Below are 72,089 nucleotides of genomic sequence, written 5' to 3'. Positions count from 1 at the left end.
ATTCCATGGAATTCCATTCCATTCCATTCCATTCCATGGAATTCCATTCCATTCCATTCCATTCCATTCCATGGAATTCCATTCCATTCCATTCCATTCCATTCCATTCCATTCCATTCCATTCCATTCCATTCCATTCCATTCCATTCCATGGAATTCCATTCCATTCCATTCCATTCCATTCCATTCCATTCCATTCCATTCCATTGAATTCCATTCCGTTCCATTCCATTCCATGGAATTCCATTCCATTCCATTCCATTCCATTCCATTCCATTCCATTCCATTCCATCCCATCCCATTCCATTCCATTCCATTCCATCCCATTCCATTCCATTCCATTCCATTCCATTCCATTCCATTCCATTCCATTCCATTCCATTCTATTCCATTCCATTCCAATCCATTCCATTCTATTCCATTGAATTCCATTCCATTCCATTCCATTCCATTCCATTCCATTCCATTCCATTCCATGGAATTCCGTTCCATTCCATTCCATTCCGTTCCGTTCCGTCCCGTTCCGTTCCGTTCCGTTCCGTTGCGTTCCGTTCCGTTCTACTCGGGTTGATTCCATTCTATTCCATTCCATTCCATTCGATTCCATTCGATTCCATTCGATTCCACTCCATTCCATTCCATAGAATTCCATTCCATTCCATTCCATTCCATTGAATTCCATTCCATTCCATTCCATTCCATTCCATAGAATTCCATTCCATTCCATTCCATTCCATTGAATTCTATTCCATTCCATTCCATTCCATTCCATTCCATTCCATTCCATTCCATTCTACTGGTGTCCATTCCATTCCATTCCATTCCATTCCATTCCATTCCTTTCCATTCCATTGCATTCCATTGCATTCCATTCCATTCCATTCCATTCCATTCCATTCCACTCCACTCCACTCCACTCCACTCCATTCCACTCCACTCCACTCCGGTACATTCCATTCCATTCCATTCCATTCCATTCCATTCCATTCCGTGCTTCTCGGGTACATTCCGTTCCGTTCCATTCCATTCCATTCCATTCCATTCCGTTCCAGTGCACTCTACTCCACTCCACTCCACTCCAGTCCACTCCGGTACATTCCATTCCATTCCATTCCATTCCATTCCATTCCATTTCCATTCCCATTCCATTTCCATTCCCGTTCCATTTCCATTCCCGTTTCTTTTCCATTCCCGTTCCATTTCCATTCCAGTTCCATTACCATTCCCGTTCCATTTCCATTCCCGATCCATTTCCATTCCCGTTCCTTTTCCATTCCCGTTCCATTTCCATTCCCGTTCCGTTACCATTCCCGTTCCATTTCCGTTCCCGTTCCGTTTCCGTTCCCGTTCCATTTCCGTTCTCGTTCCGTTTCCATTCCCGTTCCATTTCCATTCCCGTTCCATTTCCGTTCCCGTTCCATTTCCATTCCCGTTCCATTTCCATTCCCTTTCCATTTCCATTTCATTCCATTCCATTCTGCTCGGGTACATTCCATTCCATTCCATTGCATTCTATTCCGTTCTGCTCCTGTCCATTCCATTCCATTCCATTCCGTTCCATTCCGTTCTACTCGGGTAGATTCCATTCCATTCCATTCCATTCCATTCCATTCCATTCCATTCCATTCCATTCCGTTCTACTCGGGTTGATTCCATTCTATTCCATTCCATTCCATTCCATTCCATTCCATTCCATTCCATTCCATTCCATTCCATTGAATTCCATTCCATTCCATTCCATTCCATTCCATTGAATTCCATTCCGTTCCATTCCATTCCATTGAATTCCATTCCATTCCATTCCATTCCATTGAATTCCATTCCGTTCCATTCCATTCCATTCCATTGAATTCCATTCCATTCCATTCCATTCCATTCCATTCCATTCCATTCCATCCCATCCCATTCCATTCCATTCCATTCCATCCCATTCCATTCCATTCCATTCCATTCCATTCCATTCCATTCCATTCCATTCCATTCCATTCCATTCTATTCCATTCCATTCCAATCCATTCCATTCTATTCCATTGAATTCCATTCCATTCCATTCCATTCCATTCCATTCCATTCCATTCCATTCCATGGAATTCCGTTCCATTCCATTCCATTCCGTTCCGTTCCGTCCCGTTCCGTTCCGTTCCGTTCCGTTGCGTTCCGTTCCGTTCTACTCGGGTTGATTCCATTCTATTCCATTCCATTCCATTCGATTCCATTCGATTCCATTCGATTCCACTCCATTCCATTCCATAGAATTCCATTCCATTCCATTCCATTCCATTGAATTCCATTCCATTCCATTCCATTCCATAGAATTCCATTCCATTCCATTCCATTCCATTGAATTCCATTCCATTCCATTCCATTCCATTCCATTCCATTCCATTCCATTCCATTCCATTCTACTGGTGTCCATTCCATTCCATTCCATTCCATTCCATTCCATTCCATTCCTTTCCATTCCATTGCATTCCATTGCATTCCATTCCATTCCATTCCATTCCATTCCATTCCATTCCACTCCACTCCACTCCACTCCACTCCATTCCACTCCACTCCACTCCGGTACATTCCATTCCATTCCATTCCATTCCATTCCATTCCATTCCGTGCTTCTCGGGTACATTCCGTTCCGTTCCATTCCATTCCATTCCATTCCATTCCGTTCCAGTGCACTCTACTCCACTCCACTCCACTCCAGTCCACTCCGGTACATTCCATTACATTCCATTCCATTCCATTCCATTCCATTTCCATTCCCATTCCATTTCCATTCCCGTTCCATTTCCATTCCCGTTTCTTTTCCATTCCCGTTCCATTTCCATTCCAGTTCCATTACCATTCCCGTTCCATTTCCATTCCCGATCCATTTCCATTCCCGTTCCTTTTCCATTCCCGTTCCATTTCCATTCCCGTTCCGTTACCATTCCCGTTCCATTTCCGTTCCCGTTCCGTTTCCGTTCCCGTTCCATTTCCGTTCTCGTTCCGTTTCCATTCCCGTTCCATTTCCATTCCCGTTCCATTTCCGTTCCCGTTCCATTTCCATTCCCGTTCCATTTCCATTCCCTTTCCATTTCCATTTCATTCCATTCCATTCTGCTCGGGTACATTCCATTCCATTCCATTGCATTCTATTCCGTTCTGCTCCTGTCCATTCCATTCCATTCCATTCCGTTCCATTCCGTTCTACTCGGGTAGATTCCATTCCATTCCATTCCATTCCATTCCATTCCATTCCATTCCATTCCATTCTACTGGTGTCCATTCCATTCCATTCCATTCCATTCCATTCCATTCCATTCCATTCCATTGCATTCCATTCCATTCCATTCCATTCCATTCCGTTCCGTTCTACTCGGTTACATTCCATTCAATTCCATTCCATTCCGTTCTACTCGGGTAGATTCCATTCCATTCCATTCCATTCCTTTCCATTCCATTGCATTCCATTGCATTGCATTGCACTCAATTCCATTCCATTCCATTCCATTCCATTCCATTCCATTCCATTCCATTCCATTCCATTCCGTTCCGTTCAACTCGGTTACATTCCATTCAATTACATTCCATTCCGTTCTACTCGGTTACATTCCATTCCATTCCATTCCATTCCATTCCAATCCATTCCATTCCATTCCATTCCGTTCTACTCGGGTACATTCCATTCCATTCCATTCCATTCCATTCCATTCCATTCCATTCCATTCCATTCCGTTCTACTTTGGTACATTCCATTCCATTCCATTCCATTCCATTCCATTCCATTACATTCCATTCCATTCCATTCCGTTCTACTCGGGTTGATTCCATTCTATTCCATTCCATTCCATTCCATTCCATTCCATTCCATTCCATTCCATTCCATTCCATGGAATTCCATTCCATTCCATGGAATTCCATTCCATTCCATTCCATTCCATTCCATTCCATTCCATTCCATTCCATTGAATTCCATTCCATTCCATTCCATTCCATTCCATTGAATTCCATTCCGTTCCATTCCATTCCATTGAATTCCATTCCATTCCATTCCATTCCATTCCATTCCATTCCATTCCATTCCATTCCATTGAATTCCATTCCATTCCATTCCATTCCATTCCATTCCATTCCATTCCATCCCATTCCATTCCATTCCATTCCATTCCGTTCTACTCGGGTTGATTGCATTCTATTCCATTCCATTCCATTCGATCCCATTTGATTCCATTCGATTCCATTCAATTCCATTCGATTCCATTCCATTCCACTCCATTCCATTCCATTGAATTCCATTCCATTCCATTCCATTCCATTCCATTCCATTCCATTCCATTCCATTCCATTGAATTCCATTCCATTCCATTCCATTCCATTGAATTCCATTCCATTCCATTCCATTCAATTGAATTCCGTTCCATTCCATTCCATTCCGTTCCGTTCCGTCCCGTTCCGTTCCGTTCCGTTCCGTTGCGTTCCTTTCCGTTCTACTCGGGTTGATTAAATTCTATTCCATTCCATTCTATTCGATTCCATTCGATTCCAATCGATTCCATTCGATTCCATTCGATTCCATTGAATTCCATTCCATTCCATTCCATTCCATTGAATTCCGTTGCATTATATTCCATTCCGTTCCGTTCCGCCCCGTTCCATTCCGTTCCGTTCCGTTGCGTGCCGTTCCGTTCTACTCGGGTTGATTCCATTCCATTCCATTCCATTCCATTCCATTCCATTCCATAGAATTCCATTCCATTCAATTCCATTCCACTGAATTCCGTTCCATTCCATTCCGTTCCGTTCCGTTCCGTTCCGTTCCGTTCCGTTGCGTTCCGTTCCGTTCCGTTGTGTTCCGTTCCGTTCTACTTGGGTTGATTCCATTCTATTCCATTCCATTCCAATCCATTCCATTCTATTCCATTGAATTCAATTCCATTCCATTCCATTCCATTCCATTCCATTCCATTCCATTCCATGGAATTCCGTTCCATTCCATTCCATTCCGTTCCATTCCGTCCCGTTCCGTTCCGTTCCGTTCCGTTGCGTTCCGTTCCGTTCTACTCGGGTTGATTCCATTCTATTCCATTCCATTCCATTCGATTCCATTCGATTCCATTCGATTCCACTCCATTCCATTCCATAGAATTCCATTCCATTCCATTCAATTCCATTGAATTCCATTCCATTCCATTCCATTCCATAGAATTCCATTCCATTCCATTCCATTCCATTGAATTCCATTCCATTCCATTCCATTCCATTCCATTCCATTCCATTCCATTCCATTCCATTCCATTCTACTGGTGTCCATTCCATTCCATTCCATTCCATTCCATTCCATTCCTTTCCATTCCATTGCATTCCATTGCATTCCATTCCATTCCATTCCATTCCATTCCATTCCATTCCACTCCACTCCACTCCACTCCACTCCATTCCACTCCACTCCACTCCGGTACATTCCATTCCATTCCATTCCATTCCATTCCATTCCATTCCGTGCTTCTCGGGTACATTCCGTTCCGTTCCATTCCATTCCATTCCATTCCATTCCGTTCCAGTGCACTCTACTCCACTCCACTCCACTCCACTCCACTCCGGTACATTCCATTCCATTCCATTCCATTCCATTCCATTTCCATTCCCATTCCATTTCCATTCCCGTTCCATTTCCATTCCCGTTTCTTTTCCATTCCCGTTCCATTTCCATTCCAGTTCCATTACCATTCCCGTTCCATTTCCATTCCCGATCCATTTCCATTCCCGTTCCTTTTCCATTCCCGTTCCATTTCCATTCCCGTTCCGTTACCATTCCCGTTCCATTTCCGTTCCCGTTCCGTTTCCGTTCCCGTTCCATTTCCGTTCTCGTTCCGTTTCCGTTCCCGTTCCATTTCCATTCCCGTTCCATTTCCGTTCCCGTTCCATTTCCATTCCCGTTCCATTTCCATTCCCTTTCCATTTCCATTTCATTCCATTCCATTCTGCTCGGGTACATTCCATTCCATTCCATTGCATTCTATTCCGTTCTGCTCCTGTCCATTCCATTCCATTCCATTCCGTTCCATTCCGTTCTACTCGGGTAGATTCCATTCCATTCCATTCCATTCCATTCCATTCTACTGGTGTCCAATCCATTCCATTCCATTCCATTCCATTCCATTCCATTCCATTCCATTGCTTTCCATTCCATTCCATTCCATTCCATTCCGTTCCGTTCTACTCGGTTACATTCCATTCAATTCCATTCCATTCCGTTCTACTCGGGTAGATTCCATTCCATTCCATTCCATTCCTTTCCATTCCATTGCATTCCATTGCATTGCATTGCACTCAATTCAATTCCATTCCATTCCATTCCATTCCATTCCATTCCATTCCATTCCGTTCCGTTCAACTCGGTTACATTCCATTCAATTACATTCCATTCCGTTCTACTCGGTTACATTCCATTCCATTCCATTCCATTCCATTCCAATCCATTCCATTCCATTCCATTCCGTTCTACTCGGGTACATTCCATTCCATTCCATTCCATTCCATTCCATTCCATTCCATTCCATTCCATTCCATTCCGTTCTACTTTGGTACATTCCATTCCATTCCATTCCATTCCATTCCATTCCATTCCATTCCATTCCATTCCATCGAATTCCATTCGATTCCATTCCATTCCATTCCATTGAATTCCATTCCGTTCCATTCCATTCCATTGAATTCCATTCCATTCCTTCCCATTCCATTCCATTCCATTCCATTCCATTCCATTCCATGGAATTCCATTCCATTCCATGGAATTCCATTCCATTCCATTCCATTCCATTCCATTGAATTCCATTCCATTCCATTCCATTCAATTGAATTCCGTTCCATTCCATTCCATTCCATTCCATTCCATTGAATTCCATTCCATTCCATTCCATTCCATTCCATTGAATTCCATTCCATTCCATTCCATTCAATTGAATTCCGTTCCATTCCATTCCATTCCGTTCCGTTCCGTCCCGTTCCGTTCCGTTCCGTTACGTTGCGTTCCGTTCCGTTCTACTCGGGTTGATTAAATTCTATTCCATTCCATTCTATTCGATTCCATTCGATTCCAATCGATTCCATTCGATTCCATTCGATTCCATTGAATTCCATTCCATTCCATTCCATTCCATTGAATTCCGTTGTATTATATTCCATTCCGTTCCGTTCCGCCCCGTTCCATTCCGTTCCGTTCCGTTGCGTGCCGTTCCGTTCTACTCGGGTTGATTCCATTCCATTCCATTCCATTCCATTCCATTCCATTCCATTCCATTCCATGGAATTCCATTCCATTCCATTCCATTCCATTCCATTACATTCCATTCCATTCCATTCCGTTCTACTCAGGTTGATTCCATTCTATTCCATTCCATTCCATTCCATTCCATTCCATTTCATTCCATTCGATTCCATTCCATTCCATTCCATGGAATTCCATTCCATTCCATTCCATTCCATGAAATTCCATTCCATTCCATTCCATTCCATGGAATTCCATTCCATTCCATTCCATTCCATTCCATTGAATTCCATTCCATTCCATTCCATTCCATTCCATTCCATTCCATCCCATTCCATCCCATTCCATCCCATTCCATTCCATTCCATCCCATTCCATTCCATTCCATTCCATTCCATTCCATTCCATTCCATTCCATTCCATTCCATTCTATTCCATTCCATTCCAATCCATTCCATTCTATTCCATTGAATTCCATTCCATTCCATTCCATTCCATTCCATTCCATTCCATTCCATTCCATGGAATTCCGTTCCATTCCATTCCATTCCGTTCCGTTCCGTCCCGTTCCGTTCCGTTCCGTTCCGTTCCGTTGCGTTCCGTTCCGTTCTACTCGGGTTGATTCCATTCTATTCCATTCCATTCCATTCGATTCCATTCGATTCCATTCGATTCCACTCCATTCCATTCCATAGAATTCCATTCCATTCCATTCCATTCCATTGAATTCCATTCCATTCCATTCCATTCCATAGAATTCCATTCCATTCCATTCCATTCCATTGAATTCCATTCCATTCCATTCCATTCCATTCCATTCCATTCCATTCCATTCCATTCCATTCCATTCTACTGGTGTCCATTCCATTCCATTCCATTCCATTCCATTCCATTCCATTCCTTTCCATTCCATTGCATTCCATTGCATTCCATTCCATTCCATTCCATTCCATTCCATTCCATTCCACTCCACTCCACTCCACTCCACTCCATTCCACTCCACTCCACTCCGGTACATTCCATTCCATTCCATTCCATTCCATTCCATTCCATTCCATTCCATTCCGTGCTTCTCGGGTACATTCCGTTCCGTTCCATTCCATTCCATTCCGTTCCAGGGCACTCTACTCCACTCCACTCCACTCCAGTCCACTCCGGTACATTCCATTCCATTCCATTCCATTCCATTCCATTCCATTTCCATTCCCATTCCATTTCCATTCCCGTTCCATTTCCATTCCCGTTTCTTTTCCATTCCCGTTCCATTTCCATTCCAGTTCCATTACCATTCCCGTTCCATTTCCATTCCCGATCCATTTCCATTCCCGTTCCTTTTCCATTCCCGTTCCATTTCCATTCCCGTTCCGTTACCATTCCCGTTCCATTTCCGTTCCCGTTCCGTTTCCGTTCCCTTTCCATTTCCGTTCTCGTTCCGTTTCCATTCCCGTTCCATTTCCATTCCCGTTCCATTTCCGTTCCCGTTCCATTTCCATTCCCGTTCCATTTCCATTCCCTTTCCATTTCCATTTCATTCCATTCCATTCTGCTCGGGTACATTCCATTCCATTCCATTGCATTCTATTCCGTTCTGCTCCTGTCCATTCCATTCCGTTCCATTCCGTTCTACTCGGGTAGATTCCATTCCATTCCATTCCATTCCATTCCATTCCATTCCATTCCATTCCATTCCATTCTACTGGTGTCCATTCCATTCCATTCCATTCCATTCCATTCCATTCCATTCCATTCCATTCCATTGCATTCCATTCCATTCCATTCCATTCCATTCCGTTCCGTTCTACTCGGTTACATTCCATTCAATTCCATTCCATTCCGTTCTACTCGGGTAGATTCCATTCCATTCCATTCCATTCCTTTCCATTCCATTGCATTCCATTGCATTGCATTGCACTCAATTCAATTCCATTCCATTCCATTCCATTCCATTCCATTCCATTCCATTCCGTTCCGTTCAACTCGGTTACATTCCATTCAATTACATTCCATTCCGTTCTACTCGGTTACATTCCATTCCATTCCATTCCATTCCATTCCAATCCATTCCATTCCATTCCATTCCGTTCTACTCGGGTACATTCCATTCCATTCCATTTCATTCCATTCCATTCCATTCCATTCCATTCCGTTCTACTTTGGTACATTCCATTCCATTCCATTCCATTCCATTCCATTCCATTACATTCCATTCCATTCCATTCCGTTCTACTCGGGTTGATTCCATTCTATTCCATTCCATTCCATTCCATTCCATTCCATTCCATTCCATTCCATTCCATTCCATTCCATGGAATTCCATTCCATTCCATGGAATTCCATTCCATTCCATTCCATTCCATTCCATTCCATTCCATTCCATTCCATTCCATTCCATTGAATTCCATTCCATTCCATTCCATTCCATTCCATTCCATTGAATTCCATTCCATTCCATTCCATTCCATTGAATTCCATTCCATTCCATTCCATTCCATTCCATTCCATTCCATTCCATTCCATTCTACTGGTGTCCATTCCATTCCATTCCATTCCATTCCATTCCATTCCATTCCATTCCATTCCATTCTACTGGTGTCCATTCCATTCCATTCCATTCCATTCCACTCCATTCCATTCCTTTCCATTCCATTGCATTCCATTGCATTCCATTCCATTCCATTCCATTCCATTCCATTCCATTCCATTCCATTCCACTCCACTCCACTCCACTCCACTCCATTCCACTCCACTCCACTCCGGTACATTCCATTCCATTCCATTCCATTCCATTCCATTCCATTCCATTCCATTCCATTCCATTCCATTCCATTCCATTCCATTCCATTCCGTGCTTCTCGGGTACATTCCGTTCCGTTCCATTCCATTCCATTCCATTCCATTCCGTTCCAGTGCACTCTACTCCACTCCACTCCACTCCACTCCACTCCGGTACATTCCATTCCATTCCATTCCATTCCATTCCATTCCATTTCCATTCCCATTCCATTTCCATTCCCGTTCCATTTCCATTCCCGTTTCTTTTCCATTCCCGTTCCATTTCCATTCCAGTTCCATTACCATTCCCGTTCCATTTCCATTCCCGATCCATTTCCATTCCCGTTCCTTTTCCATTCCCGTTCCATTTCCATTCCCGTTCCGTTACCATTCCCGTTCCATTTCCGTTCCCGTTCCGTGTCCGTTCCCGTTCCATTTCCGTTCTCGTTCCGTTTCCGTTCCCGTTCCATTTCCATTCCCGTTCCATTTCCGTTCCCGTTCCATTTCCATTCCCGTTCCATTTCCATTCCCTTTCCATTTCCATTTCATTCCATTCCGTTCTGCTCGGGTACATTCCATTCCATTCCATTGCATTCCATTCCGTTCTGCTCCTGTCCATTCCATTCCATTCCATTCCGTTCCATTCCGTTCTACTCGGGTAGATTCCATTCCATTCCATTCCATTCCATTCCATTCCATTCCATTCTACTGGTGTCCATTCCATTCCATTCCATTCCATTCCATTCCATTCCATTCCATTGCATTCCATTCCATTCCATTCCATTCCGTTCCGTTCTACTCGGTTACATTCCATTCAATTCCATTCCATTCCGTTCTACTCGGGTAGATTCCATTCCATTCCATTCCATTCCTTTCCATTCCATTGCATTCCATTGCATTGCATTGCACTCAATTCCATTCCATTCCATTCCATTCCATTTCATTCCATTCCATTCCATTCCATTCCATTCCGTTCCGTTCAACTCGGTTACATTCCATTCAATTACATTCCATTCCGTTCTACTCGGTTACATTCCATTCCATTCCATTCCATTCCATTCCAATCCATTCCATTCCATACCATTCCGTTCTACTCGGGTACATTCCATTCCATTCCATTCCATTCCATTCCATACCATTCCATTCCATTCCGTTCTACTTTGGTACATTCCATTCCATTCCATTCCATTCCATTCCATTCCATTCCATTCCATTCCATTCCGTTCCGTTCCATTCCATTCCATTACATTCCATTCCATTCCATTCCGTTCTACTCAGGTTGATTCCATTCTATTCCATTCCATTCCATTCCATTCCATTCCATTTCATTCCATTCGATTCCATTCCATTCCATTACATTGAATTCCATTCCATTCCATTCCATTCCATGGAATTCCATTCCATTCCATTCCATTCCATTCCATTACATTCCATTCCATTCCATTCCGTTCTACTCAGGTTGATTCCATTCTATTCCATTCCATTCCATTCCATTCCATTCCATTTCATTCCATTCGATTCCATTCCATTCCATTCCATGGAATTCCATTCCATTCCATTCCATTCCATGGAATTCCATTCCATTCCATTCCATTCCATTCCATGGAATTCCATTCCATTCCATTCCATTCCATGGAATTCCATTCCATTCCATTCCATTCCATTCCATTCCATTCCATTCCATTCCATTCCATTGAATTCCATTCCGTTCCATTCCATTCCATTGAATTCCATTCCATTCCATTCCATTCCATTCCATTCCATTCCATTCCATCCCATTCCATTCCATTCCATTCCATTCCATCCCATTCCATTCCATTCCATTCCATTCCATTCCATTCCATTCCATTCCATTCTATTCCATTCCATTCCAATCCATTCCATTCTATTCCATTGAATTCCATTCCATTCCATTCCATTCCATTCCATTCCATTCCATTCCATTCCATTCCATGGAATTCCGTTCCATTCCATTCCATTCCGTTCCGTTCCGTCCCGTTCCGTTCCGTTCCGTTCCGTTGCGTTCCGTTCCGTTCTACTCGGGTTGATTCCATTCTATTCCATTCCATTCCATTCGATTCCATTCGATTCCATTCGATTCCACTCCATTCCATTCCATAGAATTCCATTCCATTCCATTCCATTCCATTGAATTCCATTCCATTCCATTCCATTCCATAGAATTCCATTCCATTCCATTCCATTCCATTGAATTCCATTCCATTCCATTCCATTCCATTCCATTCCATTCCATTCCATTCCATTCCATTCCATTCCATTCCTTTCCATTCCATTGCATTCCATTGCATTCCATTCCATTCCATTCCATTCCATTCCATTCCATTCCACTCCACTCCACTCCACTCCACTCCATTCCACTCCACTCCACTCCGGTACATTCCATTCCATTCCATTCCATTCCATTCCATTCCATTCCGTGCTTCTCGGGTACATTCCGTTCCGTTCCATTCCATTCCATTCCATTCCATTCCGTTCCAGTGCACTCTACTCCACTCCACTCCACTCCACTCCACTCCGGTACATTCCATTCCATTCCATTCCATTCCATTCCATTCCATTCCATTCCATTTCCATTCCCATTCCATTTCCATTCCCGTTCCATTTCCATTCCCGTTTCTTTTCCATTCCCGTTCCATTTCCATTCCAGTTCCATTACCATTCCCGTTCCATTTCCATTCCCGATCCATTTCCATTCCCGTTCCTTTTCCATTCCCGTTCCATTTCCATTCCCGTTCCGTTACCATTCCCGTTCCATTTCCGTTCCCGTTCCGTTTCCGTTCCCGTTCCATTTCCGTTCTCGTTCCTTTTCCGTTCCCGTTCCATTTCCATTCCCGTTCCATTTCCGTTCCCGTTCCATTTCCATTCCCGTTCCATTTCCATTCCCTTTCCATTTCCATTTCATTCCATTCCATTCTGCTCGGGTACATTCCATTCCATTCCATTGCATTCTATTCCGTTCTGCTCCTGTCCATTCCATTCCATTCCATTCCGTTCCATTCCGTTCTACTCGGGTAGATTCCATTCCATTCCATTCCATTCCATTCCATTCCATTCCATTCCATTCCATTCTACTGGTGTCCATTCCATTCCATTCCATTCCATTCCATTCCATTCCATTCCATTCCATTCCATTGCATTCCATTCCATTCCATTCCATTCCATTCCGTTCCGTTCTACTCGGTTACATTCCATTCAATTCCATTCCATTCCGTTCTACTCGGGTAGATTCCATTCCATTCCATTCCATTCCTTTCCATTCCATTGCATTCCATTGCATTGCATTGCACTCAATTCAATTCCATTCCATTCCATTCCATTCCATTCCATTCCATTCCATTCCGTTCCGTTCAACTCGGTTACATTCCATTCAATTACATTCCATTCCGTTCTACTCGGTTACATTCCATTCCATTCCATTCCATTCCATTCCAATCCATTCCATTCCATTCCATTCCGTTCTACTCGGGTACATTCCATTCCATTCCATTCCATTCCATTCCATTCCATTCCATTCCATTCCGTTCTACTTTGGTACATTCCATTCCATTCCATTCCATTCCATTCCATTCCATTCTATTCCATTCCATTCCATTCCGTTCTACTCGGGTTGATTCCATTCTATTCCATTCCATTCCATTCCATTCCATTCCATTCCATTCCATTCCATTCCATGGAATTCCATTCCATTCCATGGAATTCCATTCCATTCCATTCCATTCCATTCCATTCCATTGAACTCCATTCCATTCCATTCCATTCCATTCCATTGAATTCCATTCCGTTCCATTCCATTCCATTGAATTCCATTCCATTCCATTCCATTCCATTCCATTCCATTCCATTCCATTCCATTCCATTCCATTCCATTCCATTGAATTCCATTCCATTCCATTCCATTCCATTCCATTCCATTCCATTCCATCCCATTCCATTCCATTCCATTCCATTCCGTTCTACTCGGGTTGATTGCATTCTATTCCATTCCATTCCATTCGATCCCATTTGATTCCATTCGATTCCATTCAATTCCATTCGATTCCATTCCATTCCACTCCATTCCATTCCATTGAATTCCATTCCATTCCATTCCATTCCATTCCATTCCATTCCATTCCATTCCATTCCATTCCATTCCATTCCATTGAATTCCATTCCATTCCATTCCATTCCATTCCATTGAATTCCATTCCATTCCATTCCATTCAATTGAATTCCGTTCCATTCCATTCCATTCCGTTCCGTTCCGTCCCGTTCCGTTCCGTTCCGTTCCGTTGCGTTCCTTTCCGTTCTTCTCGGGTTGATTAAATTCTATTCCATTCCATTCTATTCGATTCCATTCGATTCCAATCGATTCCATTCGATTCCATTCGATTCCATTGAATTCCATTCCATTCCATTCCATTCCATTGAATTCCGTTGCATTATATTCCATTCCGTTCCGTTCCGCCCCGTTCCATTCCGTTCCGTTCCGTTGCGTGCCGTTCCGTTCTACTCGGGTTGATTCCATTCCATTCTTTCCATTCCATTCCATTCCATTCCATAGAATTCCATTCCATTCCATTCCATTCCACTGAATTCCGTTCCATTCCATTCCATTCCGTTCCGTTCCGTTCCGTTCCGTTCCGTTCCGTTGTGTTCCGTTCCGTTCTACTTGGGTTGATTCCATTCTATTCCATTCCATTCCAATCCATTCCATTCTATTCCATTGAATTCCATTCCATTCCATTCCATTCCATTCCATTCCATTCCATTCCATTCCATGGAATTCCGTTCCATTCCATTCCATTCCGTTCCGTTCCGTCCCGTTCCGTTCCGTTCCGTTCCGTTGCGTTCCGTTCCGTTCTACTCGGGTTGATTCCATTCTATTCCATTCCATTCCATTCGATTCCATTCGATTCCATTCGATTCCACTCCATTCCATTCCATAGAATTCCATTCCATTCCATTCCATTCCATTGAATTCCATTCCATTCCATTCCATTCCATAGAATTCCATTCCATTCCATTCCATTCCATTGAATTCCATTCCATTCCATTCCATTCCATTCCATTCCATTCCATTCCATTCCATTCCATTCTACTGGTGTCCATTCCATTCCATTCCATTCCATTCCATTCCATTCCTTTCCATTCCATTGCATTCCATTGCATTCCATTCCATTCCATTCCATTCCATTCCATTCCATTCCACTCCACTCCACTCCACTCCACTCCATTCCACTCCACTCCACTCCGGTACATTCCATTCCATTCCATTCCATTCCATTCCATTCCATTCCGTGCTTCTCGGGTACATTCCGTTCCGTTCCATTCCATTCCATTCCATTCCATTCCGTTCCAGTGCACTCTACTCCACTCCACTCCACTCCACTCCACTCCGGTACATTCCATTCCATTCCATTCCATTCCATTCCATTTCCATTCCCATTCCATTTCCATTCCCGATCCATTTCCATTCCCGTTCCATTTCCATTCCCGTTCCATTTCCATTCCCGTTTCTTTTCCATTCCCGTTCCATTTCCATTCCAGTTCCATTACCATTCCCGTTCCATTTCCATTCCCGATCCATTTCCATTCCCGTTCCTTTTCCATTCCCGTTCCATTTCCATTCCCGTTCCGTTACCATTCCCGTTCCATTTCCGTTCCCGTTCCGTTTCCGTTCCCGTTCCATTTCCGTTCTCGTTCCGTTTCCGTTCCCGTTCCATTTCCATTCCCGTTCCATTTCCGTTCCCGTTCCATTTCCATTCCCGTTCCATTTCCATTCCCTTTCCATTTCCATTTCATTCCATTCCATTCTGCTCGGGTACATTCCATTCCATTCCATTGCATTCTATTCCGTTCTGCTCCTGTCCATTCCATTCCATTCCATTCCGTTCCATTCCGTTCTACTCGGGTAGATTCCATTCCATTCCATTCCATTCCATTCCATTCCATTCCATTCTACTGGTGTCCAATCCATTCCATTCCATTCCATTCCATTCCATTCCATTCCATTCCATTGCTTTCCATTCCATTCCATTCCATTCCATTCCGTTCCGTTCTACTCGGTTACATTCCATTCAATTCCATTCCATTCCGTTCTACTCGGGTAGATTCCATTCCATTCCATTCCATTCCTTTCCATTCCATTGCATTCCATTGCATTGCATTGCACTCAATTCAATTCCATTCCATTCCATTCCATTCCATTCCATTCCATTCCATTCCGTTCCGTTCAACTCGGTTACATTCCATTCAATTACATTCCATTCCGTTCTACTCGGTTACATTCCATTCCATTCCATTCCATTCCATTCCATTCCATTCCATTCCATTCCATTCCGTTCTACTCGGGTACATTCCATTCCATTCCATTCCATTCCATTCCATTCCATTCCATTCCGTTCTACTTTGGTACATTCCATTCCATTCCATTCCATTCCATTCCATTCCATTACATTCCATTCCATTCCATTCCGTTCTACTCGGGTTGATTCCATTCCATTCCATTCCATTCCATTCCATTCCATTCCATTCCATTCCATGGAATTCCATGGAATTCCATTCCATTCCATGGAATTCCATTCCATTCCATTCCATTCCATTCCATTCCATTGAACTCCATTCCATTCCATTCCATTCCATTCCATTGAATTCCATTCCGTTCCATTCCATTCCATTGAATTCCATTCCATTCCATTCCATTCCATTCCATTCCATTCCATTCCATTCCATTCCATTCCATTCCATTGAATTCCATTCCATTCCATTCCATTCCATTCCATTCCATTCCATCCCATTCCATTCCATTCCATTCCATTCCGTTCTACTCGGGTTGATTGCATTCTATTCCATTCCATTCCATTCGATCCCATTTGATTCCATTCGATTCCATTCAATTCCATTCGATTCCATTCCATTCCACTCCATTCCATTCCATTGAATTCCATTCCATTCCATTCCATTCCATTCCATTCCATTCCATTCCATTCCATTCCATTCCATTCCATTCCATTCCATTCCATTGAATTCCATTCCATTCCATTCCATTCCATTCCATTGAATTCCATTCCATTCCATTCCATTCAATTGAATTCCGTTCCATTCCATTCCATTCCGTTCCGTTCCGTCCCGTTCCGTTCCGTTCCGTTCCGTTGCGTTCCTTTCCGTTCTTCTCGGGTTGATTAAATTCTATTCCATTCCATTCTATTCGATTCCATTCGATTCCAATCGATTCCATTCGATTCCATTCGATTCCATTGAATTCCATTCCATTCCATTCCATTCCATTGAATTCCGTTGCATTATATTCCATTCCGTTCCGTTCCGCCCCGTTCCATTCCGTTCCGTTCCGTTGCGTGCCGTTCCGTTCTACTCGGGTTGATTCCATTCCATTCTTTCCATTCCATTCCATTCCATTCCATAGAATTCCATTCCATTCCATTCCATTCCACTGAATTCCGTTCCATTCCATTCCATTCCGTTCCGTTCCGTTCCGTTCCGTTCCGTTCCGTTGTGTTCCGTTCCGTTCTACTTGGGTTGATTCCATTCTATTCCATTCCATTCCAATCCATTCCATTCTATTCCATTGAATTCAATTCCATTCCATTCCATTCCATTCCATTCCATTCCATTCCATTCCATGGAATTCCGTTCCATTCCATTCCATTCCGTTCCGTTCCGTCCCGTTCCGTTCCGTTCCGTTCCGTTGCGTTCCGTTCCGTTCTACTCGGGTTGATTCCATTCTATTCCATTCCATTCCATTCGATTCCATTCGATTCCATTCGATTCCACTCCATTCCATTCCATAGAATTCCATTCCATTCCATTCCATTCCATTGAATTCCATTCCATTCCATTCCATTCCATAGAATTCCATTCCATTCCATTCCATTCCATTGAATTCCATTCCATTCCATTCCATTCCATTCCATTCCATTCCATTCCATTCCATTCCATTCTACTGGTGTCCATTCCATTCCATTCCATTCCATTCCATTCCATTCCTTTCCATTCCATTGCATTCCATTGCATTCCATTCCATTCCATTCCATTCCATTCCATTCCATTCCACTCCACTCCACTCCACTCCACTCCATTCCACTCCACTCCACTCCGGTACATTCCATTCCATTCCATTCCATTCCATTCCATTCCATTCCGTGCTTCTCGGGTACATTCCGTTCCGTTCCATTCCATTCCATTCCATTCCATTCCGTTCCAGTGCACTCTACTCCACTCCACTCCACTCCACTCCACTCCGGTACATTCCATTCCATTCCATTCCATTCCATTCCATTTCCATTCCCATTCCATTTCCATTCCCGTTCCATTTCCATTCCCGTTTCTTTTCCATTCCCGTTCCATTTCCATTCCAGTTCCATTACCATTCCCGTTCCATTTCCATTCCCGATCCATTTCCATTCCCGTTCCTTTTCCATTCCCGTTCCATTTCCATTCCCGTTCCGTTACCATTCCCGTTCCATTTCCGTTCCCGTTCCGTTTCCGTTCCCGTTCCATTTCCGTTCTCGTTCCGTTTCCGTTCCCGTTCCATTTCCATTCCCGTTCCATTTCCGTTCCCGTTCCATTTCCATTCCCGTTCCATTTCCATTCCCTTTCCATTTCCATTTCATTCCATTCCATTCTGCTCGGGTACATTCCATTCCATTCCATTGCATTCTATTCCGTTCTGCTCCTGTCCATTCCATTCCATTCCATTCCGTTCCATTCCGTTCTACTCGGGTAGATTCCATTCCATTCCATTCCATTCCATTCCATTCCATTCCATTCTACTGGTGTCCAATCCATTCCATTCCATTCCATTCCATTCCATTCCATTCCATTCCATTGCTTTCCATTCCATTCCATTCCATTCCATTCCGTTCCGTTCTACTCGGTTACATTCCATTCAATTCCATTCCATTCCGTTCTACTCGGGTAGATTCCATTCCATTCCATTCCATTCCTTTCCATTCCATTGCATTCCATTGCATTGCATTGCACTCAATTCAATTCCATTCCATTCCATTCCATTCCATTCCATTCCGTTCCGTTCAACTCGGTTACATTCCATTCAATTACATTCCATTCCGTTCTACTCGGTTACATTCCATTCCATTCCATTCCATTCCATTCCAATCCATTCCATTCCATTCCATTCCGTTCTACTCGGGTACATTCCATTCCATTCCATTCCATTCCATTCCATTCCATTCCATTCCGTTGTACTTTGGTACATTCCATTCCATTCCATTCCATTCCATTCCATTCCATTACATTCCATTCCATTCCATTCCGTTGTACTCAGGTTGATTCCATTCTATTCCATTCCATTCCATTCCATTCCATTGAATTCCATTCCGTTCCATTCCATTCCATTGAATTCCATTCCATTCCTTCCCATTCCTTTCCATTCCATTCCATTCCATTCCATTCCATGGAATTCCATTCCATTCCATTCCATTCCATTCCATTCCATTCCATTCCATTCCATTCCATTCAATTGAATTCCGTTCCATTCCATTCCATTCCATTCCATTGAATTCCATTCCATTCCATTCCATTCCATTCCATTGAATTCCATTCCATTCCATTCCATTCAATTGAATTCCGTTCCATTCCATTCCATTCCGTTCCGTTCCGTCCCGTTCCGTTCCGTTCCGTTACGTTGCGTTCCGTTCCGTTCTACTCGGGTTGATTAAATTCTATTCCATTCCATTCTATTCGATTCCATTCGATTCCAATCGATTCCATTCGATTCCATTCGATTCCATTGAATTCCATTCCATTCCTTTCCATTCCATTGAATTCCGTTGTATTATATTCCATTCCGTTCCGTTCCGCCCCGTTCCATTCCGTTCCGTTCCGTTGCGTGCCGTTCCGTTCTACTCGGGTTGATTCCATTCCATTCCATTCCATTCCATTCCATTCCATTCCATTCCATTGAATTCCATTCCATTCCATTCCATTCCATTCCATTCCATTCCATTCCGTTCTACTCGGGTTGATTCCATTCTATTCCATTCCATTCCATTCGATCTCATTTGATTCCATTCGATTCCATTCGATTCCACTCCATTCCATTCCATTGAATTCCATTCCATTCCATTCCATTCCATTGAATTCCTTTCCATTCCATTCCATTCCATTCCATTCCATTCCATTCCATTCCATTCCATTGAATTCCATTCCATTCCATTGAATTCCATTCCATTCCATTCCATTGCATTGAATTCCGTTCCAGTCCATTCCATTCCATTCCATTCCATTCCATTGAATTCCATTCCATTCCATTCCATAGAATTCCGTTCCATTCCATTCCATTCCATTCCATTCCATTCCATTCCATTCCATTCCGTTGAATTCCATTCCATTCCATTCCATTCCTTTCCATTGAATTCCATTCTGTTCCATTCCATTCCTTTGAATTCCGTTCCATTCCATTCCATTCCATTCCATTCCTTTCCGTTCTGTTCCGTTCCGTTCCGTTGCGTTCCGCTCCGTTCTACTCGGGTTGATTCCATTCTATTCCATTCCATTCCATTCGATCCCATTCGATTCCATTCGATTCCATTCGATTCCATTCGATTCCACTCCATTCCATTCCATAGAATTCCATTCCATTCCATTCCATTTGAATTCCATTCCATTCCATTCCATTCCATTCTATTCCATTCCATCCCATTCCATTCCATTCCATTCCATTCTACTCGGGTTGATTGCATTCTATTCCATTCCATTCCATTCGATTCCATTCGATTCCATTCGATTCCATTTGATTCCATTCCATTCCATTCCATTCCATTCCATTCCATTCCATTCCATTGAATTCCATTCCATTCCATTCCATTCCATTCCATTGAATTCCATTCCATTCCATTCCATTCCATTCCATTCCATTGAATTCCATTCCATTCCATAGAATTCCATTCCATTCCATTCCATTCCATTGAATTCCGTTCCTTTCCATTCCATTCCATTCCGTTCCGTTCCGTTCCGTTGCGTTGCGTTCCGTTCCGTTCAACTAGGGTTGATTCCATTCTATTCAATTCCATTCCATTCCATTCTACACGGGTTGATCATTCCATTCCGTTCCGTTCCTTTCCGTTCCGTTCCGTTCCGTACCGTTCTACTCGGGTTGATTCCATTCTATTCCATTCCATTCCATTCGATTCCATTCGACTCCATTCCATTCCATTCCATTCCTTTCCATTCCATTCCATTGCATTCCATTCCACTCCATTCCATTCCATTCCATTCCATTCCATTACATTCCATTCCGTTCCGTTCCGTTCCGTTCCGTTCCGTTGCGTTCCGTTCCGTTCTACTCGGGTTGATTCCATTCTATTCCATTCCATTCCATTTGACTCCATTCGATTCCATTCCATTCCATTGCATTGAATTCCATTCCATTCCATTCCATTACTTTCCATTCCATTCCACTCCATTGAATTCCATTCCATTCCATTCCATTCCATTCCATTCCATTCCATTCCATTCCATTCCACTCCATTCCATTCCACTCCACTGCATTCCACTCCACTCCACTCCACTCCATTCCACTCCCTTCCATTCCATTAAATTGAGTTCCATTCCATTCCATTCCATTCCATTCCATTCCATTCCATTCCACTCCATTCCATTCCACTCCACTCCACTCCACTCCACTCCATTCCATTCCCTTCCATTCCATTCAATTGAATTGCATTGAATTCCATTCCATTCCATTCCATAACATTTCATTCCATTCCATTCCATTCCATTCCATTCCATTCCATTCCATTCCATTCCGTTCTACTCGTGTTGATTCCATTCTATTCCATTCCATTCCATTCGATTCCATTCGATTCCATTCGATTTCATTCGTTTCCATTCCATTCCATTCCATTCTATTCCATTGAATTCCATTCCATTCCATTCCATTCCATTCCATTCCATTCCATTGCATTCCATTCCATTGAATTCCATTGAATTCCATTCCATTCCATTCCATTCCATTCCATTCCATTGAATTCCATTCCATTCCATTCCATTCCATTCCATTCCATTGAATTCCATTCCATTCCATTCCATTCCATGGAATTCCGTTCCATTCCATTCCATTCCGTTCCGTTCCGTCCCGTTCCGTTCCGTTCCGTTCCGTTGCGTTCCGTTCCGTTCTACTCGGGTTGATTACATTCTATTCCATTCCATTCCGTTCGATTCCATTCGATTCCATTCAATTCCACTCCATTCCATTCCATAGAATTCCATTCCATTCCATTCCATTCCATTGAATTCCATTCCATTCCATTCCATTCCATTGAATTCCATTCCATTCCATTCCATTCCATTGAATTCCATTCCATTCCATTCCATTCCATTGAATTCCATTCCATTCCATTCCATTCCATTCCATTCCATTCCATTCCATTCCATTCCATTCCATTCTACTGGTGTCCATTCCATTCCATTCCATTCCATTCCATTCCATTCCATTCCATTCCTTTCCATTCCATTGCATTCCATTGCATTCCATTCCATTCCATTCCATTCCATTCCATTCCATTCCACTCCACTCTACTCCACTCCACTCCATTCCACTCCACTCCACTCCGGTACATTCCATTCCATTCCATTCCATTCCATTCCATTCCATTCCGTGCTTCTCGGGTACATTCCGTTCCGTTCCATTCCATTCCATTCCATTCCATTCCGTTCCAGTGCACTCTACTCCACTCCACTCCACTCCACTCCACTCCGGTACATTCCATTCCATTCCATTCCATTCCATTCCATTCCATTTCCATTCCCCTTCCATTTCCATTCCCGATCCATTTCCATTCCCGTTCCATTTCCATTCCCGTTCCATTTCCATTCCCGTTCCATTACCATTCCCGTTCCATTTCCGTTCCCGTTCCGTTTCCGTTCCCGTTCCATTTCCGTTCTCGTTCCGTTTCCGTTCCCGTTCCATTTCCATTCCCGTTCCATTTCCGTTCCCGTTCCATTTCCATTCCCGTTCCATTTCCATTCCCTTTCCATTTCCATTTCATTCCATTCCGTTCTGCTCGGGTACATTCCATTCCATTCCATTGCATTCCATTCCGTTCTGCTCCTGTCCATTCCATTCCATTCCATTCCGTTCCATTCCGTTCTACTCGGGTAGATTCCATTCCATTCCATTCCATTCCATTCCATTCCATTCCATTCCATTCCATTCCATTCTACTGGTGTCCATTCCATTCCATTCCATTCCATTCCATTCCATTCCACTCCATTCCATTGCATTCCATTCCATTCCATTCCATTCCGTGCCGTTCTACTCGGTTACATTCCATTCAATTCCATTCCATTCCGTTCTACTCGGGTAGATTCCATTCCATTCCATTCCATTCCTTTCCATTCCATTGCATTCCATTGCATTGCATTGCACTCAATTCCATTCCATTCCATTCCATTCCATTCCATTCCATTCCATTCCATTCCGTTCCTTTCAACTCGGTTACATTCCATTCAATTACATTCCATTCCGTTCTACTCGGTTACATTCCATTCCATTCCATTCCATTCCATTCCATTCCAATCCATTCCATTCCATTCCATTCCGTTCTACTCGGGTACATTCCATTCCATTCCATTCCATTCCATTCCATTCCATTCCATTCCATTCCATTCCATTCCGGTCTACTTTGGTACATTCCATTCCATTCCATTCCATTCCATTCCATTCCATTCCATTCCATTCCATTCCATTCCATTCCGTTCTACTCAGGTTGATTCCATTCTATTCCATTCCATTCCATTCCATTCCATTACATTCCATTCCATTCGATTCCATTCCATTCCATTCCATTGAATTCCATTCCATTCCATTCCATTCCATGGAATTCCATTCCATTCCATTCCATTCCATTCCATTCCATTCCATTCCATTCCATTCCATTCCATTCCATTGAATTCCATTCCATTCCATTCCATTCCATTCCATTGAATTCCATTCCGTTCCATTCCATTCCATTGAATTCCATTCCATTCCATTCCATTCCATTCCATTCCACTCCATCCCATTCAATTCCATTCCATTCCATTCCATTCCATTCCATCCCATTCCATTCCATTCCATTCCATTCCGTTCTACTCGGGTTGATTCCATTCTATTCCATTCCATTCCATTCGATCCCATTTGATTCCATTCGATTCCATTCAATTCCATTCGATTCCATTCCATTCCACTCCATTCCATTCCATTGAATTCCATTCCATTCCATTCCATTCCATTCCATTCCATTCCATGGAATTCCATTCCATTCCATTCCATTCCATTCCATAGAATTCCATTCCATTCCATTCCATTCCACTGAATTCCGTTCCATTCCATTCCATTCCGTTCCGTTCCGTTCCGTTCCGTTCCGTTGCGTTCCGTTCCGTTCCGTTGTGTTCCGTTCCGTTCTACTCGGGTTGATTCCATTCTATTCCATTCCATTCCAATCCATTCCATTCCATTCCATTGAATTCCATTCCATTCCATTCCATTCCATTCCATTCCATTGAATTCCATTCCATTGAATTCCATTCCATTCCATTCCATTCCATTCCATTCCATTCCATTGAATTCCATTCCATTCCATTCCATTCCATGGAATTCCGTTCCATTCCATTCCATTCCATTCCATTGAATTCCATTCCGTTCCATTCCATTCCATTGAATTCCATTCCATTCCATTCCATTCCATTCCATTCCATTCCATTCCATTCCATTCCATTCCATTCCATTGAATTCCATTCCATTCCATTCCATTCCATTCCATTCCATTCCATCCCATTCCATTCCATTCCATTCCATTCCGTTCTACTCGGGTTGATTGCATTCTATTCCATTCCATTCCATTCGATCCCATTTGATTCCATTCGATTCCATTCAATTCCATTCGATTCCATTCCATTCCACTCCATTCCATTCCATTGAATTCCATTCCATTCCATTCCATTCCATTCCATTCCATTCCATTCCATTCCATTCCATTCCATTCCATTCCATTCCATTCCATTGAATTCCATTCCATTCCATTCCATTCCATTCCATTGAATTCCATTCCATTCCATTCCATTCAATTGAATTCCGTTCCATTCCATTCCATTCCGTTCCGTTCCGTCCCGTTCCGTTCCGTTCCGTTCCGTTGCGTTCCTTTCCGTTCTTCTCGGGTTGATTAAATTCTATTCCATTCCATTCTATTCGATTCCATTCGATTCCAATCGATTCCATTCGATTCCATTCGATTCCATTGAATTCCATTCCATTCCATTCCATTCCATTGAATTCCGTTGCATTATATTCCATTCCGTTCCGTTCCGCCCCGTTCCATTCCGTTCCGTTCCGTTGCGTGCCGTTCCGTTCTACTCGGGTTGATTCCATTCCATTCTTTCCATTCCATTCCATTCCATTCCATAGAATTCCATTCCATTCCATTCCATTCCACTGAATTCCGTTCCATTCCATTCCATTCCGTTCCGTTCCGTTCCGTTCCGTTCCGTTCCGTTGTGTTCCGTTCCGTTCTACTTGGGTTGATTCCATTCTATTCCATTCCATTCCAATCCATTCCATTCTATTCCATTGAATTGAATTCCATTCCATTCCATTCCATTCCATTCCATTCCATGGAATTCCGTTCCATTCCATTCCATTCCGTTCCGTTCCGTCCCGTTCCGTTCCGTTCCGTTCCGTTGCGTTCCGTTCCGTTCTACTCGGGTTGATTCCATTCTATTCCATTCCATTCCATTCGATTCCATTCGATTCCATTCGATTCCACTCCATTCCATTCCATAGAATTCCATTCCATTCCATTCCATTCCATTGAATTCCATTCCATTCCATTCCATTCCATAGAATTCCATTCCATTCCATTCCATTCCATTGAATTCCATTCCATTCCATTCCATTCCATTCCATTCCATTCCATTCCATTCCATTCCATTCCATTCTACTGGTGTCCATTCCATTCCATTCCATTCCATTCCATTCCATTCCTTTCCATTCCATTGCATTCCATTGCATTCCATTCCATTCCATTCCATTCCATTCCATTCCATTCCACTCCACTCCACTCCACTCCACTCCATTCCACTCCACTCCACTCCGGTACATTCCATTCCATTCCATTCCATTCCATTCCATTCCATTCCGTGCTTCTCGGGTACATTCCGTTCCGTTCCATTCCATTCCATTCCATTCCATTCCGTTCCAGTGCACTCTACTCCACTCCACTCCACTCCACTCCACTCCGGTACATTCCATTCCATTCCATTCCATTCCATTCCATTTCCATTCCCATTCCATTTCCATTCCCGTTCCATTTCCATTCCCGTTTCTTTTCCATTCCCGTTCCATTTCCATTCCAGTTCCATTACCATTCCCGTTCCATTTCCATTCCCGATCCATTTCCATTCCCGTTCCTTTTCCATTCCCGTTCCATTTCCATTCCCGTTCCGTTACCATTCCCGTTCCATTTCCGTTCCCGTTCCGTTTCCGTTCCCGTTCCATTTCCGTTCTCGTTCCGTTTCCGTTCCCGTTCCATTTCCATTCCCGTTCCATTTCCGTTCCCGTTCCATTTCCATTCCCGTTCCATTTCCATTCCCTTTCCATTTCCATTTCATTCCATTCCATTCTGCTCGGGTACATTCCATTCCATTCCATTGCATTCTATTCCGTTCTGCTCCTGTCCGTTCCATTCCATTCCATTCCGTTCCATTCCGTTCTACTCGGGTAGATTCCATTCCATTCCATTCCATTCCATTCCATTCCATTCCATTCTACTGGTGTCCAATCCATTCCATTCCATTCCATTCCATTCCATTCCATTCCATTCCATTGCTTTCCATTCCATTCCATTCCATTCCATTCCGTTCCGTTCTACTCGGTTACATTCCATTCAATTCCATTCCATTCCGTTCTACTCGGGTAGATTCCATTCCATTCCATTCCATTCCTTTCCATTCCATTGCATTCCATTGCATTGCATTGCACTCAATTCAATTCCATTCCATTCCATTCCATTCCATTCCATTCCGTTCCGTTCAACTCGGTTACATTCCATTCAATTACATTCCATTCCGTTCTACTCGGTTACATTCCATTCCATTCCATTCCATTCCATTCCAATCCATTCCATTCCATTCCATTCCGTTCTACTCGGGTACATTCCATTCCATTCCATTCCATTCCATTCCATTCCATTCCATTCCGTTGTACTTTGGTACATTCCATTCCATTCCATTCCATTCCATTCCATTCCATTACATTCCATTCCATTCCATTCCGTTGTACTCAGGTTGATTCCATTCTATTCCATTCCATTCCATTCCATTCCATTGAATTCCATTCCGTTCCATTCCATTCCATTGAATTCCATTCCATTCCTTCCCATTCCTTTCCATTCCATTCCATTCCATTCCATTCCATGGAATTCCATTCCATTCCATTCCATTCCATTCCATTCCATTCCATTCCATTCCATTCCATTCAATTGAATTCCGTTCCATTCCATTCCATTCCATTCCATTGAATTCCATTCCATTCCATTCCATTCCATTCCATTGAATTCCATTCCATTCCATTCCATTCAATTGAATTCCGTTCCATTCCATTCCATTCCGTTCCGTTCCGTCCCGTTCCGTTCCGTTCCGTTACGTTGCGTTCCGTTCCGTTCTACTCGGGTTGATTAAATTCTATTCCATTCCATTCTATTCGATTCCATTCGATTCCAATCGATTCCATTCGATTCCATTCGATTCCATTGAATTCCATTCCATTCCTTTCCATTCCATTGAATTCCGTTGTATTATATTCCATTCCGTTCCGTTCCGCCCCGTTCCATTCCGTTCCGTTCCGTTGCGTGCCGTTCCGTTCTACTCGGGTTGATTCCATTCCATTCCATTCCATTCCATTCCATTCCATTCCATTCCATTCCATTCCATTCCATTGAATTCCATTCCATTCCATTCCATTCCATTCCATTCCATTCCATTCCGTTCTACTCGGGTTGATTCCATTCTACTCCATTCCATTCCATTCGATCTCATTCGATTCCATTCGATTCCATTCGATTCCACTCCATTCCATTCCATTGAATTCCATTCCATTCCATTCCATTCCATTCCATTCCATTCCATTGAATTCCTTTCCATTCCATTCCATTCCATTCCATTCCATTCCATTCCATTCCATTCCATTGAATTCCATTCCATTCCATTGAATTCCATTCCATTCCATTCCATTCCATTGAATTCCGTTCCAGTCCATTCCATTCCATTCCATTCCATTCCATTGAATTCCATTCCATTCCATTCCATAGAATTCCGTTCCATTCCATTCCATTCCATTCCATTCCATTCCATTCCATTCCGTTGAATTCCATTCCATTCCATTCCATTCCTTTCCATTGAATTCCATTCTGTTCCATTCCATTCCTTTGAATTCCGTTCCATTCCATTCCATTCCATTCCATTCCTTTCCGTTCTGTTCCGTTCCGTTCCGTTGCGTTCCGCTCCGTTCTACTCGGGTTGATTCCATTCTATTCCATTCCATTCCATTCGATCCCATTCGATTCCATTCGATTCCATTCGATTCCATTCGATTCCACTCCATTCCATTCCATAGAATTCCATTCCATTCCATTCCATTTGAATTCCATTCCATTCCATTCCATTCCATTCTATTCCATTCCATCCCATTCCATTCCATTCCATTCCATTCTACTCGGGTTGATTGCATTCTATTCCATTCCATTCCATTCGATTCCATTCGATTCCATTCGATTCCATTTGATTCCATTCCATTCCATTCCATTCCATTCCATTCCATTCCATTCCATTGAATTCCATTCCATTCCATTCCATTCCATTCCATTGAATTCCATTCCATTCCTTCCCATTCCTTTCCATTCCATTCCATTCCATTCCATTCCATGGAATTCCATTCCATTCCATTCCATTCCATTCCATTCCATTCCATTCCATTCCATTCCATTCAATTGAATTCCGTTCCATTCCATTCCATTCCATTCCATTGAATTCCATTCCATTCCATTCCATTCCATTCCATTGAATTCCATTCCATTCCATTCCATTCAATTGAATTCCGTTCCATTCCATTCCATTCCGTTCCGTTCCGTCCCGTTCCGTTCCGTTCCGTTACGTTGCGTTCCGTTCCGTTCTACTCGGGTTGATTAAATTCTATTCCATTCCATTCTATTCGATTCCATTCGATTCCAATCGATTCCATTCGATTCCATTCGATTCCATTGAATTCCATTCCATTCCTTTCCATTCCATTGAATTCCGTTGTATTATATTCCATTCCGTTCCGTTCCGCCCCGTTCCATTCCGTTCCGTTCCGTTGCGTGCCGTTCCGTTCTACTCGGGTTGATTCCATTCCATTCCATTCCATTCCATTCCATTCCATTCCATTCCATTCCATTCCATTCCATTGAATTCCATTCCATTCCATTCCATTCCATTCCATTCCATTCCGTTCTACTCGGGTTGATTCCATTCTATTCCATTCCATTCCATTCGATCTCATTCGATTCCATTCGATTCCATTCGATTCCACTCCATTCCATTCCATTGAATTCCATTCCATTCCATTCCATTCCATTCCATTCCATTCCATTGAATTCCTTTCCATTCCATTCCATTCCATTCCATTCCATTCCATTCCATTCCATTCCATTGAATTCCATTCCATTCCATTGAATTCCATTCCATTCCATTCCATTCCATTGAATTCCGTTCCAGTCCATTCCATTCCATTCCATTCCATTCCATTGAATTCCATTCCATTCCATTCCATAGAATTCCGTTCCATTCCATTCCATTCCATTCCATTCCATTCCATTCCATTCCGTTGAATTCCATTCCATTCCATTCCATTCCTTTCCATTGAATTCCATTCTGTTCCATTCCATTCCTTTGAATTCCGTTCCATTCCATTCCATTCCATTCCATTCCTTTCCGTTCTGTTCCGTTCCGTTCCGTTGCGTTCCGCTCCGTTCTACTCGGGTTGATTCCATTCTATTCCATTCCATTCCATTCGATCCCATTCGATTCCATTCGATTCCATTCGATTCCATTCGATTCCACTCCATTCCATTCCATAGAATTCCATTCCATTCCATTCCATTTGAATTCCATTCCATTCCATTCCATTCCATTCTATTCCATTCCATCCCATTCCATTCCATTCCATTCCATTCTACTCGGGTTGATTGCATTCTATTCCATTCCATTCCATTCGATTCCATTCGATTCCATTCGATTCCATTTGATTCCATTCCATTCCATTCCATTCCATTCCATTCCATTCCATTCCATTGAATTCCATTCCATTCCATTCCATTCCATTCCATTCCATTCCATTGAATTCCATTCCATTCCATAGAATTCCATTCCATTCCATTCCATTCCATTGAATTCCGTTCCTTTCCATTCCATTCCATTCCGTTCCGTTCCGTTCCGTTCCGTTGCTTTCCGTTCCGTTCAACTAGGGTTGATTCCATTCTATTCAATTCCATTCCATTCCATTCTACACGGGTTGATCATTCCATTCCGTTCCGTTCCTTTCCGTTCCGTTCCGTTCCGTACCGTTCTACTCGGGTTGATTCCATTCTATTCCATTCCATTCCATTCGATTCCATTCGACTCCATTCCATTCCATTCCATTCCTTTCCATTCCATTCCATTGCATTCCATTCCACTCCATTCCATTCCATTCCATTCCATTCCATTACATTCCATTCCGTTCCGTTCCGTTCCGTTCCGTTCCGTTGCGTTCCGTTCCGTTCTACTCGGGTTGATTCCATTCTATTCCATTCCATTCCATTTGACTCCATTCGATTCCATTCCATTCCATTGCATTGAATTCCATTCCATTCCATTCCATTACTTTCCATTCCATTCCACTCCATTGAATTCCATTCCATTCCATTCCATTCCATTCCATTCCATTCCATTCCATTCCATTCCACTCCATTCCATTCCACTCCACTGCATTCCACTCCACTCCACTCCACTCCATTCCACTCCCTTCCATTCCATTAAATTGAGTTCCATTCCATTCCATTCCATTCCATTCCATTCCATTCCACTCCATTCCATTCCACTCCAATCCACTCCACTCCACTCCACTCCATTCCATTCCCTTCCATTCCATTCAATTGAATTGCATTGAATTCCATTCCATTCCATTCCATAACATTTCATTCCATTCCATTCCATTCCATTCCATTCCATTCCATTCCATTCCATTCCATTCCGTTCTACTCGGGTTGATTCCATTCTATTCCATTCCATTCCATTCGATTCCATTCGATTCCATTCGATTTCATTCGTTTCCATTCCATTCCATTCCATTCTATTCCATTGAATTCCATTCCATTCCATTCCATTCCATTCCATTCCATTCCATTGCATTCCATTCCATTGAATTCCATTGAATTCCATTCCATTCCATTCCATTCCATTCCATTCCATTCCATTCCATTCCATTGAATTCCATTCCATTCCATTCCATTCCATTGAATTCCATTCCATTCCATTCCATTCCATGGAATTCCGTTCCATTCCATTCCATTCCGTTCCGTTCCGTCGCGTTCCGTTCCGTTCCGTTCCGTTGCGTTCCGTTCCGTTCTACTCGGGTTGATTACATTCTATTCCATTCCATTCCGTTCGATTCCATTCGATTCCATTCAATTCCACTCCATTCCATTCCATAGAATTCCATTCCATTCCATTCCATTCCATTGAATTCCATTCCATTCCATTCCATTCCATTGAATTCCATTCCATTCCATTCCATTCCATTGAATTCCATTCCATTCCATTCCATTCCATTGAATTCCATTCCATTCCATTCCATTCCATTCCATTCCATTCCATTCCATTCCATTCCATTCTACTGGTGTCCATTCCATTCCATTCCATTCCATTCCATTCCATTCCATTCCATTCCTTTCCATTCCATTGCATTCCATTGCATTCCATTCCATTCCATTCCATTCCATTCCATTCCATTCCACTCCACTCTACTCCACTCCACTCCATTCCACTCCACTCCACTCCGGTACATTCCATTCCATTCCATTCCATTCCATTCCATTCCATTCCGTGCTTCTCGGGTACATTCCGTTCCGTTCCATTCCATTCCATTCCATTCCATTCCGTTCCAGTGCACTCTACTCCACTCCACTCCACTCCACTCCACTCCGGTACATTCCATTCCATTCCATTCCATTCCATTCCATTCCATTTCCATTCCCCTTCCATTTCCATTCCCGATCCATTTCCATTCCCGTTCCATTTCCATTCCCGTTCCATTTCCATTCCCGTTCCATTACCATTCCCGTTCCATTTCCGTTCCCGTTCCGTTTCCGTTCCCGTTCCATTTCCGTTCTCGTTCCGTTTCCGTTCCCGTTCCATTTCCATTCCCGTTCCATTTCCGTTCCCGTTCCATTTCCATTCCCGTTCCATTTCCATTCCCTTTCCATTTCCATTTCATTCCATTCCGTTCTGCTCGGGTACATTCCATTCCATTCCATTGCATTCCATTCCGTTCTGCTCCTGTCCATTCCATTCCATTCCATTCCGTTCCATTCCGTTCTACTCGGGTAGATTCCATTCCATTCCATTCCATTCCATTCCATTCCATTCCATTCCATTCCATTCCATTCTACTGGTGTCCATTCCATTCCATTCCATTCCATTCCATTCCATTCCACTCCATTCCATTGCATTCCATTCCATTCCATTCCATTCCGTGCCGTTCTACTCGGTTACATTCCATTCAATTCCATTCCATTCCGTTCTACTCGGGTAGATTCCATTCCATTCCATTCCATTCCTTTCCATTCCATTGCATTCCATTGCATTGCATTGCACTCAATTCCATTCCATTCCATTCCATTCCATTCCATTCCATTCCATTCCATTCCGTTCCTTTCAACTCGGTTACATTCCATTCAATTACATTCCATTCCGTTCTACTCGGTTACATTCCATTCCATTCCATTCCATTCCATTCCATTCCAATCCATTCCATTCCATTCCATTCCGTTCTACTCGGGTACATTCCATTCCATTCCATTCCATTCCATTCCATTCCATTCCATTCCATTCCATTCCATTCCATTCCGGTCTACTTTGGTACATTCCATTCCATTCCATTCCATTCCATTCCATTCCATTCCATTCCATTCCATTCCATTCCATTCCGTTCTACTCAGGTTGATTCCATTCTATTCCATTCCATTCCATTCCATTCCATTACATTCCATTCCATTCGATTCCATTCCATTCCATTCCATTGAATTCCATTCCATTCCATTCCATTCCATGGAATTCCATTCCATTCCATTCCATTCCATTCCATTCCATTCCATTCCATTCCATTCCATTGAATTCCATTCCATTCCATTCCATTCCATTCCATTGAATTCCATTCCGTTCCATTCCATTCCATTGAATTCCATTCCATTCCATTCCATTCCATTCCATTCCACTCCATCCCATTCAATTCCATTCCATTCCATTCCATTCCATTCCATCCCATTCCATTCCATTCCATTCCATTCCGTTCTACTCGGGTTGATTCCATTCTATTCCATTCCATTCCATTCGATCCCATTTGATTCCATTCGATTCCATTCAATTCCATTCGATTCCATTCCATTCCACTCCATTCCATTCCATTGAATTCCATTCCATTCCATTCCATTCCATTCCATTCCATTCCATGGAATTCCATTCCATTCCATTCCATTCCATTCCATAGAATTCCATTCCATTCCATTCCATTCCACTGAATTCCGTTCCATTCCATTCCATTCCGTTCCGTTCCGTTCCGTTCCGTTCCGTTGCGTTCCGTTCCGTTCCGTTGTGTTCCGTTCCGTTCTACTCGGGTTGATTCCATTCTATTCCATTCCATTCCAATCCATTCCATTCCATTCCATTGAATTCCATTCCATTCCATTCCATTCCATTCCATTCCATTGAATTCCATTCCATTGAATTCCATTCCATTCCATTCCATTCCATTCCATTCCATTCCATTGAATTCCATTCCATTCCATTCCATTCCATGGAATTCCGTTCCATTCCATTCCATTCCGTTCCGTTCCGTCCCGTTCCGTTCCGTTCCGTTCCGTTGCGTTCCGTTCCGTTCTACTCGGGTTGATTCCATTCTATTCCATTCCATTCCATTCGATTCCATTCGATTCCATTCGATTCCACTCCATTCCATTCCATAGAATTCCATTCCATTCCATTCCATTCCATTGAATTCCATTCCATTCCATTCCATTCCATTCCATTCCATTCCATTCCATTCCATTCCATTCCATTCTACTGGTGTCCATTCCATTCCATTCCATTCCATTCCATTCCATTCCATTCCATTCCTTTCCATTCCATTGCATTCCATTGCATTCAATTCCATTCCGTTCCATTCCATTCCATTCCATTCCATTCCACTCCACTCCACTCCACTCCACTCCGGTACATTCCATTCCATTCCATTCCATTCCATTCCATTCCATTCCGTGCTTCTCGGGTACATTCCGTTCCGTTCCATTCCATTCCATTCCATTCCATTCCGTTCCAGTGCACTCTACTCCACTCCACTCCACTCCACTCCACTCCGGTACATTCCATTCCATTCCATTCCATTCCATTCCATTCCATTTCCATTCCCATTCCATTTCCATTCCCGTTCCATTTCCATTCCCGTTTCTTTTCCATTCCCGTTCCATTTCCATTCCAGTTCCATTACCATTCCTGTTCCATTTCCATTCCCGATCCATTTCCATTCCCGATCCATTTCCATTCCCGTTCCTTTTCCATTCCCGTTCCATTTCCATTCCCGTTCCGTTACCATTCCCGTTCCATTTCCGTTCCCGTTCCGTTTCCGTTCCCGTTCCATTTCCGTTCTCGTTCCGTTTCCGTTCCCGTTCCATTTCCGTTCCCGTTCCATTTGCGTTCCCGTTCCATTTCCATTCCCGTTCCATTTCCATTCCCTTTCCATTTCCATTTCATTCCATTCCATTCTGCTCGGGTACATTCCATTCCATTCCATTGCATTGCATTCCGTTCTGCTCCTGTCCATTCCATTCCATTCCATTCCGTTCCATTCCGTTCTACTCGGGTAGATTCCATTCCATTCCATTCCATTCCATTCCATTCCATTCCATTCCATTCCATTCCATTCCATTCCATTCTACTGGTGTCCATTCCATTCCATTCCATTCCATTCCATTCTATTCCATTCCATTCCATTCCATTCCATTGCATTCCATTCCATTCCATTCCATTCCATTCCGTTCCGTTCTACTCGGTTACATTCCATTCAATTCCATTCCATTCCGTTCTACTCGGGTAGATTCCATTCCATTCCATTCCATTCCTTTCCATTCCATTGCATTCCATTGCATTGCATTGCACTCGATTCCATTCCATTCCATTCCATTCCATTCCATTCCATTCCATTCCGTTCCGTTCAACTCGGTTACATTCCATTCAATTACATTCCATTCCGTTCTACTCGGTTACATTCCATTCCATTCCATTCCATTCCATTCCAATCCATTCCATTCCATTCCATTCCGTTCTACTCGGGTACATTCCATTCCATTCCATTCCATTCCATTCCATTCCATTCCATTCCATTCCGTTCTACTTTGGTACATTCCATTCCATTCCATTCCATTCCATTCCATTCCATTCCATTCCATTACATTCCATTCCATTCCATTCCGTTCTACTCGGGTTGATTCCATTCTATTCCATTCCATTCCATTCCATTCCATTCCATTCCATTCCATTCCATTCCATTCCATTCGATTCCATTCCATTCCATTCCATTGAATTCCATTCCATTCCATTCCATTCCATGGAATTCCATTCCATTCCATTCCATTCCATTCCATTCCATTCCATTGAATTCCATTCCATTCCATTCCATTCCATTCCATAGAATTCCATTCCGTTCCATTCCATTCCATTGAATTCCATTCCATTCCATTCCATTCCATTCCATTCCATTCCATTCCATTCCATCCCATTCCATTGAATTCCATTCCATTCCATTCCATTCCATTCCATTCCATTCCATCCCATTCCATTCCATTCCATTCCATTCCGTTCTACTCGGGTTGATTCCATTCTATTCCATTCCATTCCATTCGATCCCATTTGATTCCATTCGATTCCATTCAATTCCATTCGATTCCATTCCATTCCACTCCATTCCATTCCATAGAATTCCATTCCATTCCATTCCATTCCATTCCATTGAATTCCATTCCATTCCAGTCCATTCCATTGAATTCCATTCCATTCCATTCCATTCCATTGAATTCCATTCCATTCCATTCCATTCCATTCCATTCCATTCCATTCCATTCTACTGGTGTCCATTCCATTCCATTCCATTCCATTCCATTCCATTCCATTCCATTCCATTCCTTTCCATTCCATTGCATTCCATTGCATTCCATTCCATTCCATTCCATTCCATTCCATTCCATTCCACTCCACTCCACTCCACTCCACTCCATTCCACTCCACTCCACTCCGGTACATTCCATTCCATTCCGTGCTTCTCGGGTACATTCCGTTCCGTTCCATTCCATTCCATTCCATTCCATTCCGTTCCAGTGCACTCTACTCCACTCCACTCCACTCCACTCCACTCCGGTACATTCCATTCCATTCCATTCCATTCCATTCCATTCCATTCCATTCCATTCCATTCCATTCCGTGCTTCTCGGGTACATTCCGTTCCGTTCCATTCCATTCCATTCCATTCCATTCCGTTCCAGTGCACTCTACTCCACTCCACTCCACTCCACTCCACTCCGGTACATTCCATTCCATTCCATTCCATTCCATTCCATTCCATTCCATTTCCATTCCCATTCCATTTCCATTCCCGTTCCATTTCCATTCCAGTTCCATTACCATTCCCGTTCCATTTCCATTCCCGATCCATTTCCATTCCCGTTCCTTTTCCATTCCCGTTCCATTTCCATTCCCGTTCCATTACCATTCCCGTTCCATTTCCGTTCCCGTTCCGTTTCCGTTCCCGTTCCATTTCCGTTCTCGTTCCGTTTCCGTTCCCGTTCCATTTCCATTCCCGTTCCGTTTCCGTTCCCGTTCCATTTCCATTCCCGTTCCATTTCCGTTCCCGTTCCATTTTCATTCCCGTTCCATTTCCATTCCCTTTCCATTTCCATTTCATTCCATTCCGTTCTGCTCGGGTACATTCCATTCCATTCCATTGCATTCCATTCCGTTCTGCTCCTGTCCATTCCATTCCATTCCATTCCGTTCCATTCCGTTCTACTCGGGTAGATTCCATTCCATTCCATTCCATTCCATTCCATTCCATTCCATTCCATTCCATTCCATTCCATTCCATTCTACTGGTGTCCATTCCATTCCATTCCATTCCATTCCATTCCATTCCATTCCGTTCCGTTCTACTCGGTTACATTCCATTCAATTCCATTCCATTCCGTTCTACTCGGGTAGATTCCATTCCATTCCATTCCATTCCATTCCATTCCATTCCATTCCATTCCGTTCCGTTCAACTCGGTTACATTCCATTCAATTACATTCCATTCCGTTCTACTCGGTTACATTCCATTCCATTCCATTCCATTCCATTCCAATCCATTCCATTCCATTCCATTCCATTCCATTCCATTCCAATCCATTCCATTCCATTCCATTCCGTTCTACTCGGGTACATTCCATTCCATTCCATTCCATTCCATTCCATTCCATTCCATTCCATTCCGTTCTACTTTGGTACATTCCATTCCATTCGATTCCATTCCATTCCATTCCATTACATTCCATTCCATTCCATTCCGTTGTACTCAGGTTGATTCCATTCTATTCCATTCCATTCCATTCCATTCCATTCCATTCCATTCCATTCCATTCCATTGAATTCCATTCCATTCCATTCCATTCCATTCCATTGAATTCCATTCCATTCCATTCCATTCCATTCCATTGAATTCCATTCCGTTCCATTCCATTCCATTGAATTCCATTCCATTCCATTCCATTCCATTCCATTCCATTCCATTCCATTCCATTGAATTCCATTCCATTCCATTCCATTCCATTCCATCCCATCCCATTCCATTCCATTCCATTCCATTCCGTTCTACTCGGGTTGATTCCATTCTATTCCATTCCATTCCATTCGATCCCATTTGATTCCATTCGATTCCATTCAATTCCATTCGATTCCATTCCATTCCACTCCATTCCATTCCATTGAATTCCATTCCATTCCATTCCATTCCATTCCATTCCATTCCATGGAATTCCATTCCATTCCATTCCATTCCATGGAATTCCATTCCATTCCATTCCATTCCATGGAATTCCATTCCATTCCATTCCATTCCATGGAATTCCATTCCATTCCATTCCATTCCATTCCATAGAATTCCATTCCATTCCATTCCATTCCACTGAATTCCGTTCCATTCCATTCCATTCCGTTCCGTTCCGTTCCGTTCCGTTGCGTTCCGTTCCGTTCCGTTGTGTTCCGTTCCGTTCTACTCGGGTTGATTCCATTCTATTCCATTCCATTCCAATCCATTCCGTTCCATTCCATTGAATTCCATTCCATTCCATTCCATTCCATTCCATTCCATTCCATTCCATTCCATTCCATTGAATTCCATTCCATTCCATTCCATTCCATTCCATTCCATTGAATTCCATTCCATTCCATTCCATTCCATTGAATTCCATTCCATTCCATTCCATTCCATTCCATTGAATTCCAATCCATTCCATTCCATTCCATTCCATAGAATTCCATTCCGTTCCATTCCATTCCATTGAATTCCGTTCCATTCCATTCCATTCCATTCCATTCCATTCCATTCCATTCCATTGAATTCCATTCTATTCCATTCCATAGAATTCCATTCCGTTCCATTCCATTCCATTCCATTCAATTCCATTCCATTCCATTCCATTCCATTCCATTTGAATTCCATTCCGTTCCATTCCAATCCATTCCATTCGATTCCATTCGATTCGATTCCATTCCATTCCATTCCATTCCATTCCATTCCATTCCGTTCTACTCGGGTTGATTCCATTCTACTCCATTCCATTCCATTCGATTCCATTCGATTCCATTCGATTCCATTCCATTCCATTCCATTCCATAGAATTCCATTCCATTCCATTCCATTCCATTGAATTACATTCCATTCCATTCCATTACATTCCATTTCATTGAATTCCATTCAATTCCATTCCATTCCATTCCATTCCATTGAATTCCATTCCATTCCATTCCATTCCATTCCATTCCATTCCATTCTACTCGGGTTGATTCCATTCTATTCCATTCCATTCCATTCGATCCCATTCGATTCCATTCGATTCCGTTCCATTCCATTCCATTCCATTCCATTCCATTAAATTCCATTCCATTGAATTCCATTCCATTCCATTCCATTGAATTCCGTTCCATTCCATTCCATTCCGTTCCGTTCCGTCCCGTTCCATTCCGTTCCGTTCCGTTGCGTGCCGTTCTGTTCTACTCGGGATGATTCCATTCTATTCCATTCCATTCCATTCGATTCCATTCGATTCCAATTGATTCCATTCGATTCCATTCGATTCCATTCCATTCCATTCCATTGAATTCCATTCCAATCCACTCCATTCCATTCCATTCCATTGAATTCCATTCCAATCCATTCCATTCCATTTCATTCCATTGAATTCCATTCCATTCCATTCCATTCCATTCCATTGAATTCCATTCCATTCCATTCCATTCCATTCCATTGAATTCCATTCCATTCCATTCCATAGAATTCCATTCCATTCCATTCCATTCCATTCCATTCCATTTGAATTCCATTCCATTCCATTCCATTCCATTCCATTCCATTCCATTCTACTCGGGTTGATTACATTCTATTCCATTCCATTCCATTCGATTCCATTCGATTCCAATCGATTCCATTCGATTGCATTCGATTCCATTCGTTGCCATTCCATTCCATTCCATTGAATTCCATTCCGTTCCATTCCATTCCATTCCATTCCATTGAATTCCATTCCATTCCATTCCATTCCTTTCCATTCCATGGAATTCCATTCCATTCCATTCCATTCCATTCCATTCCATTGAATTCCATTCCATTCCATTCCATTCCATTCCATTGAATTCCATTCCATTCCATTCCATAGAATTCCGTTCCATTCCATTCCATTCCATTCCATTCCATTCCATTCCATTGAATTCCATTCCGTTCCATTCCTTTCCATTGAATTCCTTTCCATTCCACTCCATTCCGTTCCGTTCCGTTCCGTTCCGTTCCGTTCCGTTGCGTTCCGCTCCGTTCTACTCGGGTTGATTCCATTCTATTCCATTCCTGTCCATTCGATCCCATTCGATTCCATTCGATTCCATTCGATTCCACTCCATTCCATTCCATAGAATTCCATTCCATTCCATTCCATTCCATTCCATTCCATTCCATTGAATTCCATTCCATTCCATTCCATTCCATTCCATTCCATTCCATTCCATTGAATTCCATTCCTTTCCATTCCATTCCATGGAATTCCATTCCATTCCATTCCATTCCATTCCATAGAATTCCATTCCATTCCATTCCATTCCATAGAATTCCGTTCCATTCCATTCCATTCCGTTCCGTTCCGTTCCGTTCCGTTCCGTTCCGATGCGTTCCGTTCCGTTCCGTTGTGTTCCGTTCCGTTCTACTCGGGTTGATTCCATTCTATTCCATTCCATTCCAATCCATTCCATTCCATTCCATTCCATTCCATTCCATTCCATTCCATTGAATTCCATTCCATTCCATTCCATTCCATTCCATTCCATTGAATTCCATTCCATTCCATTCCATTCCATGGAATTCCATTGCATTCCATTCCATTCCATTCCATAGAATTCCATTCCATTCCATTCCATTCCATAGAATTCCGTTCCATTCCATTCCATTCCGTTCCGTTCCGTCCCGTTCCGTTCCGTTCCGTTCCGTTGCGTTCCGTTTCGTTCTACTCGGGTTGATTCCATTCTATTCCTTTCCATTCCATTCGATTCCATTCGATTCCATTCGATTCCACTCCATTCCATTCCATAGAATTCCATTCCATTCCATTCCATTCCATTCCATTGAATTCCATTCCATTCCATTCCATTCCATTCCATTCCATTCCATTCCATTCCATTCTACTGGTGTCCATTCCATTCCATTCCATTCCATTCCATTCCATTCCATTCCATTCCATTCTATTCCATTCCATTCTACTCCATTGAATTCCATTCCGTTCCATTCAATTCCATTCCATTCCATTCCTTTCCATTCCATTTAGTTCTACTCGGGTTGATTCCATTCCATTCCATTCCATTCCATTCCATTCCATTGAATTCCATTCCATTCCATTCCATTCCATGGAATTCCGTTCCATTCCATTCCATTCCGTTCCGTTCCGTCCCGTTCCGTTCCGTTCCGTTCCGTTGCGTTCCGTTCCGTTCTACTCGGGTTGATTCCATTCTATTCCATTCCATTCCATTCGATTCCATTCGATTCCATTCGATTCCACTCCATTCCATTCCATAGAATTCCATTCCATTCCATTCCATTCCATTGAATTCCATTCCATTCCATTCCATTCCATTCCATTCCATTCCATTCCATTCCATTCCATGGAATTCCATTGCATTCCATTCCATTCCATTCCATAGAATTCCATTCCATTCCATTCCATTCCATAGAATTCCGTTCCATTCCATTCCATTCCGTTCCGTTCCGTCCCGTTCCGTTCCGTTCCGTTCCGTTGCGTTCCGTTTCGTTCTACTCGGGTTGATTCCATTCTATTCCTTTCCATTCCATTCGATTCCATTCGATTCCATTCGATTCCACTCCATTCCATTCCATAGAATTCCATTCCATTCCATTCCATTCCATTCCATTGAATTCCATTCCATTCCATTCCATTCCATTCCATTCCATTCCATTCCATTCCATTCTACTGGTGTCCATTCCATTCCATTCCATTCCATTCCATTCCATTCCATTCCATTCCATTCTATTCCATTCCATTCTACTCCATTGAATTCCATTCCGTTCCATTCAATTCCATTCCATTCCATTCCTTTCCATTCCATTTAGTTCTACTCGGGTTGATTCCATTCCATTCCATTCCATTCCATTCCATTCCATTGAATTCCATTCCATTCCATTCCATTCCATGGAATTCCGTTCCATTCCATTCCATTCCGTTCCGTTCCGTCCCGTTCCGTTCCGTTCCGTTCCGTTGCGTTCCGTTCCGTTCTACTCGGGTTGATTCCATTCTATTCCATTCCATTCCATTCGATTCCATTCGATTCCATTCGATTCCACTCCATTCCATTCCATAGAATTCCATTCCATTCCATTCCATTCCATTGAATTCCATTCCATTCCATTCCATTCCATTCCATTCCATTCCATTCCATTCCATTCCATTCCATTCCATTCTACTGGTGTCCATTCCATTCCATTCCATTCCATTCCATTCCATTCCATTCCATTCCTTTCCATTCCATTGCATTCCATTGCATTCAATTCCATTCCGTTCCATTCCATTCCATTCCATTCCATTCCACTCCACTCCACTCCACTCCACTCCGGTACATTCCATTCCATTCCATTCCATTCCATTCCATTCCATTCCGTGCTTCTCGGGTACATTCCGTTCCGTTCCATTCCATTCCATTCCATTCCATTCCGTTCCAGTGCACTCTACTCCACTCCACTCCACTCCACTCCACTCCGGTACATTCCATTCCATTCCATTCCATTCCATTCCATTCCATTTCCATTCCCATTCCATTTCCATTCCCGTTCCATTTCCATTCCCGTTTCTTTTCCATTCCCGTTCCATTTCCATTCCAGTTCCATTACCATTCCTGTTCCATTTCCATTCCCGATCCATTTCCATTCCCGATCCATTTCCATTCCCGTTCCTTTTCCATTCCCGTTCCATTTCCATTCCCGTTCCGTTACCATTCCCGTTCCATTTCCGTTCCCGTTCCGTTTCCGTTCCCGTTCCATTTCCGTTCTCGTTCCGTTTCCGTTCCCGTTCCATTTCCGTTCCCGTTCCATTTGCGTTCCCGTTCCATTTCCATTCCCGTTCCATTTCCATTCCCTTTCCATTTCCATTTCATTCCATTCCATTCTGCTCGGGTACATTCCATTCCATTCCATTGCATTGCATTCCGTTCTGCTCCTGTCCATTCCATTCCATTCCATTCCGTTCCATTCCGTTCTACTCGGGTAGATTCCATTCCATTCCATTCCATTCCATTCCATTCCATTCCATTCCATTCCATTCCATTCCATTCCATTCTACTGGTGTCCATTCCATTCCATTCCATTCCATTCCATTCTATTCCATTCCATTCCATTCCATTCCATTGCATTCCATTCCATTCCATTCCATTCCATTCCGTTCCGTTCTACTCGGTTACATTCCATTCAATTCCATTCCATTCCGTTCTACTCGGGTAGATTCCATTCCATTCCATTCCATTCCTTTCCATTCCATTGCATTCCATTGCATTGCATTGCACTCGATTCCATTCCATTCCATTCCATTCCATTCCATTCCATTCCATTCCGTTCCGTTCAACTCGGTTACATTCCATTCAATTACATTCCATTCCGTTCTACTCGGTTACATTCCATTCCATTCCATTCCATTCCATTCCAATCCATTCCATTCCATTCCATTCCGTTCTACTCGGGTACATTCCATTCCATTCCATTCCATTCCATTCCATTCCATTCCATTCCATTCCATTCCATTCCGTTCTACTTTGGTACATTCCATTCCATTCCATTCCATTCCATTCCATTCCATTCCATTCCATTACATTCCATTCCATTCCATTCCGTTCTACTCGGGTTGATTCCATTCTATTCCATTCCATTCCATTCCATTCCATTCCATTCCATTCCATTCCATTCCATTCCATTCGATTCCATTCCATTCCATTCCATTGAATTCCATTCCATTCCATTCCATTCCATGGAATTCCATTCCATTCCATTCCATTCCATTCCATTCCATTCCATTGAATTCCATTCCATTCCATTCCATTCCATTCCATAGAATTCCATTCCGTTCCATTCCATTCCATTGAATTCCATTCCATTCCATTCCATTCCATTCCATTCCATTCCATTCCATTCCATCCCATTCCATTGAATTCCATTCCATTCCATTCCATTCCATTCCATTCCATTCCATTCCATCCCATTCCATTCCATTCCATTCCATTCCGTTCTACTCGGGTTGATTCCATTCTATTCCATTCCATTCCATTCGATCCCATTTGATTCCATTCGATTCCATTCAATTCCATTCGATTCCATTCCATTCCACTCCATTCCATTCCATAGAATTCCATTCCATTCCATTCCATTCCATTCCATTGAATTCCATTCCATTCCAGTCCATTCCATTGAATTCCATTCCATTCCATTCCATTCCATTGAATTCCATTCCATTCCATTCCATTCCATTCCATTCCATTCCATTCCATTCCATTCTACTGGTGTCCATTCCATTCCATTCCATTCCATTCCATTCCATTCCATTCCATTCCATTCCTTTCCATTCCATTGCATTCCATTGCATTCCATTCCATTCCATTCCATTCCATTCCATTCCATTCCACTCCACTCCACTCCACTCCACTCCATTCCACTCCACTCCACTCCGGTACATTCCATTCCATTCCGTGCTTCTCGGGTACATTCCGTTCCGTTCCATTCCATTCCATTCCATTCCATTCCGTTCCAGTGCACTCTACTCCACTCCACTCCACTCCACTCCACTCCGGTACATTCCATTCCATTCCATTCCATTCCATTCCATTCCATTCCATTCCATTCCATTCCATTCCGTGCTTCTCGGGTACATTCCGTTCCGTTCCATTCCATTCCATTCCATTCCATTCCGTTCCAGTGCACTCTACTCCACTCCACTCCACTCCACTCCACTCCGGTACATTCCATTCCATTCCATTCCATTCCATTCCATTCCATTCCATTTCCATTCCCATTCCATTTCCATTCCCGTTCCATTTCCATTCCAGTTCCATTACCATTCCCGTTCCATTTCCATTCCCGATCCATTTCCATTCCCGTTCCTTTTCCATTCCCGTTCCATTTCCATTCCCGTTCCATTACCATTCCCGTTCCATTTCCGTTCCCGTTCCGTTTCCGTTCCCGTTCCATTTCCGTTCTCGTTCCGTTTCCGTTCCCGTTCCATTTCCATTCCCGTTCCGTTTCCGTTCCCGTTCCATTTCCATTCCCGTTCCATTTCCGTTCCCGTTCCATTTTCATTCCCGTTCCATTTCCATTCCCTTTCCATTTCCATTTCATTCCATTCCGTTCTGCTCGGGTACATTCCATTCCATTCCATTGCATTCCATTCCGTTCTGCTCCTGTCCATTCCATTCCATTCCATTCCGTTCCATTCCGTTCTACTCGGGTAGACTCCATTCCATTCCATTCCATTCCATTCCATTCCATTCCATTCCATTCCATTCCATTCTACTGGTGTCCATTCCATTCCATTCCATTCCATTCCATTCCATTCCATTCCATTGCATTCCATTCCATTCCATTCCATTCCGTTCCGTTCTACTCGGTTACATTCCATTCAATTCCATTCCATTCCGTTCTACTCGGGTAGATTCCATTCCATTCCATTCCATTCCTTTCCATTCCATTGCATTCCATTGCATTGCATTGCACTCAATTCCATTCCATTCCATTCCATTCCATTCCATTCCATTCCATTCCATTCCGTTCCGTTCAACTCGGTTACATTCCATTCAATTACATTCCATTCCGTTCTACTCGGTTACATTCCATTCCATTCCATTCCATTCCAATCCATTCCATTCCATACCATTCCGTTCTACTCGGGTACATTCCATTCCATTCCATTCCATTCCATTCCATACCATTCCATTCCATTCCGTTCTACTTTGGTACATTCCATTCCATTCCATTCCATTCCATTCCATTCCATTCCATTCCATTCCGTTCCGTTCCGTTCCATTCCATTCCATTACATTCCATTCCATTCCATTCCGTTCTACTCAGGTTGATTCCATTCTGTTCCATTCCATTCCATTCCATTCCATTCCATTTCATTCCATTCGATTCCATTCCATTCCATTCCATTGAATTCCATTCCATTCCATTCCATTCCATGGAATTCCATTCCATTCCATTCCATTCCATTCCATTCCATTACATTCCATTCCATTCCATTCCGTTCTACTCAGGTTGATTCCATTCTATTCCATTCCATTCCATTCCATTCCATTCCATTTCATTCCATTCGATTCCATTCCATTCCATTCCATGGAATTCCATTCCATTCCATTCCATTCCATGGAATTCCATTCCATTCCATTCCATTCCATTCCATGGAATTCCATTCCATTCCATTCCATTCCATTCCATTCCATTCCATTCCATTCCATTCCATTCCATTCCATTCCATTCCATTCCATGGAATTCCATTCCATTCCATTCCATTCCATTCCATTCCATTCCATTCCATTCCATTGAATTCCATTCCGTTCCATTCCATTCCATTGAATTCCATTCCATTCCATTCCATTCCATTCCATTCCATCCCATCCCATTCCATTCCATTCCATTCCATCCCATTCCATTCCATTCCATTCCATTCCATTCCATTCCATTCCATTCCATTCCATTCTATTCCATTCCATTCCAATCCATTCCATTCTATTCCATTGAATTCCATTCCATTCCATTCCATTCCATTCCATTCCATTCCATTCCATTCCATGGAATTCCGTTCCATTCCATTCCATTCCGTTCCGTTCCGTCCCGTTCCGTTCCGTTCCGTTCCGTTGCGTTCCGTTCCGTTCTACTCGGGTTGATTCCATTCTATTCCATTCCATTCCATTCCATTCCATTCGATTCCATTCGATTCCACTCCATTCCATTCCATAGAATTCCATTCCATTCCATTCCATTCCATTGAATTCCATTCCATTCCATTCCATTCCATAGAATTCCATTCCATTCCATTCCATTCCATTGAATTCCATTCCATTCCATTCCATTCCATTCCATTCCATTCCATTCCATTCCATTCTACTGGTGTCCATTCCATTCCATTCCATTCCATTCCATTCCATTCCATTCCTTTCCATTCCATTGCATTCCATTGCATTCCATTCCATTCCATTCCATTCCATTCCATTCCACTCCACTCCACTCCACTCCACTCCATTCCACTCCACTCCACTCCGGTACATTCCATTCCATTCCATTCCATTCCATTCCGTGCTTCTCGGGTACATTCCGTTCCGTTCCATTCCATTCCATTCCATTCCATTCCGTTCCAGTGCACTCTACTCCACTCCACTCCACTCCAGTCCACTCCGGTACATTCCATTCCATTCCATTCCATTCCATTCCATTCCATTTCCATTCCCATTCCATTTCCATTCCCGTTCCATTTCCATTCCCGTTTCTTTTCCATTCCCGTTCCATTTCCATTCCAGTTCCATTACCATTCCCGTTCCATTTCCATTCCCGATCCATTTCCATTCCCGTTCCTTTTCCATTCCCGTTCCATTTCCATTCCCGTTCCGTTACCATTCCCGTTCCATTTCCGTTCCCGTTCCGTTTCCGTTCCCGTTCCATTTCCGTTCTCGTTCCGTTTCCATTCCCGTTCCATTTCCGTTCCCGTTCCATTTCCGTTCCCGTTCCATTTCCATTCCCGTTCCATTTCCATTCCCTTTCCATTTCCATTTCATTCCATTCCATTCTGCTCGGGTACATTCCATTCCATTCCATTGCATTCTATTCCGTTCTGCTCCTGTCCATTCCATTCCATTCCATTCCGTTCCATTCCGTTCTACTCGGGTAGATTCCATTCCATTCCATTCCATTCCATTCCATTCCATTCCATTCCATTCCATTCCGTTCTACTCGGGTTGATTCCATTCTATTCCATTCCATTCCATTCCATTCCATTCCATTCCATTCCATTCCATTCCATTCCATTCCATTGAATTCCATTCCATTCCATTCCATTCCATTCCATTGAATTCCATTCCGTTCCATTCCATTCCATTGAATTCCATTCCATTCCATTCCATTCCATTGAATTCCATTCCGTTCCATTCCATTCCATTCCATTGAATTCCATTCCATTCCATTCCATTCCATTCCATTCCATTCCATTCCATTCCATCCCATCCCATTCCATTCCATTCCATTCCATCCCATTCCATTCCATTCCATTCCATTCCATTCCATTCCATTCCATTCCATTCCATTCTATTCCATTCCATTCCAATCCATTCCATTCTATTCCATTGAATTCCATTCCATTCCATTCCATTCCATTCCATTCCATTCCATTCCATTCCATTCCATGGAATTCCGTTCCATTCCATTCCATTCCGTTCCGTTCCGTCCCGTTCCGTTCCGTTCCGTTCCGTTGCGTTCCGTTCCGTTCTACTCGGGTTGATTCCATTCTATTCCATTCCATTCCATTCGATTCCATTCGATTCCATTCGATTCCACTCCATTCCATTCCATAGAATTCCATTCCATTCCATTCCATTCCATTGAATTCCATTCCATTCCATTCCATTCCATAGAATTCCATTCCATTCCATTCCATTCCATTGAATTCCATTCCATTCCATTCCATTCCATTCCATTCCATTCCATTCCATTCCATTCTACTGGTGTCCATTCCATTCCATTCCATTCCATTCCATTCCATTCCATTCCTTTCCATTCCATTGCATTCCATTGCATTCCATTCCATTCCATTCCATTCCATTCCATTCCACTCCACTCCACTCCACTCCACTCCATTCCACTCCACTCCACTCCGGTACATTCCATTCCATTCCATTCCATTCCATTCCATTCCATTCCGTGCTTCTCGGGTACATTCCGTTCCGTTCCATTCCATTCCATTCCATTCCATTCCGTTCCAGTGCACTCTACTCCACTCCACTCCACTCCAGTCCACTCCGGTACATTCCATTCCATTCCATTCCATTCCATTCCATTCCATTTCCATTCCCATTCCATTTCCATTCCCGTTCCATTTCCATTCCCGTTTCTTTTCCATTCCCGTTCCATTTCCATTCCAGTTCCATTACCATTCCCGTTCCATTTCCATTCCCGATCCATTTCCATTCCCGTTCCTTTTCCATTCCCGTTCCATTTCCATTCCCGTTCCGTTACCATTCCCGTTCCATTTCCGTTCCCGTTCCGTTTCCGTTCCCGTTCCATTTCCGTTCTCGTTCCGTTTCCATTCCCGTTCCATTTCCATTCCCGTTCCATTTCCGTTCCCGTTCCATTTCCATTCCCGTTCCATTTCCATTCCCTTTCCATTTCCATTTCATTCCATTCCATTCTGCTCGGGTACATTCCATTCCATTCCATTGCATTCTATTCCGTTCTGCTCCTGTCCATTCCATTCCATTCCATTCCGTTCCATTCCGTTCTACTCGGGTAGATTCCATTCCATTCCATTCCATTCCATTCCATTCCATTCCATTCCATTCCATTCCGTTCTACTCGGGTTGATTCCATTCTATTCCATTCCATTCCATTCCATTCCATTCCATTCCATGGAATTCCATTCCATGGAATTCCATTCCATTCCATGGAATTCCATTCCATTCCATTCCATTCCATTCCATTCCATTCCATTCCATTCCATTGAATTCCATTCCATTCCATTCCATTCCATTCCATTGAATTCCATTCCGTTCCATTCCATTCCATTGAATTCCATTCCATTCCATTCCATTCCATTGAATTCCATTCCGTTCCATTCCATTCCATTCCATTGAATTCCATTCCATTCCATTCCATTCCATTCCATTCCATTCCATTCCATCCCATCCCATTCCATTCCATTCCATTCCATCCCATTCCATTCCATTCCATTCCATTCCATTCCATTCCATTCCATTCCATTCCATTCCATTCTATTCCATTCCATTCCAATCCATTCCATTCTATTCCATTGAATTCCATTCCATTCCATTCCATTCCATTCCATTCCATTCCATTCCATTCCATTCCATGGAATTCCGTTCCATTCCATTCCATTCCGTTCCGTTCCGTCCCGTTCCGTTCCGTTCCGTTCCGTTGCGTTCCGTTCCGTTCTACTCGGGTTGATTCCATTCTATTCCATTCCATTCCATTCGATTCCATTCGATTCCATTCGATTCCACTCCATTCCATTCCATAGAATTCCATTCCATTCCATTCCATTCCATTGAATTCCATTCCATTCCATTCCATTCCATAGAATTCCATTCCATTCCATTCCATTCCATTGAATTCCATTCCATTCCATTCCATTCCATTCCATTCCATTCCATTCCATTCCATTCTACTGGTGTCCATTCCATTCCATTCCATTCCATTCCATTCCATTCCATTCCTTTCCATTCCATTGCATTCCATTGCATTCCATTCCATTCCATTCCATTCCATTCCACTCCACTCCACTCCACTCCACTCCATTCCACTCCACTCCACTCCGGTACATTCCATTCCATTCCATTCCATTCCATTCCATTCCATTCCATTCCGTGCTTCTCGGGTACATTCCGTTCCGTTCCATTCCATTCCATTCCATTCCATTCCGTTCCAGTGCACTCTACTCCACTCCACTCCACTCCAGTCCACTCCGGTACATTCCATTCCATTCCATTCCATTCCATTCCATTCCATTTCCATTCCCATTCCATTTCCATTCCCGTTCCATTTCCATTCCCGTTTCTTTTCCATTCCCGTTCCATTTCCATTCCAGTTCCATTACCATTCCCGTTCCATTTCCATTCCCGATCCATTTCCATTCCCGTTCCTTTTCCATTCCCGTTCCATTTCCATTCCCGTTCCGTTACCATTCCCGTTCCATTTCCGTTCCCGTTCCGTTTCCGTTCCCGTTCCATTTCCGTTCTCGTTCCGTTTCCATTCCCGTTCCATTTCCATTCCCGTTCCATTTCCGTTCCCGTTCCATTTCCATTCCCGTTCCATTTCCATTCCCTTTCCATTTCCATTTCATTCCATTCCATTCTGCTCGGGTACATTCCATTCCATTCCATTGCATTCTATTCCGTTCTGCTCCTGTCCATTCCATTCCATTCCATTCCGTTCCATTCCGTTCTACTCGGGTAGATTCCATTCCATTCCATTCCATTCCATTCCATTCCATTCCATTCCATTCCATTCTACTGGTGTCCATTCCATTCCATTCCATTCCATTCAATTCCATTCCATTCCATTCCATTCCATTGCATTCCATTCCATTCCATTCCATTCCATTCCGTTCCGTTCTACTCTGTTACATTCCATTCAATTCCATTCCATTCCGTTCTACTCGGGTAGATTCCATTCCATTCCATTCCATTCCTTTCCATTCCATTGCATTCCATTGCATTGCATTGCACTCAATTCAATTCCATTCCATTCCATTCCATTCCATTCCATTCCATTCCATTCCATTCCGTTCCGTTCAACTCTGTTACATTCCATTCAATTACATTCCATTCCGTTCTACTCGGTTACATTCCATTCCATTCCATTCCATTCCATTCCAATCCATTCCATTCCATTCCATTCCGTTCTACTCGGGTACATTCCATTCCATTCCATTCCATTCCATTCCATTCCATTCCATTCCGTTCTACTTTGGTACATTCCATTCCATTCCATTCCATTCCATTCCATTCCATTACATTCCATTCCATTCCATTCCGTTCTACTCGGGTTGATTCCATTCTATTCCATTCCATTCCATTCCATTCCATTCCATTCCATTCCATTCCATTCCATTCCATTCCATGGAATTCCATTCCATTCCATGGAATTCCATTCCATTCCATTCCATTCCATTCCATTCCATTCCATTCCATTCCATTGAATTCCATTCCATTCCATTCCATTCCATTCCATTGAATTCCATTCCGTTCCATTCCATTCCATTGAATTCCATTCCATTCCATTCCATTCCATTCCATTCCATTCCATTCCATTCCATTGAATTCCATTCCATTCCATTCCATTCCATTCCATTCCATTCCATTCCATTCCATCCCATTCCATTCCATTCCATTCCATTCCGTTCTACTCGGGTTGATTGCATTCTATTCCATTCCATTCCATTCGATCCCATTTGATTCCATTCGATTCCATTCAATTCCATTCGATTCCATTCCATTCCACTCCATTCCATTCCATTGAATTCCATTCCATTCCATTCCATTCCATTCCATTCCATTCCATTCCATTCCATTCCATTGAATTCCATTCCATTCCATTCCATTCCATTCCATTGAATTCCATTCCATTCCATTCCATTCAATTGAATTCCGTTCCATTCCATTCCATTCCGTTCCGTTCCGTCCCGTTCCGTTCCGTTCCGTTCCGTTGCGTTCCTTTCCGTTCTACTCGGGTTGATTAAATTCTATTCCATTCCATTCTATTCGATTCCATTCGATTCCAATCGATTCCATTCAATTCCATTCGATTCCATTGAATTCCATTCCATTCCATTCCATTCCATTGAATTCCGTTGCATTATATTCCATTCCGTTCCGTTCCGCCCCGTTCCATTCCGTTCCGTTCCGTTGCGTGCCGTTCCGTTCTACTCGGGTTGATTCCATTCCATTCCATTCCATTCCATTCCATTCCATTCCATAGAATTCCATTCCATTCCATTCCATTCCACTGAATTCCGTTCCATTCCATTCCATTCCGTTCCGTTCCGTTCCGTTCCGTTCCGTTCCGTTCCGTTGCGTTCCGTTCCGTTCCGTTGTGTTCCGTTCCGTTCTACTTGGGTTGATTCCATTCTATTCCATTCCATTCCAATCCATTCCATTCTATTCCATTGAATTCAATTCCATTCCATTCCATTCCATTCCATTCCATTCCATTCCATTCCATGGAATTCCGTTCCATTCCATTCCATTCCGTTCCGTTCCGTCCCGTTCCGTTCCGTTCCGTTCCGTTGCGTTCCGTTCCGTTCTACTCGGGTTGATTCCATTCTATTCCATTCCATTCCATTCGATTCCATTCGATTCCATTCGATTCCACTCCATTCCATTCCATAGAATTCCATTCAATTCCATTCCATTCCATTGAATTCCATTCCATTCCATTCCATTCCATAGAATTCCATTCCATTCCATTCCATTCCATTGAATTCCATTCCATTCCATTCCATTCCATTCCATTCCATTCCATTCCATTCCATTCCATTCCATTCCATTCTACTGGTGTCCATTCCATTCCATTCCATTCCATTCCTTTCCATTCCATTGCATTCCATTGCATTCCATTCCATTCCATTCCATTCCATTCCATTCCATTCCACTCCACTCCACTCCACTCCACTCCATTCCACTCCACTCCACTCCGGTACATTCCATTCCATTCCATTCCATTCCATTCCATTCCATTCCATTCCATTCCGTGCTTCTCGGGTACATTCCGTTCCGTTCCATTCCATTCCATTCCATTCCATTCCGTTCCAGTGCACTCTACTCCACTCCACTCCACTCCACTCCACTCCGGTACATTCCATTCCATTCCATTCCATTCCATTTCCATTCCCATTCCATTTCCATTCCCGTTCCATTTCCATTCCCGTTTCTTTTCCATTCCCGTTCCATTTCCATTCCAGTTCCATTACCATTCCCGTTCCATTTCCATTCCCGATCCATTTCCATTCCCGTTCCTTTTCCATTCCCGTTCCATTTCCATTCCCGTTCCGTTACCATTCCCGTTCCATTTCCGTTCCCGTTCCGTTTCCGTTCCCGTTCCATTTCCGTTCTCGTTCCGTTTCCGTTCCCGTTCCATTTCCATTCCCGTTCCATTTCCGTTCCCGTTCCATTTCCATTCCCGTTCCCTTTCCTATCCCTTTCCATTTCCATTTCATTCCATTCCATTCTGCTCGGGTACATTCCATTCCATTCCATTGCATTCTATTCCGTTCTGCTCCTGTCCATTCCATTCCATTCCATTCCGTTCCATTCCGTTCTACTCGGGTAGATTCCATTCCATTCCATTCCATTCCATTCCATTCTACTGGTGTCCAATCCATTCCATTCCATTCCATTCCATTCCATTCCATTCCATTCCATTGCTTTCCATTCCATTCCATTCCATTCCATTCCATCCCATTCCATTCCATTCCATTCCATTCCATTCCATTCCATTCCATTCCATTCCATTCCATTCTATTCCATTCCATTCCAATCCATTCCATTCTATTCCATTGAATTCCATTCCATTCCATTCCATTCCATTCCATTCCATTCCATTCCATTCCGTGGAATTCCGTTCCATTCCATTCCATTCCGTTCCGTTCCGTCCCGTTCCGTTCCGTTCCGTTCCGTTGCGTTCCGTTCCGTTCTACTCGGGTTGATTCCATTCTATTCCATTCCATTCCATTCGATTCCATTCGATTCCATTCGATTCCACTCCATTCCATTCCATAGAATTCCATTCCATTCCATTCCATTCCATTGAATTCCATTCCATTCCATTCCATTCCATAGAATTCCATTCCATTCCATTCCATTCCATTCCATTCCATTCCATTCCATTCCATTCCATTCCATTCCATTCCATTCCATTCCATTCCATTCTACTGGTGTCCATTCCATTCCATTCCTTTCCATTCCATTGCATTCCATTGCATTCCATTCCATTCCATTCCATTCCATTCCATTCCATTCCACTCCACTCCACTCCACTCCATTCCACTCCACTCCACTCCGGTACATTCCATTCCATTCCATTCCATTCCATTCCATTCCATTCCATTCCATTCCGTGCTTCTCGGGTACATTCCGTTCCGTTCCATTCCATTCCATTCCATTCCATTCCGTTCCAGTGCACTCTACTCCACTCCACTCCACTCCAGTCCACTCCGGTACATTCCATTACATTCCATTCCATTCCATTCCATTCCATTTCCATTCCCATTCCATTTCCATTCCCGTTCCATTTCCATTCCCGTTTCTTTTCCATTCCCGTTCCATTTCCATTCCAGTTCCATTACCATTCCCGTTCCATTTCCATTCCCGATCCATTTCCATTCCCGTTCCTTTTCCATTCCCGTTCCATTTCCATTCCCGTTCCGTTACCATTCCCGTTCCATTTCCGTTCCCGTTCCGTTTCCGTTCCCGTTCCATTTCCGTTCTCGTTCCGTTTCCATTCCCGTTCCATTTCCATTCCCGTTCCATTTCCGTTCCCGTTCCATTTCCATTCCCGTTCCATTTCCATTCCCTTTCCATTTCCATTTCATTCCATTCCATTCTGCTCGGGTACATTCCATTCCATTCCATTGCATTCTATTCCGTTCTGCTCCTGTCCATTCCATTCCATTCCATTCCGTTCCATTCCGTTCTACTCGGGTAGATTCCATTCCATTCCATTCCATTCCATTCCATTCCATTCCATTCCATTCCATTCTACTGGTGTCCATTCCATTCCATTCCATTCCATTCCATTCCATTCCATTCCATTCCATTGCATTCCATTCCATTCCATTCCATTCCATTCCGTTCCGTTCTACTCGGTTACATTCCATTCAATTCCATTCCATTCCGTTCTACTCGGGTAGATTCCATTCCATTCCATTCCATTCCTTTCCATTCCATTGCATTCCATTGCATTGCATTGCACTCAATTCCATTCCATTCCATTCCATTCCATTCCATTCCATTCCATTCCATTCCATTCCGTTCCGTTCAACTCGGTTACATTCCATTCAATTACATTCCATTCCGTTCTACTCGGTTACATTCCATTCCATTCCATTCCATTCCATTCCAATCCATTCCATTCCATTCCATTCCGTTCTACTCGTGTACATTCCATTCCATTCCATTCCATTCCATTCCATTCCATTCCATTCCATTCCATTCCGTTCTACTTTGGTACATTCCATTCCATTCCATTCCATTCCATTCCATTCCATTACATTCCATTCCATTCCATTCCGTTCTACTCGGGTTGATTCCATTCTATTCCATTCCATTCCATTCCATTCCATTCCATTCCATTCCATTCCATTCCATTCCATTCCATTCCATTCCATTGAATTCCATTCCATTCCATTCCATTCCATTCCATTGAATTCCATTCAGTTCCATTCCATTCCATTGAATTCCATTCCATTCCATTCCATTCCATTCCATTCCATTCCATTCCATTCCATTCCATTGAATTCCATTCCATTCCATTCCATTCCATTCCATTCCATTCCATTCCATCCCATTCCATTCCATTCCATTCCATTCCGTTCTACTCGGGTTGATTGCATTCTATTCCATTCCATTCCATTCGATCCCATTTGATTCCATTCGATTCCATTCAATTCCATTCGATTCCATTCCATTCCACTCCATTCCATTCCATTGAATTCCATTCCATTCCATTCCATTCCATTCCATTCCATTCCATTCCATTCCATTCCATTGAATTCCATTCCATTCCATTCCATTCCATTCCATTGAATTCCATTCCATTCCATTCCATTCAATTGAATTCCGTTCCATTCCATTCCATTCCGTTCCGTTCCGTCCCGTTCCGTTCCGTTCCGTTCCGTTGCGTTCCTTTCCGTTCTACTCGGGTTGATTAAATTCTATTCCATTCCATTCTATTCGATTCCATTCGATTCCAATCGATTCCATTCGATTCCATTCGATTCCATTGAATTCCATTCCATTCCATTCCATTCCATTGAATTCCGTTGCATTATATTCCATTCCGTTCCGTTCCGCCCCGTTCCATTCCGTTCCGTTCCGTTGCGTGCCGTTCCGTTCTACTCGGGTTGATTCCATTCCATTCCATTCCATTCCATTCCATTCCATTCCATAGAATTCCATTCCATTCAATTCCATTCCACTGAATTCCGTTCCATTCCATTCCGTTCCGTTCCGTTCCGTTCCGTTCCGTTCCGTTGCGTTCCGTTCCGTTCCGTTGTGTTCCGTTCCGTTCTACTTGGGTTGATTCCATTCTATTCCATTCCATTCCAATCCATTCCATTCTATTCCATTGAATTCAATTCCATTCCATTCCATTCCATTCCATTCCATTCCATTCCATTCCATGGAATTCCGTTCCATTCCATTCCATTCCGTTCCATTCCGTCCCGTTCCGTTCCGTTCCGTTCCGTTGCGTTCCGTTCCGTTCTACTCGGGTTGATTCCATTCTATTCCATTCCATTCCATTCGATTCCATTCGATTCCATTCGATTCCACTCCATTCCATTCCATAGAATTCCATTCCATTCCATTCCATTCCATTGAATTCCATTCCATTCCATTCCATTCCATAGAATTCCATTCCATTCCATTCCATTCCATTGAATTCCATTCCATTCCATTCCATTCCATTCCATTCCATTCCATTCCATTCCATTCCATTCCATTCTACTGGTGTCCATTCCATTCCATTCCTTTCCATTCCATTGCATTCCATTGCATTCCATTCCATTCCATTCCATTCCATTCCATTCCATTCCACTCCACTCCACTCCACTCCATTCCACTCCACTCCACTCCGGTACATTCCATTCCATTCCATTCCATTCCATTCCATTCCATTCCGTGCTTCTCGGGTACATTCCGTTCCGTTCCATTCCATTCCATTCCATTCCATTCCGTTCCAGTGCACTCTACTCCACTCCACTCCACTCCAGTCCACTCCGGTACATTCCATTACATTCCATTCCATTCCATTCCATTCCATTTCCATTCCCATTCCATTTCCATTCCCGTTCCATTTCCATTCCCGTTTCTTTTCCATTCCCGTTCCATTTCCATTCCAGTTCCATTACCATTCCCGTTCCACTTCCATTCCCGATCCATTTCCATTCCCGTTCCTTTTCCATTCCCGTTCCATTTCCATTCCCGTTCCGTTACCATTCCCGTTCCATTTCCGTTCCCGTTCCGTTTCCGTTCCCGTTCCATTTCCGTTCTCGTTCCGTTTCCATTCCCGTTCCATTTCCATTCCAGTTCCATTTCCGTTCCCGTTCCATTTCCATTCCCGTTCCATTTCCATTCCCTTTCCATTTCCATTTCATTCCATTCCATTCTGCTCGGGTACATTCCATTCCATTCCATTGCATTCTATTCCGTTCTGCTCCTGTCCATTCCATTCCATTCCATTCCGTTCCATTCCGTTCTACTCGGGTAGATTCCATTCCATTCCATTCCATTCCATTCCATTCCATTCCATTCCATTCCATTCTACTGGTGTCCATTCCATTCCATTCCATTCCATTCCATTCCATTCCATTCCATTCCATTCCATTGCATTCCATTCCATTCCATTCCATTCCATTCCGTTCCGTTCTACTCGGTTACATTCCATTCAATTCCATTCCATTCCGTTCTACTCGGGTAGATTCCATTCCATTCCATTCCATTCCTTTCCATTCCATTGCATTCCATTGCATTGCATTGCACTCAATTCCATTCCATTCCATTCCATTCCATTCCATTCCATTCCATTCCATTCCATTCCGTTCCGTTCAACTCGGTTACATTCCATTCAATTACATTCCATTCCGTTCTACTCGGTTACATTCCATTCCATTCCATTCCATTCCATTCCAATCCATTCCATTCCATTCCATTCCGTTCTACTCGTGTACATTCCATTCCATTCCATTCCATTCCATTCCATTCCATTCCATTCCATTCCATTCCGTTCTACTTTGGTACATTCCATTCCATTCCATTCCATTCCATTCCATTCCATTACATTCCATTCCATTCCATTCCGTTCTACTCGGGTTGATTCCATTCTATTCCATTCCATTCCATTCCATTCCATTCCATTCCATTCCATTCCATTCCATTCCATGGAATTCCATTCCATTCCATGGAATTCCATTCCATTCCATTCCATTCCATTCCATTCCATTCCATTCCATTCCATTCCATTGAATTCCATTCCATTCCATTCCATTCCATTCCATTGAATTCCATTCAGTTCCATTCCATTCCATTGAATTCCATTCCATTCCATTCCATTCCATTCCATTCCATTCCATTCCATTCCATTCCATTGAATTCCATTCCATTCCATTCCATTCCATTCCATTCCATTCCATTCCATCCCATTCCATTCCATTCCATTCCATTCCGTTCTACTCGGGTTGATTGCATTCTATTCCATTCCATTCCATTCGATCCCATTTGATTCCATTCGATTCCATTCAATTCCATTCGATTCCATTCCATTCCACTCCATTCCATTCCATTGAATTCCATTCCATTCCATTCCATTCCATTCCATTCCATTCCATTCCATTCCATTCCATTGAATTCCATTCCATTCCATTCCATTCCATTCCATTGAATTCCATTCCATTCCATTCCATTCAATTGAATTCCGTTCCATTCCATTCCATTCCGTTCCGTTCCGTCCCGTTCCGTTCCGTTCCGTTCCGTTGCGTTCCTTTCCGTTCTACTCGGGTTGATTAAATTCTATTCCATTCCATTCTATTCGATTCCATTCGATTCCAATCGATTCCATTCGATTCCATTCGATTCCATTGAATTCCATTCCATTCCATTCCATTCCATTGAATTCCGTTGCATTATATTCCATTCCGTTCCGTTCCGCCCCGTTCCATTCCGTTCCGTTCCGTTGCGTGCCGTTCCGTTCTACTCGGGTTGATTCCATTCCATTCCATTCCATTCCATTCCATTCCATTCCATAGAATTCCATTCCATTCAATTCCATTCCACTGAATTCCGTTCCATTCCATTCCGTTCCGTTCCGTTCCGTTCCGTTCCGTTGCGTTCCGTTCCGTTCCGTTGTGTTCCGTTCCGTTCTACTTGGGTTGATTCCATTCTATTCCATTCCATTCCAATCCATTCCATTCTATTCCATTGAATTCAATTCCATTCCATTCCATTCCATTCCATTCCATTCCATTCCATTCCATGGAATTCCGTTCCATTCCATTCCATTCCGTTCCATTCCGTCCCGTTCCGTTCCGTTCCGTTCCGTTGCGTTCCGTTCCGTTCTACTCGGGTTGATTCCATTCTATTCCATTCCATTCCATTCGATTCCATTCGATTCCATTCGATTCCACTCCATTCCATTCCATAGAATTCCATTCCATTCCATTCAATTCCATTGAATTCCATTCCATTCCATTCCATTCCATTCCATTCCATTCCATTCCATTCCATTCCATTCCATTCTACTGGTGTCCATTCCATTCCATTCCATTCCATTCCATTCCATTCCTTTCCATTCCATTGCATTCCATTGCATTCCATTCCATTCCATTCCATTCCATTCCATTCCATTCCACTCCACTCCACTCCACTCCACTCCATTCCACTCCACTCCACTCCGGTACATTCCATTCCATTCCATTCCATTCCATTCCATTCCATTCCGTGCTTCTCGGGTACATTCCGTTCCGTTCCATTCCATTCCATTCCATTCCATTCCGTTCCAGTGCACTCTACTCCACTCCACTCCACTCCACTCCACTCCGGTACATTCCATTCCATTCCATTCCATTCCATTCCATTTCCATTCCCATTCCATTTCCATTCCCGTTCCATTTCCATTCCCGTTTCTTTTCCATTCCCGTTCCATTTCCATTCCAGTTCCATTACCATTCCCGTTCCATTTCCATTCCCGATCCATTTCCATTCCCGTTCCTTTTCCATTCCCGTTCCATTTCCATTCCCGTTCCGTTACCATTCCCGTTCCATTTCCGTTCCCGTTCCGTTTCCGTTCCCGTTCCATTTCCGTTCTCGTTCCGTTTCCGTTCCCGTTCCATTTCCATTCCCGTTCCATTTCCGTTCCCGTTCCATTTCCATTCCCGTTCCATTTCCATTCCCTTTCCATTTCCATTTCATTCCATTCCATTCTGCTCGGGTACATTCCATTCCATTCCATTGCATTCTATTCCGTTCTGCTCCTGTCCATTCCATTCCATTCCATTCCGTTCCATTCCGTTCTACTCGGGTAGATTCCATTCCATTCCATTCCATTCCATTCCATTCTACTGGTGTCCAATCCATTCCATTCCATTCCATTCCATTCCATTCCATTCCATTCCATTCCATTGCTTTCCATTCCATTCCATTCCATTCCATTCCGTTCCGTTCTACTCGGTTACATTCCATTCAATTCCATTCCATTCCGTTCTACTCGGGTAGATTCCATTCCATTCCATTCCATTCCTTTCCATTCCATTGCATTCCATTGCATTGCATTGCACTCAATTCAATTCCATTCCATTCCATTCCATTCCATTCCATTCCATTCCATTCCGTTCCGTTCAACTCGGTTACATTCCATTCAATTACATTCCATTCCGTTCTACTCGGTTACATTCCATTCCATTCCATTCCATTCCATTCCAATCCATTCCATTCCATTCCATTCCGTTCTACTCGGGTACATTCCATTCCATTCCATTCCATTCCATTCCATTCCATTCCATTCCATTCCATTCCATTCCGTTCTACTTTGGTACATTCCATTCCATTCCATTCCATTCCATTCCATTCCATTCCATTCCATTCCATTCCATCGAATTCCATTCGATTCCATTCCATTCCATTCCATTGAATTCCATTCCGTTCCATTCCATTCCATTGAATTCCATTCCATTCCTTCCCATTCCATTCCATTCCATTCCATTCCATTCCATTCCATGGAATTCCATTCCATTCCATTCCATTCCATTCCATTGAATTCCATTCCATTCCATTCCATTCAATTGAATTCCGTTCCATTCCATTCCATTCCATTCCATTCCATTGAATTCCATTCCATTCCATTCCATTCCATTCCATTGAATTCCATTCCATTCCATTCCATTCAATTGAATTCCGTTCCATTCCATTCCATTCCGTTCCGTTCCGTCCCGTTCCGTTCCGTTCCGTTACGTTGCGTTCCGTTCCGTTCTACTCGGGTTGATTAAATTCTATTCCATTCCATTCTATTCGATTCCATTCGATTCCAATCGATTCCATTCGATTCCATTCGATTCCATTGAATTCCATTCCATTCCATTCCATTCCATTGAATTCCGTTGTATTATATTCCATTCCGTTCCGTTCCGCCCCGTTCCATTCCGTTCCGTTCCGTTGCGTGCCGTTCCGTTCTACTCGGGTTGATTCCATTCCATTCCATTCCATTCCATTCCATTCCATTCCATTCCATTCCATGGAATTCCATTCCATTCCATTCCATTCCATTCCATTACATTCCATTCCATTCCATTCCGTTCTACTCAGGTTGATTCCATTCTATTCCATTCCATTCCATTCCATTCCATTCCATTTCATTCCATTCGATTCCATTCCATTCCATTCCATGGAATTCCATTCCATTCCATTCCATTCCATGGAATTCCATTCCATTCCATTCCATTCCATGGAATTCCATTCCATTCCATTCCATTCCATTCCATGGAATTCCATTCCATTCCATTCCATTCCATTCCATTCCATTCCATTCCATTCCATTCCATTGAATTCCATTCCGTTCCATTCCATTCCATTGAATTCCATTCCATTCCATTCCATTCCATTCCATTCCATTCCATCCCATTCCATCCCATTCCATTCCATTCCATTCCATTCCATCCCATTCCATTCCATTCCATTCCATTCCATTCCATTCCATTCCATTCCATTCCATTCTATTCCATTCCATTCCAATCCATTCCATTCTATTCCATTGAATTCCATTCCATTCCATTCCATTCCATTCCATTCCATTCCATTCCATTCCATGGAATTCCGTTCCATTCCATTCCATTCCGTTCCGTTCCGTCCCGTTCCGTTCCGTTCCGTTCCGTTGCGTTCCGTTCCGTTCTACTCGGGTTGATTCCATTCTATTCCATTCCATTCCATTCGATTCCATTCGATTCCATTCGATTCCACTCCATTCCATTCCATAGAATTCCATTCCATTCCATTCCATTCCATTGAATTCCATTCCATTCCATTCCATTCCATAGAATTCCATTCCATTCCATTCCATTCCATTGAATTCCATTCCATTCCATTCCATTCCATTCCATTCCATTCCATTCCATTCCATTCCATTCTACTGGTGTCCATTCCATTCCATTCCATTCCATTCCATTCCATTCCATTCCATTCCTTTCCATTCCATTGCATTCCATTGCATTCCATTCCATTCCATTCCATTCCATTCCATTCCATTCCACTCCACTCCACTCCACTCCACTCCATTCCACTCCACTCCACTCCGGTACATTCCATTCCATTCCATTCCATTCCATTCCATTCCATTCCATTCCATTCCGTGCTTCTCGGGTACATTCCGTTCCGTTCCATTCCATTCCATTCCGTTCCAGGGCACTCTACTCCACTCCACTCCACTCCAGTCCACTCCGGTACATTCCATTCCATTCCATTCCATTCCATTCCATTCCATTTCCATTCCCATTCCATTTCCATTCCCGTTCCATTTCCATTCCCGTTTCTTTTCCATTCCCGTTCCATTTCCATTCCAGTTCCATTACCATTCCCGTTCCATTTCCATTCCCGATCCATTTCCATTCCCGTTCCTTTTCCATTCCCGTTCCATTTCCATTCCCGTTCCGTTACCATTCCCGTTCCATTTCCGTTCCCGTTCCGTTTCCGTTCCCTTTCCATTTCCGTTCTCGTTCCGTTTCCATTCCCGTTCCATTTCCATTCCCGTTCCATTTCCGTTCCCGTTCCATTTCCATTCCCGTTCCATTTCCATTCCCTTTCCATTTCCATTTCATTCCATTCCATTCTGCTCGGGTACATTCCATTCCATTCCATTGCATTCTATTCCGTTCTGCTCCTGTCCATTCCATTCCGCTCCATTCCGTTCTACTCGGGTAGATTCCATTCCATTCCATTCCATTCCATTCCATTCCATTCCATTCCATTCCATTCTACTGGTGTCCATTCCATTCCATTCCATTCCATTCCATTCCATTCCATTCCATTCCATTCCATTCCATTGCATTCCATTCCATTCCATTCCATTCCATTCCGTTCCGTTCTACTCGGGTAGATTCCATTCCATTCCATTCCATTCCTTTCCATTCCATTGCATTCCATTGCATTGCATTGCACTCAATTCCATTCCATTCCATTCCATTCCATTTCATTCCATTCCATTCCATTCCATTCCATTCCGTTCCGTTCAACTCGGTTACATTCCATTCAATTACATTCCATTCCGTTCTACTCGGTTACATTCCATTCCATTCCATTCCATTCCATTCCAATCCATTCCATTCCATACCATTCCGTTCTACTCGGGTACATTCCATTCCATTCCATTCCATTCCATTCCATACCATTCCATTCCATTCCGTTCTACTTTGGTACATTCCATTCCATTCCATTCCATTCCATTCCATTCCATTCCATTCCATTCCATTCCGTTCCGTTCCATTCCATTCCATTACATTCCATTCCATTCCATTCCGTTCTACTCAGGTTGATTCCATTCTATTCCATTCCATTCCATTCCATTCCATTCCATTTCATTCCATTCGATTCCATTCCATTCCATTCCATGGAATTCCATTCCATTCCATTCCATTCCATGGAATTCCATTCCATTCCATTCCATTCCATTCCATGGAATTCCATTCCATTCCATTCCATTCCATGGAATTCCATTCCATTCCATTCCATTCCATTCCATTCCATTCCATTCCATTCCATTCCATTCCATTGAATTCCATTCCGTTCCATTCCATTCCATTGAATTCCATTCCATTCCATTCCATTCCATTCCATTCCATTCCATTCCATCCCATTCCATTCCATTCCATTCCATTCCATCCCATTCCATTCCATTCCATTCCATTCCATTCCATTCCATTCCATTCCATTCTATTCCATTCCATTCCAATCCATTCCATTCTATTCCATTGAATTCCATTCCATTCCATTCCATTCCATTCCATTCCATTCCATTCCATTCCATTCCATGGAATTCCGTTCCATTCCATTCCATTCCGTTCCGTTCCGTCCCGTTCCGTTCCGTTCCGTTCCGTTGCGTTCCGTTCCGTTCTACTCGGGTTGATTCCATTCTATTCCATTCCATTCCATTCGATTCCATTCGATTCCATTCGATTCCACTCCATTCCATTCCATAGAATTCCATTCCATTCCATTCCATTCCATTGAATTCCATTCCATTCCATTCCATTCCATAGAATTCCATTCCATTCCATTCCATTCCATTGAATTCCATTCCATTCCATTCCATTCCATTCCATTCCATTCCATTCCATTCCATTCCATTCCTTTCCATTCCATTGCATTCCATTGCATTCCATTCCATTCCATTCCATTCCATTCCATTCCATTCCACTCCACTCCACTCCACTCCACTCCATTCCACTCCACTCCACTCCGGTACATTCCATTCCATTCCATTCCATTCCATTCCATTCCATTCCGTGCTTCTCGGGTACATTCCGTTCCGTTCCATTCCATTCCATTCCATTCCATTCCGTTCCAGTGCACTCTACTCCACTCCACTCCACTCCACTCCACTCCGGTACATTCCATTCCATTCCATTCCATTCCATTCCATTCCATTCCATTTCCATTCCCATTCCATTTCCATTCCCGTTCCATTTCCATTCCCGTTTCTTTTCCATTCCCGTTCCATTTCCATTCCAGTTCCATTACCATTCCCGTTCCATTTCCATTCCCGATCCATTTCCATTCCCGTTCCTTTTCCATTCCCGTTCCATTTCCATTCCCGTTCCGTTACCATTCCCGTTCCATTTCCGTTCCCGTTCCGTTTCCGTTCCCGTTCCATTTCCGTTCTCGTTCCTTTTCCGTTCCCGTTCCATTTCCATTCCCGTTCCATTTCCGTTCCCGTTCCATTTCCATTCCCGTTCCATTTCCATTCCCTTTCCATTTCCATTTCATTCCATTCCATTCTGCTCGGGTACATTCCATTCCATTCCATTGCATTCTATTCCGTTCTGCTCCTGTCCATTCCATTCCATTCCATTCCGTTCCATTCCGTTCTACTCGGGTAGATTCCATTCCATTCCATTCCATTCCATTCCATTCCATTCCATTCCATTCCATTCTACTGGTGTCCATTCCATTCCATTCCATTCCATTCCATTCCATTCCATTCCATTCCATTCCATTCCATTGCATTCCATTCCATTCCATTCCATTCCATTCCGTTCCGTTCTACTCGGTTACATTCCATTCAATTCCATTCCATTCCGTTCTACTCGGGTAGATTCCATTCCATTCCATTCCATTCCTTTCCATTCCATTGCATTCCATTGCATTGCATTGCACTCAATTCAATTCCATTCCATTCCATTCCATTCCATTCCATTCCATTCCATTCCGTTCCGTTCAACTCGGTTACATTCCATTCAATTACATTCCATTCCGTTCTACTCGGTTACATTCCATTCCATTCCATTCCATTCCATTCCAATCCATTCCATTCCATTCCATTCCGTTCTACTCGGGTACATTCCATTCCATTCCATTCCATTCCATTCCATTCCATTCCATTCCATTCCGTTCTACTTTGGTACATTCCATTCCATTCCATTCCATTCCATTCCATTCCATTACATTCCATTCCATTCCATTCCGTTCTACTCGGGTTGATTCCATTCTATTCCATTCCATTCCATTCCATTCCATTCCATTCCATTCCATTCCATTCCATTCCATGGAATTCCATTCCATTCCATGGAATTCCATTCCATTCCATTCCATTCCATTCCATTCCATTGAACTCCATTCCATTCCATTCCATTCCATTCCATTGAATTCCATTCCGTTCCATTCCATTCCATTGAATTCCATTCCATTCCATTCCATTCCATTCCATTCCATTCCATTCCATTCCATTCCATTCCATTCCATTGAATTCCATTCCATTCCATTCCATTCCATTCCATTCCATTCCATCCCATTCCATTCCATTCCATTCCATTCCGTTCTACTCGGGTTGATTGCATTCTATTCCATTCCATTCCATTCGATCCCATTTGATTCCATTCGATTCCATTCAATTCCATTCGATTCCATTCCATTCCACTCCATTCCATTCCATTGAATTCCATTCCATTCCATTCCATTCCATTCCATTCCATTCCATTCCATTCCATTCCATTCCATTCCATTCCATTCCATTGAATTCCATTCCATTCCATTCCATTCCATTCCATTGAATTCCATTCCATTCCATTCCATTCAATTGAATTCCGTTCCATTCCATTCCATTCCGTTCCGTTCCGTCCCGTTCCGTTCCGTTCCGTTCCGTTGCGTTCCTTTCCGTTCTTCTCGGGTTGATTAAATTCTATTCCATTCCATTCTATTCGATTCCATTCGATTCCAATCGATTCCATTCGATTCCATTCGATTCCATTGAATTCCATTCCATTCCATTCCATTCCATTGAATTCCGTTGCATTATATTCCATTCCGTTCCGTTCCGCCCCGTTCCATTCCGTTCCGTTCCGTTGCGTGCCGTTCCGTTCTACTCGGGTTGATTCCATTCCATTCTTTCCATTCCATTCCATTCCATTCCATAGAATTCCATTCCATTCCATTCCATTCCACTGAATTCCGTTCCATTCCATTCCATTCCGTTCCGTTCCGTTCCGTTCCGTTCCGTTCCGTTGTGTTCCGTTCCGTTCTACTTGGGTTGATTCCATTCTATTCCATTCCATTCCAATCCATTCCATTCTATTCCATTGAATTCCATTCCATTCCATTCCATTCCATTCCATTCCATTCCATTCCATTCCATGGAATTCCGTTCCATTCCATTCCATTCCGTTCCGTTCCGTCCCGTTCCGTTCCGTTCCGTTCCGTTGCGTTCCGTTCCGTTCTACTCGGGTTGATTCCATTCTATTCCATTCCATTCCATTCGATTCCATTCGATTCCATTCGATTCCACTCCATTCCATTCCATAGAATTCCATTCCATTCCATTCCATTCCATTGAATTCCATTCCATTCCATTCCATTCCATAGAATTCCATTCCATTCCATTCCATTCCATTGAATTCCATTCCATTCCATTCCATTCCATTCCATTCCATTCCATTCCATTCCATTCCATTCTACTGGTGTCCATTCCATTCCATTCCATTCCATTCCATTCCATTCCTTTCCATTCCATTGCATTCCATTGCATTCCATTCCATTCCATTCCATTCCATTCCATTCCATTCCACTCCACTCCACTCCACTCCACTCCATTCCACTCCACTCCACTCCGGTACATTCCATTCCATTCCATTCCATTCCATTCCATTCCATTCCGTGCTTCTCGGGTACATTCCGTTCCGTTCCATTCCATTCCATTCCATTCCATTCCGTTCCAGTGCACTCTACTCCACTCCACTCCACTCCACTCCACTCCGGTACATTCCATTCCATTCCATTCCATTCCATTCCATTTCCATTCCCATTCCATTTCCATTCCCGTTCCATTTCCATTCCCGTTTCTTTTCCATTCCCGTTCCATTTCCATTCCAGTTCCATTACCATTCCCGTTCCATTTCCATTCCCGATCCATTTCCATTCCCGTTCCTTTTCCATTCCCGTTCCATTTCCATTCCCGTTCCGTTACCATTCCCGTTCCATTTCCGTTCCCGTTCCGTTTCCGTTCCCGTTCCATTTCCGCTCTCGTTCCGTTTCCGTTCCCGTTCCATTTCCATTCCCGTTCCATTTCCGTTCCCGTTCCATTTCCATTCCCGTTCCATTTCCATTCCCTTTCCATTTCCATTTCATTCCATTCCATTCTGCTCGGGTACATTCCATTCCATTCCATTGCATTCTATTCCGTTCTGCTCCTGTCCATTCCATTCCATTCCATTCCGTTCCATTCCGTTCTACTCGGGTAGATTCCATTCCATTCCATTCCATTCCATTCCATTCCATTCCATTCTACTGGTGTCCAATCCATTCCATTCCATTCCATTCCATTCCATTCCATTCCATTCCATTGCTTTCCATTCCATTCCATTCCATTCCATTCCGTTCCGTTCTACTCGGTTACATTCCATTCAATTCCATTCCATTCCGTTCTACTCGGGTAGATTCCATTCCATTCCATTCCATTCCTTTCCATTCCATTGCATTCCATTGCATTGCATTGCACTCAATTCAATTCCATTCCATTCCATTCCATTCCATTCCATTCCATTCCATTCCGTTCCGTTCAACTCGGTTACATTCCATTCAATTACATTCCATTCCGTTCTACTCGGTTACATTCCATTCCATTCCATTCCATTCCATTCCAATCCATTCCATTCCATTCCATTCCGTTCTACTCGGGTACATTCCATTCCATTCCATTCCATTCCATTCCATTCCATTCCATTCCGTTCTACTTTGGTACATTCCATTCCATTCCATTCCATTCCATTCCATTCCATTACATTCCATTCCATTCCATTCCGTTCTACTCGGGTTGATTCCATTCCATTCCATTCCATTCCATTCCATTCCATTCCATTCCATTCCATGGAATTCCATTCCATTCCATGGAATTCCATTCCATTCCATTCCATTCCATTCCATTCCATTGAACTCCATTCCATTCCATTCCATTCCATTCCATTGAATTCCATTCCGTTCCATTCCATTCCATTGAATTCCATTCCATTCCATTCCATTCCATTCCATTCCATTCCATTCCATTCCATTCCATTCCATTCCATTCCATTCCATTGAATTCCATTCCATTCCATTCCATTCCATTCCATTCCATTCCATCCCATTCCATTCCATTCCATTCCATTCCGTTCTACTCGGGTTGATTGCATTCTATTCCATTCCATTCCATTCGATCCCATTTGATTCCATTCGATTCCATTCAATTCCATTCGATTCCATTCCATTCCACTCCATTCCATTCCATTGAATTCCATTCCATTCCATTCCATTCCATTCCATTCCATTCCATTCCATTCCATTCCATTCCATTCCATTCCATTCCATTCCATTGAATTCCATTCCATTCCATTCCATTCCATTCCATTGAATTCCATTCCATTCCATTCCATTCAATTGAATTCCGTTCCATTCCATTCCATTCCGTTCCGTTCCGTCCCGTTCCGTTCCGTTCCGTTCCGTTGCGTTCCTTTCCGTTCTTCTCGGGTTGATTAAATTCTATTCCATTCCATTCTATTCGATTCCATTCGATTCCAATCGATTCCATTCGATTCCATTCGATTCCATTGAATTCCATTCCATTCCATTCCATTCCATTGAATTCCGTTGCATTATATTCCATTCCGTTCCGTTCCGCCCCGTTCCATTCCGTTCCGTTCCGTTGCGTGCCGTTCCGTTCTACTCGGGTTGATTCCATTCCATTCTTTCCATTCCATTCCATTCCATTCCATAGAATTCCATTCCATTCCATTCCATTCCACTGAATTCCGTTCCATTCCATTCCATTCCGTTCCGTTCCGTTCCGTTCCGTTCCGTTCCGTTGTGTTCCGTTCCGTTCTACTTGGGTTGATTCCATTCTATTCCATTCCATTCCAATCCATTCCATTCTATTCCATTGAATTCAATTCCATTCCATTCCATTCCATTCCATTCCATTCCATTCCATTCCATGGAATTCCGTTCCATTCCATTCCATTCCGTTCCGTTCCGTCCCGTTCCGTTCCGTTCCGTTCCGTTGCGTTCCGTTCCGTTCTACTCGGGTTGATTCCATTCTATTCCATTCCATTCCATTCGATTCCATTCGATTCCATTCGATTCCACTCCATTCCATTCCATAGAATTCCATTCCATTCCATTCCATTCCATTGAATTCCATTCCATTCCATTCCATTCCATAGAATTCCATTCCATTCCATTCCATTCCATTGAATTCCATTCCATTCCATTCCATTCCATTCCATTCCATTCCATTCCATTCCATTCCATTCTACTGGTGTCCATTCCATTCCATTCCATTCCATTCCATTCCATTCCTTTCCATTCCATTGCATTCCATTGCATTCCATTCCATTCCATTCCATTCCATTCCATTCCATTCCACTCCACTCCACTCCACTCCACTCCATTCCACTCCACTCCACTCCGGTACATTCCATTCCATTCCATTCCATTCCATTCCATTCCATTCCGTGCTTCTCGGGTACATTCCGTTCCGTTCCATTCCATTCCATTCCATTCCATTCCGTTCCAGTGCACTCTACTCCACTCCACTCCACTCCACTCCACTCCGGTACATTCCATTCCATTCCATTCCATTCCATTCCATTTCCATTCCCATTCCATTTCCATTCCCGTTCCATTTCCATTCCCGTTTCTTTTCCATTCCCGTTCCATTTCCATTCCAGTTCCATTACCATTCCCGTTCCATTTCCATTCCCGATCCATTTCCATTCCCGTTCCTTTTCCATTCCCGTTCCATTTCCATTCCCGTTCCGTTACCATTCCCGTTCCATTTCCGTTCCCGTTCCGTTTCCGTTCCCGTTCCATTTCCGTTCTCGTTCCGTTTCCGTTCCCGTTCCATTTCCATTCCCGTTCCATTTCCGTTCCCGTTCCATTTCCATTCCCGTTCCATTTCCATTCCCTTTCCATTTCCATTTCATTCCATTCCATTCTGCTCGGGTACATTCCATTCCATTCCATTGCATTCTATTCCGTTCTGCTCCTGTCCATTCCATTCCATTCCATTCCGTTCCATTCCGTTCTACTCGGGTAGATTCCATTCCATTCCATTCCATTCCATTCCATTCCATTCCATTCTACTGGTGTCCAATCCATTCCATTCCATTCCATTCCATTCCATTCCATTCCATTCCATTGCTTTCCATTCCATTCCATTCCATTCCATTCCGTTCCGTTCTACTCGGTTACATTCCATTCAATTCCATTCCA

The sequence above is a fragment of the Gorilla gorilla genome, chromosome 16 (genome assembly GCF_029281585.2).
Source record: "Gorilla gorilla gorilla isolate KB3781 chromosome 16, NHGRI_mGorGor1-v2.1_pri, whole genome shotgun sequence".
NCBI classification, from domain to species: Eukaryota; Metazoa; Chordata; class Mammalia; order Primates; family Hominidae; genus Gorilla; species Gorilla gorilla.
This window is presented reverse-complemented; position numbering follows the sequence as displayed.